We start from the raw sequence: 72,089 nt of genomic DNA on the forward strand, positions 1-72,089 counted from the left end.
ATACTTGGAAAATACGCACCGTTTTTATGGAGAAAACAAACGATGTTCCATTATCTTAACAGCTAAATATGAATGGAATGATTCTGAAATCCTGTGTTGGGACTGATGCTGCGAGTATTCAAGAACGTCAAAATAGAAATATTTTCCGAAGTACTTAATACGATCTTGGCATTGTTGATTGATCTTAAATAATTCTAAGATGCGCATATCAAAGCTTCGACAAACAAGTTTTCACAATTCCAAGATACAATTGGTAGTATTAAACGTCAGGTTTGTGTCTGCACTAATGAAACTAGCAGCGATTTAAAAGACGTGAAAATGGAAGAAAAGTAATAACATGTGATAACATGTCAGATTTAATCATCAGACGCTTGCAATCAGTTCCAATAATAATAATCTCTTACATAAAACACTTACGCAAAACATACTTACGCGCATTTAAACCCTTCCTAGCCAAGAGGCACTGACTATACCAAAAGAAATGACGACCACTATGAATCCACAGCCGGATAGAGCTGTGTTTCTATGAGAACTGTAAAAAGTGGACTAGCAATATCAGTAAGCCAAGAATTTATAAATATACAAATCTCAGGCCAACCCGACTTCCGGTTTGAACAATGTACGGTTTAATTCCCGTGCTTCAGAGAGGTCTGATACTCTAAATAATCGGAGACAGTATTTTAAAACGGACGTGGCTTGCCTGAAAGAGTTGATGTAGAAACTCTTTCAGGTGAAGGAATATGGGTTCATATCGGTGACTTTAAGATTCATCTACTGATGTAATTAGATACAGTTTATAACCGTGTAGTTCTCTATAGTTAAAGCAAAAACTCAAAAAATGGTATTTTTCCTCCTAAAATGGTACGTTAAAGTAATGCTATACTCATTTTCAGAGAAGGGTTACCAAACGTACAGATGGACGTAGATCCACTAAAAAAAGGCTACGTCATAGCAATTAATTACTCTCATCAAGCATCTACGATGATAGTCGATGAAAACGATTTCATTGAATGGTTTTCACTGTCTTGTTTTATATCGGAATACCTTTCTTACGTTTTCGAATATTTAAATTTAATACCAATTTGGTGATTTAAATGTATTTTAAGGTATGCATTGCATTAAAAGTACAAAAAGGAATTATTTTACCTTAACAGAAATAAAGCTAAGTAATTATGATGCACTTATTCAACCAGCAATCACTCTAACATCCTGAATTGATCCTCGGGCAAGTTTTGTACATGGCCTTTCGCGTTTGAATAGCTCTTTTACGACTGTTCAATTAAAAAACGCTTCTCAAATAGGATATTTGTCAGCTTTTGCATTGATCCATCTGTCTCAATAAGCGAACAAATACCCTTTTCAAAAGTCTTAATTTCAAGTTATCGCATTGCCCCCAAGAGAAGGCGGTGCAATAGTATGATCGTGCAAATTGTCATTGTGAAAATATAATTTAAATACGTTTGATCATAGTCATAAGAGCGATGCACCATTATCATTGCGGCGACTGTTGGGTTAAACAACCCGGGTTCACGGCGTTCTTACCGGTTTTATTTCCCAATCAGTTAATCGACAGTCCAACGGTGGCGATATGTTTCGTAATTAAAGGAACAACCTACATTGTAGGATAAAAAGGAAATTCATTATAAATGTTTGGCTTCCGCAAACCACATATCTCGATGGCCACCGGTGAGGTATTTGTCTCAGCTGAGCCTTCATTACTATTTGATGGACGTACCGCTTAAGTCAATATCCCCGACTGGCTGTATATTCGAAGGTTGCACGCTGGACCCTGCCTCAATAAATGAGAAAGGAAAAACTATACAAGTTGTTGAGATTCATTGGCGCGTGTGCTTTGTTTGCAATCGCTCTTCGAGCCAAATTTAGTACAGAATTAAATTGAAATGTAAAACATTTAAACCTATCGATGCGTGAGGACCGCACCTGAAGCTCTGCGTGGTAGAGGAAGGAAGTGACGTTGTCTTTTTCGGCAAATTTCTCCAAATGACTGATTTTTGACGAATGTACCGAAAGAGGCCATGACCAAACATTCAAAATGGTGAGTCAGTCATTAAACCTCCGAGGCGTTTGCACTTTATTCGCTGATGAAAAAACAGATCGAAACCCTTAAAGACAGTTATTGTGCACACGGCGTTTTATTTTGGTCTTTACAACATGCAAAACGATCGACATTATATCGACTATTGTCCAATACCCCTCCATGTCTCGGACATGTTCTTGACCTTGTTGTCGTCATGCACCAACCAGTACCGCAGCTGTGGTCGGTAGATCCTCGGAAGGGTGGTTATTGTTTAACATCTAAACGCAAAGCGATTGATCATCAGACAGAAGGCCAGCAACTCTTGTAAATTCGTTACAAAACTACTTCAGTGAGCTCGCATTTGTTTAACTTGGTAAATTTCGACTTCTCGTCTTCTATATTGTCTATACTTTATAGCGGGGATGCTCACAACACAGTGCGACATATTATTTATATATTGAGGAAATGATAGATTCCTGTAACATGACTGTCCCATATCTCTGTGTGAATTTTATGGCATTCGTAATATGTACATACACTCTAAGGTGAATGCGTATTTAATCAATTTGAGCCATATATCGATGAATACAATATGTTCTGAATATTTTTGATCATGCAAAAAACTTTTGTGGTGTTGCAATGACGTTTGATCACAGGGAATACGTATAATTGACGACGATGAAACAAGTGAGTTCGTTGACGTTGCCACTGTCAAAAAGGCCACTTTTATAATAAACATTCAATATTCGATGAGGCATTATTGTTCAGCGTGTAAGTAGGATGACACCAGCGAATTTTTCACAAACATTGAATATTGTAATTTCTTGACACCCTTGGACTTCCCTTATCGTAAAGAGACTACATATTATGATACACCGATAAAAAAGATACATTAAAATATCATGTAGACTAAAGCTAAGTACAACTAGGTTAATGAATAATGTATAAATTTCATATTGAGAAAACACTGACTATTTTGTTACGGGTTTTGGAAAATATTTGCGGCAAACTGAAAATTAAAATATTTACACTGAGCAATCTATCTTATATCCTTTCATGAATTATTCGCGGTATTAAAAAGTTGTAACAAGTCTCAGCATGCTTATCACTTTCCACCCCAATACACCCTTTAGAAAATAATGCTATTTATCTGTAAGATTGTGCAAGGGTTGCACATAAAATCTACTCAAATTTCATTGCCAAAATTGAGTCATCTTTAGACAGTTCATGTTTCAGGTTGGAACGGGGACTTGCATGTCAACTCACGTAACCATGTACTGAAATAGACGTTGTGCAAGTGGCCAATTCGAATTCGTTTTAATATCCACGTGATATCGTTACTACTCAACTATTTGTGTTCGCAACGCCGAACCAATGGTCTTGATGGAATAATGCGTCATGTCAACGTTTTGTGTATAAAAGACAGCGCGTCTTGTGCTCTGGGCGTCAATTCTTCATTGAATTTCTAGTTTCAGACTGTTGAAGGACAAAACAGGACAGCAAAATGGTAGGATCATTTTACGTTTTAATTGTCTTCATTTCAAATTATTTTATTATTCAGAGAGATTAAATTATATCTGTTTGGTGTTAAAATTTTCTTATAATGCACAACGTACGTTTAATTGGCAAGATTTTGATATTATCAATTTTCGGTTGCCTGAAAATTTGTAAATGTTTTTTATCAATAAATGTTTAATAAGATGGCAAAAAAGTGAAAATATAATTTGTATTTCAAAATGTTTAGGACTCTAACTTATATTACAGATTAGTGCATCTGATCTGAATTTAGATTATGCACAACAACATCATCTACTACATGGGATTTGGCAAGACGAATATACTTAGTACAATTTAGAAACGGAATTTACTTTTCAATATGCTAAAAATGTAAAAATTGTTAAAATTATTGATAGGAATATTATATAGTGTTACGCTTGCCAAAAACGTAAAGTAGACTAAGTCTCAAATAAAGAAAATATTTTCGATCAAATGAAAGTTCACGTTTTCGCTCAAATGAATGTGTTTCATGCCAATTCGTCGGTATATTTATGCAAACGTTTCGGGTTTAAAAAGTTGTTTTTATTTCTTTACATATTTTGGTCAACTTTATTCGCACTCACAAAAACGGTTTTTGTGCATTTTCAATATATTTTTTTTCTTGAATGTATCCATTATTTATTTATTTTATTCATTGGAACTTGTTTTACTTAGATTTCGTTTCGCATAAATTGTTTTAAAGATTTTGATGTCAAGCCATATATCAAACCTAAACGAAATCAAATGCAATCGAACTATGAATAATTTTTGCCATGTTAAACAGTAAATGTTAAAACTTTGTGTGCTTTCATACTTTTGTCGATACGTTTATAATGTTTAGAGTCGCAAAACTAAACGTATTTTGCTAACATCATACAGCATCAGGCCCATTGAAAACGGACAGTCTGAACTCTAGATTCGGACAAAACGTTTTATCAATTGGCAACAAATCAACTTGTTTATTCCTCTTACAAAATATTTGTGGAAAAAAACACTTTTGTTTAGTAAGGTAATTAAGCAAATTTCACTAAATATATACCAAGCTTTAATTAAAAAGAATATGCGACTCTAATTTTAAAGAAAACTGTTCAGAATTTTGTTAGGTTTACAAATAATCAACTGCATCGTTTTTAACTTTAAATACTGTACTATACTTTGTTATGGGCATCTCGTAATTTGAAGTATTACAAATTTTGAGGCAATATATTAGCGCATGTTTAAGAATTTCAATTTCATGCCTTTTGAAGAATTCTCGGTTTACTGAACAAAAAGAAAGTCTGGTTTTGCAATGAGAAACAATCCAAAAAATCTATTACATTTTAAAAGCCTTCGCACTTGACACAATTATGCGAGATTAGTTTAAAAACAGTAGACCAGTTTGCATTAAATTGCAAATAAACCGCAATATATATCTTTTTCAAATAGGTGAAACACACAATTGTGCAATCTTATCAATTGTGCAATCTTATCAAACTTTCGTAAGATTAATAAGATTCAGATCAAGAATTTCAATAAAAAAATAAATGAAAAGACGTTTTTTTATTGCTTAAAACTTATTAGCTTCACAAATGATTTCTAATAAGGGTATAAAAGTGTTTATTATAATGAATTTACTATATTAAAAACGTTAAGATTATTACTACCAAACTTTGAAGAAACAGTTTATTATTATCGTTGTGTCCGCTTTATTCAAACTCTGAGAGATGCTTAATTTCATAAGTAATTCTCTAAAAAATATATGTACCGTCGTTTACTCCTCAATTCTAACGTACTTTTACGATTATTCTTTTTCTTTGCATTTGCTTACAATTTTATGTATTTTACTAGGTTATCTATAAGCGCAGTCTATATTGGTTTTCATTCATTTATGAATGATAAATTTCTTTTTTTCATATTGAAATCTACTCCCCCTACAATTGTACGTCTTGCTGTTGTCATAACTATAATACCAAGGGTAGCAAAAATAAGTCATATTGGATAAGTGCATTTAACCAAGGAGATTAAGTCACATTAAAATTACGCGTCTGTAAAAATAACATTTCCAAAAATAAATATTCCCAACTTTAACGCTACAAATTGTCTATACAACCAGTAGGCTTTTATAATTATAGATTTCAAATCACTGCAGCCTTTTCAACAAACTTCTAAGAATCTACCGAATAATATTTTGCGAAGTATAACTTTAAAATATATATGTTAAGTCCTTGAAAGACATGATATGATGTTACGTTCGCCAACGATATCAAATGTGCAGAGTCCCAATACAACTCGACAAAATATTTTCGTTCAGATAAATTTTTATGTTTTCGCCCACTGTTTCGAGTTTATGAAGTTGCTTTCTTTTCTTTTCTTAACTATTGTTTGAGAAAAAAAAAACTGAAAGCTTTTCTGTAATATTTGTATCAGTTTTTATGTACGTTTCTGTAATAATAACAAGAGTGCTGTAGTACTGAAGCGAGTTTTGCTTTAAATCTGTATTTATTATGAACATTCAATATTTCATTACCATGCGCTGCAAATCTACACATCGTCTGAAATTCACTTTGGGTAAATATGTAATCTTACGTACGTTTATTTTACAGTTAATATAGAAACAAGCTATAACGTAGAAAATTAGACTTATATAAACTCTATAATGAAATGAATTGACCATTAGAACAGTCTACTGACACATTCTGCATGATTAAATCTCTAAAAAAAACTGTTTTATTGTTTATCATTTTTTCTTATTATCAGCAGATTGAGGTTAATAATTCAAACTTATGTAATACCGCATGCATACCTGTTTTTGCCTTATATTAAAGAATAATAATTTTTACTTGTTAGGAAATGTAAAAAAAATTCCAAAAGACCACAAATGTTAAAGTTTGTTGCAGGAGCCATTTCTTGAATAAAATTAAGAATGAGTTGAAGTTTTTGTGAAGAGCCTAATTCATACAAACAACGTGGCAATCATCTGCATTATGCCATTTAACACCAATGCATATTTCGAACAGTAAATTCCCTTAATTATGATGTTGATAAGCGTTTTTGTCTCCTCAAACTCTAGTGACCGTGCTCCTGTCTGTGTTCTAATTACGTTCGGCATGGGGGTTGAGACAATCGCATTTTTAAGTTGCGTTTTTCCTTTCATTCTGTACTTAAAGGATTTAAAGCTAAGAAATGGATTTGTTTTACATTTGTACAAGAATACAAGTATTTGTACAATAAGATAGCGAATAAAATACGTTAAATCTTACTAAGAAAATCTATAAAGCGTGTTAATACTTTCGTTTACGTACATATTATAAGTCAATACCGCACAAAACTCGCGCTCTAGATCGTGGACTATGAGTACAATGGCTGACTATACTGCTCAGATTTAAATCCGTCTACGCCTACGTCGATTAAAATTATGTGGTAAAAAGGATTCATCGTAATAATTTGAATTAAAATAATTGGTGAGAATGACAGCAATGTACGCAATCATACTGTGGTGTTTTTATAAACAGGCATTGAGAACTTCTATGAGAACCCATCAGCCTTAAACAAACATGGAGCAATCATCTAAAGACAACCAAAATGAACCTCATAAAAATCACGGGTAAAAACGCTCAGCGAAACAGAAGAGGTCCGTTGCTTCCAATAGTTATCAAGATAAGAACAAATTTAAGCTCGTACGCATCATCGGAGAAATATGAACTTGACAAACATATATATGCACTATAAATCACCCAAAACAGACAATCGTATACATTAACATTCAAATAGCCAACGACTAGATGCAGATAGCACTAGAAACAGTCAAGCGGTTAGCGAAATACAGAAGACTTTGGACTAAAAGCTTGCTATATAAATGATATTAAGGTTAGCGCTGTGGTTGGCGACCTGGGTTCAATTCCCGGCCTGGTGGCATGTGAGTTTGGTTAGTGGTCACCAAGCCGGACAAGTGGGTTTCTCAGGGAACTCAGGTTTCCCACACAACACAAAACCACACTCTCGTGCAACATAATTCATATTAAAAACAAATAGATGTTTTCTGAATGTATACATTTGCAACCCATTACAAGTCAACGGAGATCGGGGAAGCATTAAGATTGATAGCAGAGAATATACATTGCTCTTGTAAATAAAGCCGTTTTCCTATATACGGTCGTTAAATTATGTATGGGATTCCACAACTGTCGATGATTCTGTTTTTTTATCGATATGTAACAATTCATTGATTCATGCGCATTCAATCTTAGAATTTGCTAAAAAGCGAAATGTTTAAGGGCTTGAATTCCGATTTGATATTTGTGACGTTTTATGTCATGCAGTTGTTTGTTTATTTAATTTCTTTTCCCATTCAAACAATCACTATACAGCATATGCCATATTCTCAATAACCATATGTCCTTCTTATCGGCAAAGTGAAGCATTTTAGCAAATTTTAACAATATAGAAGTATGACCAAATATGTCTTATTTGAACTTCTGATGATGGTTTACCTCTTTTACAAGAATTTTGTTTAAATGTAGAAACATAAAAATGATCCAAACGAAACTCTTTCAAAATCTAGTTCTGAGTCCGCAGGCTAGCGAAAATCTTGTATGGTTTATTACTTTACATACTATCCGTCTTTCCGGTGGTTAGTTAAACGGGGATCCAGTGTACTAGTGCTAATTATAGGCTTGCCCACGTAAAATGAGTAGCTGTAACCGGGCTACACATTGTCTGTAAACTGTGCCCAAAACCTAAGAATGTTAATGCTTTCCTTTTCACAAACCCCAATTCATAGTCCGGTCATGTCGCAAAATAACACCGTTAACAAAGTGTTTTGCCACACAATAAGTCACTTCACTGTGATCAGAAGTAAACAATTAAGGCAATCGTGGTCGACTTTATCAAGATCGATGCGATGAATCAAACGATGATAGCAATTAAGCGCAAATTTCGGTAATTCAAAATAAGAAAATTTCTTATAGTTTATTGAACGCTTTTTGAACGACACTGGGGTTATTCATATGATAAATTATCTTGGTCTTATGACCTTTAAAGTTTATGTAATGAAAGACAATACTTTATATTTATACAGACTTGACGTGTATAAGCATCGATAGTCTGTCATATCTTATTATATAATGGGTTGAGGACATAAAGGTATCATATCTAGGCGTTTTATTATCGAGCTTGGTAAAGTGTATATTGAAGTTATATTAAAATGCTTTTTACAGGCAAGTTTCATCCATTATACGCACTGCTTTTATTTCAGAACGCGATTTTGAAAACGAGCTTTCTGTTTGCTGTTTTGGTGATTGTTGCAAACGTGCAACTAACCATAGCAGGTAATATTTTTTCCTATCAATTCGATAAATCATAAATCATTGTCGTCATTCGGTCTTTTGATAGGAAATATAATTAACAACTATTTGACATTCAAAACAATTCAGACCTACCCCATCCTACTTCCTGCGGCCTGACCTTTCGTTTGAAGCTTTGACTATATGTAATTGCAAACTTTCACTTTCGTCCTCTGATGTCATCCTGCATCGAAATTGCAGCATTAAACATCCAATAATGCGTGGCCATTTTCTTTATAATGCAGTTGCCCTAGACGCCACGTGCACCTTCGACTGCGATTGCACTGTGGCAAATTCAAAATGTTCTACTACGTGTGTTTGTGCCGATGGTTACACCAAAGAAAGCACAGAGTGTAAAGCTAGTAAGTAACGCAGCTTTGTGCAAGATAACGCTGCATGTAATCATCATTTTTGTTCAATAGAAGAGCCTATCATTAGGTAATATGTTATCACTATGTATACATGCACGTGTAAGTGTAGAAACAAGTAGTTGTAAAAGTTGCTGAAGGGCTGGGATTCAAGTCGTTGTAAATAAAATATATACGTGTAACTGATATTGTCTTAAATCACTCTTTTTGGGCTTTCATAAATGTCCCTCTTAAATACGATGTAGACATACCATGATGAAGTAAGGTACAAAAAGATGTCCGCGTGCACGTGTCTGCTCATATGTTATTTAGACCTAGATTGTATATACTGGAGTCCTCAATCACATAAATATAATCGAATTGACCTTACATCAACTACTTGTACTGTAAATAGAACTCTTAATTTTCAACGATCATCATTAACAGAGAAGCTGATTCGACGACTTAATGTGTACGTGTTATAAAATATAATCAAACCCTTTATTTCAGACTACGGTACGGCTTGCACAAGTGACCCGGACTGTATAACCAATGGGAAATGCGACCTCTTTAGTAATCCCCAAGTTTGTGCTATAAGTAAGCGCCCTGGTAGTATTAGCATGAAATATAAAATATCTATATATATCTACAAAACTTATGTTTATGGACCATTGAAGAGAATCAACTTGTATTTATATTAAAATTGCAATGACAAAAAACATCTGATCATTTCCTATGATGTAAATATTTTACGTTTTTGCTCCATATAATAAGAGACTTATTTGCAGAAAAAGAAAATAGGAAATAATTAAAAAAAATATTTGTGTCCATAAATAAATAGGTCATTTACGTCCGATATCAGTATCACTGAAATGAAAAAAGAAGAAATTCTATAACTGTTTGTTTAATGAAGCATTGGTCATTTATTGTTTCATCTTTGTAATCAGCAAGCTTTGAAATGCTACCAATATAACATGGGTTCACCACGTACCACATTAAAACATAATCGTCAAGGAAAAATCAGAAAAAGCGTTTATTTGTAGGCCGAATAATTTAATTTTAGAGGAGGGCGACACATGCAATGATGGCACTACTGACAATTCTGCCTACTGTGTCTCTAACGCCGCGTGTACAGGAACGGCCAACACATTATGTGCATGCAGCTCCGGCTACACTGTAGATGCAACTACGAAACTTTGTGAGGCGGGTAAGCTCATTAAATTCGGCTTATCCTATTCTTATTTCTATTACTGTCTATACTTTTAGTTTTCTTATAGCCCATTATACAAATAAATAAAGTGTTTAGTCAAATAGCTGTTGCAATAATGACTTAAATAATTGTAGAGTTGAAATAAAATTTTGTTGCAATAGAACTTTTAAATTGTGACCTATATCAGTTAATTAAATATTACTTCAAATCTAGATGGATACATCAATTAAAGCATATACATATCACTTTAAAGCTTAGATTACTTCTAGCATCGTATCCTTGGCGACTCATTTTCAGACACTGGAACAACTTGCGTGAGCGCAACACACTGTTCCACTGGCGTATGTGATACTAAAATTTCCCCAGCGAAGTGCAAAATCGGTAACCTGTTTTACATTACATACGTTGTTTTTATACCGTGAATTGCAGATGCCATTCAATACACTATAACACATCACTTATATTTAGTTCTATTCTCAATAAGCATTTAGTAATTAGTTTTATTAGGCTCAATCCTAAATTATATGATTATGAATGATAGAGTTTCTCTTTTTAGATATGAAATGAACGGCACTTGCGATATATAAAACTATTCCAGGACATGGGGAAGATTGTAACGACGGCACTTTAGACAATTCTGCGAGCTGTGTCACCGGCGCTGCATGTCCTTCATACTCAACTACTGCTGTGCAGTGTGCATGTGAAGCTTCCTACACGGCAGCTTCAACTCTTTGTGGTTCAAGTGAGCAATTTAATCAGTATCTCTTACATGTATTTTAACATTACTATTAATTCATTATAAGGCACATATATTGGGTTTTCATTGGTGCACACATGCACGTTTTTAAACTAGTATACTCAGGATCTGATACGATTTTAATTTGTAAATATCCGATTTACCACATAAGTCATGCTAACTATGTAATCAAAGTCACTTGTAATATAGTAAAGTATTGTACTCATACTTTATGAAAGATTAAACTGTTACCTCCCTGAAGTTTATCTCTTTCATCACGCAATACCATTTGATGGATATATGAAGCCAGATAAAGCCAAAGAATATAAATCTATAATATATTTTAAAGAACATATCCCATTTCAACATATCATCGGTTAATATATGAGCATAAAAGGCTAGTCTCAATAACCATGATTCAAGTAAAACAAATGTCACTGTTACAATCAAATTATTTATGTTTACTTTTTTGCCAGATATTGACGTCGCCTGTGCTGCGGACACTGACTGCATCGCAAACCATGTGTGTGATACATCGCTAGTGTGCAAGAAGGGTAATAAATTACTTATAAATTAACAAAGGACAAACTGCATATTTATAATAGTTGAAAATAAAGAAAAACATCATAATTAGCATATTAAACATCACTGCTTTACTTATTCATACATACTAACTATATTCCAGATCTCGGTCAGAATTGTGGTAGTAACGCTGAATGTGTATCACCTGCAACATGTGCTACGACTTGCAAAGTGGGTAAGCATATCACGCGTTATGATATCAACACGTATATGCAGAACATAATTTAGGCAAATGTAAATATTTTAACACTGAAATTATTATATCATGAGTTTGATGTTCATGTTTTATTTTTAAAGAAAATGCATGATATTACTGACGATGTTTAAGGTCTCGGGGAAACCTGTGCTGCTGATGCAGATTGTTCAGCCGGATTTTGCGATACCACTGTGACGCCAAACAAATGCTTGATCAGTATGTATTACAATATTATTGGCAGTTCTACTTTGAAAAATACAAAGACAAAACATGTTTATAGCAGTGTATATTTCCCATCGACAATCGATCCTTATTAAAGTATTGTACTCACCTTATTCAAATAGCATAACAGGAACAAAATAAAAAGTAACATTAACCTTATAGTAGAATAATGGTACAGCACCTATACTTCGACCCAACAAATCCACTTCACATATTTGATATATATATGTTGGAAATTTATTTATGTTAAGGTTTCTACATTTGAAAGGCCAGTTGTTATTCAATTCCAATACACTTCTATGAACACATGCATGTTTCAACCATAGGTAATTTAAGTTCAACATACATTTACTGTATTAAAAAGGCAATGCCTTGTAAATTTAGAGGCCACCGAAGCTGGATGTACCACGGACGACCATTGTGTTGAAAACGCTCAGTGTACGTCTAGTTCCTGTGCATGCAAATCTGGCTACACTAAGGATCATGCATCTACAGCTACATACTGCAAAGGAAGTAAGTCTGATGGAGCTAATAACTGCATTGACTTTGGAGCATTGATATTGACGGCCATATTAATGTTTTAAATGTTTCGTAAGCACGCGGTTATCCTGTCATGATGTACATATACCACATTAAAAGCTTTAAATGAACAAAGATTGATTAAAAAACTTCTTTCGAATCGAAGATTGGAGGACACATATAAGAAATAGTACCTGAAAAGTAACATAGCTTAATATTATTCGAAATGCTTAAACATAATAGTCTGTAAATATATTCTAGGGACACAGAATACTGCTATAATTCGTGTTTAGGGATAATGGTGTTGCCATTGCTTAAGGTGACCGTGTAACCATTGCCTAAGATGACAGCAAAATCATTGTTATAGGCGAAAATGTAGCCATTGATATAACGACAGTGTAGTCATTACTGTAAGTGACATTGTAGCTTTTTCTATGAGAGAAAGTTTAGTCATTGTCTAAGGAGAAAACGTAGTTATTGCTGTAGGTGACAGTTTAGCAATCGCCATAGGTGACAGTGAAGCCATTGCTATAATTGACAGTGTAGCCACTGGTATAAGGGACAGTGTAGCTATTGATATAAATGACACTGTAGCCATTGCTATAGGTGACAGTGTAGCCATTGCTATTGTTGACAGTGTAGCCATTGCTATAGGTGACAGTGTAACCATTACTATAGGTGACAGTGTAGCCATTACTATAGGTGACAGTGTAGCCATTGCTATTGTTGACAGTGTAACCATTGCTATAGTTGACAGTGTAACCATTGCTATAGTTGACAGTGTAACCATTGCTATAGGTGACAGTGTAGCCATTACTATAGGTGACAGTGTAGCCATTGCTATTGTTGACAGTGTAACCATTGCTATAGTTGACAGTGTAGCCATTGCTATTGTTGACAGTGTAACCATTGCTATAGTTGACAGTGTAGCCATTGCTATTGTTGACAGTGTAACCATTGCTATAGGTGACAGTGTAGCCATTGCTATAGGTGACAGTGTAGCCATTGCTATGGGTGACAGTGTAGCCATTGCTATTGTTGACAGTGTAACCATTGCTATAGTTGACAGTGTAGCCATTGCTATTGTTGACAGTGTAGCCATTGCTATTGTTGACAGTGTAACCATTGCTATAGGTGACAGTGTAGCCATTACTATAGGTGACAGTGTAGCCATTGCTATTGTTGACAGTGTAACCATTGCTATAGGTGACAGTGTAGCCATTGCTATTGTTGACAGTGTAGCCATTACTATAGGTGACAGTGTAGCCATTGCTATTGTTGACAGTGTAACCATTGCTATAGTTGACAGTGTAACCATTGCTATAGGTGACAGTGTAGCCATTGCTATAGGTGACAGTGTAGCCATTGCTATTGTTGACAGTGTAACCATTGCTATAGGTGACAGTGTAGCCATTACTATAGGTGACAGTGTAGCCATTGCTATTGTTGACAGTGTAACCATTGCTATGGGTGACAGTGTAGCCATTGCTATAGGTGACAGTGTAGCCATTGCTATAGGTGACAGTGTAACCATTGCTATAGGTGACAGTGTAGCCATTGCTATAGTTGACAGTGTAGCCATTGCTATAGGTGACAGTGTAACCATTGCTATAGGTGACAGTGTAGCCATTGCTATAGGTGACAGTGTAGCCATTGCTATAGGTGACAGTGTAGCCATTGCTATAGGTGACAGTGTAACCATTACTATAGGTGACAGTGTAGCCATTGCTATTGTTGACAGTGTAACCATTGCTATATGTGACAGTGTAACCATTGCTATAGGTGACAGTGTAGCCATTGCTATATGTGACAGTGTAACCATTGCTATATGTGACAGTGTAACCATTACTATAGGTGACAGTGTAGCCATTGCTATTGTTGACAGTGTAACCATTGCTATATGTGACAGTGTAACCATTGCTATAGGTGACAGTGTAGCCATTGCTATATGTGACAGTGTAACCATTGCTATAGGTGACAGTGTAACCATTGCTATAGGTGACAGTGTAGCCATTGCTATAGGTGACAGTGTAGCCATTGCTATAGGTGACAGTGTAGCCATTGATATAGGTGACAGTGTAGCCATTGCTATGTGTGACAGTGTAACCATTGATATAGGTGACAGTGTAGCCATTGATATAGGTGACAGTGTAGCCATTGCTATAGGTGACAGTGTAGCCATTGCTATAGGTGACAGTGTAGCCATTGCTATAGGTGACAGTGTAGCCATTGCTATAGGTGACAGTGTAGCCATTGCTATAGGTGACAGTGTAGCCATTGCTATAGGTGACAGTGTAGCCATTGCTATAGGTGACTGTGTAGCCATTGCTATATGTGACAGTGTAGCCATTGCTATAGGTGACTGTGTAGCCATTGATATAGGTGACAGTGTAACCATTGCTATAGGTGACAGTGTAGCCATTGCTATATGTGACAGTGTAGCCATTGCTATAGGTGACAGTGTAGCCATTGCTATTGTTGACAGTGTAGCCATTGCTATAGGTGACAGTGTAGCCATTGCTATAGGTGACAGTGTAGCCATTGCTATAGGTGACAGTGTAGCCATTGCTATAGGTGACAGTGTAGCCATTGATATAGGTGACAGTGTAGCCATTGCTATAGGTGACAGTGTAACCATTGCTATAGGTGACAGTGTAGCCATTGCTATAGGTGACAGTGTAGCCATTGATATAGGTGACAGTGTAGCCATTGCTATAGTTGACAGTGTAGCCATTGCTATAGGTGACAGTGTAGCCATTGCTATTGTTGACAGTGTAGCCATTGCTATAGGTGACAGTGTAGCCATTGCTATAGGTGACAGTGTAGCCATTGCTATAGGTGACAGTGTAGCCATTGCTATAGGTGACAGTGTAGCCATTGATATAGGTGACAGTGTAGCCATTGCTATAGGTGACAGTGTAACCATTGCTATATGTGACAGTGTAACCATTGCTATAGGTGACAGTGTAGCCATTGCTATATGTGACAGTGTAGCCATTGCTATAGGTGACAGTGTAACCATTGCTATAGGTGACAGTGTAGCCATTGCTATAGTTGACAGTGTAACCATTGCTATATGTGACAGTGTAGCCATTGCTATAGGTGACAGTGTAGCCATTACTATATGTGACAGTGTAACCATTGCTATATGTGACAGTGTAACCATTGCTATATGTGACAGTGTAGCCATTGCTATAGGTGACAGTGTAGCCATTGCTATATGTGACAGTGTAACCATTGCTATATGTGACAGTGTAACCATTGCTATATGTGACAGTGTAGCCATTGCTATAGGTGACAGTGTAGCCATTGCTATATGTGACAGTGTAACCATTGCTATATGTGACAGTGTAACCATTGCTATAGGTGACAGTGTAGCCATTGCTATATGTGACAGTGTAGCCATTGCTATTGTTGACAGTGTAGCCATTGCTATAGGTGACAGTGTAGCCATTACTATAGGTGACAGTGTAGCCATTGCTATAGGTGACAGTGTAGCCATTACTATAGGTGACAGTGTAGCCATTACTATAGGTGACAGTGTAGTCATTGCTATAGGTAACAGTGTAGCCATTGCTATAGGTGACAGTGTAGCCATTGCTATAGGTAACAGTGTAGCCATTGCTATAGGTGACAGTGTAGTCATTGCTATAGGTAACAGTGTAGCCATTGCTATAGGTGACAGTGTAGTCATTGCTATAGGTAACAGTGTAGCCATTGCTATAGGTGACAGTGTAGTCATTGCTATAGGTAACAGTGTAGCCATTGCTATAGGTGACAGTGTAGTCATTGCTATAGGTGACAGTGTAGCCATTGCTATAGGTGACAGTGTAGCCATTGCTATAGGTGACAGTGTAGCCATTGCTATAGGTAACAGTGTAACCATTGCCATAGGTGACAGTGTAACCATTGCTATATGTGACAGTGTAGCCATTGCTATAGGTGACAGTGTAGCCATTGCTATAGGTGACAGTGTAGCCATTGCTATAGGTGACAGTGTAGCCATTGCTATAGGTGACAGTGTAGCCATTGCTATTGTTGACAGTGTAACCATTGCTATAGTTGACAGTGTAGCCATTGCTATTGTTGACAGTGTAACCATTGCTATAGGTGACAGTGTAGCCATTACTATAGGTGACAGTGTAGCCATTGCTATTGTTGACAGTGTAACCATTGCTATAGTTGACAGTGTAACCATTGCTATATGTGACAGTGTAGCCATTACTATAGGTGACAGTGTAGCCATTGCTATTGTTGACAGTGTAACCATTGCTATAGGTGACAGTGTAGCCATTGCTATAGGTGACAGTGTAGCCATTGCTATTGTTGACAGTGTAACCATTGCTATAGTTGACAGTGTAACCATTGCTATATGTGACAGTGTAGCCATTGCTATTGTTGACAGTGTAACCATTGCTATGGGTGACAGTGTAGCCATTGCTATGGGTGACAGTGTAGCCATTGCTATTGTTGACAGTGTAACCATTGCTATAGGTGACAGTGTAGCCATTACTATAGGTGACAGTGTAGCCATTGCTATATGTGACAGTGTAGCCATTGCTATATGTGACAGTGTAGCCATTGCTATAGGTGACAGTGTAGCCATTGCTATAGGTGACAGTGTAGCCATTACTATAGGTGACAGTGTAGCCATTGATATAGGTGACAGTGTAGCCATTGCTATATGTGACAGTGTAGCCATTGCTATAGTTGACAGTGTAGCCATTGCTATAGGTGACAGTGTAACCATTGCTACTGGTGACAGTGTAGCCATTGCTATAGGTGACAGTGTAGCCATTGATATAGGTAACAGTGTAGCCATTGCTATATGTAACAGTGTAGCCATTGATATAGGTGACAGTGTAGCCATCGATATAGGTGACAGTGTAGCCATTGCTAGTGTTGACAGTGTAGCCATTGCTATATGTAACAGTGTAGCCATTGCTATAGTTGACAGTGTAGCCATTGCTATAGGTGACAGTGTAACCATTGCTACTGGTGACAGTGTAGCCATTACTATAGGTGACAGTGTAGCCATTGATATAGGTAACAGTGTAGCCATTGCTATATGTAACAGTGTAGCCATTGATATAGGTGACAGTGTAGCCATCGATATAGGTGACAGTGTAGCCATTGCTAGTGTTGACAGTGTAGCCATTGCTATATGTAACAGTGTAGCCATTGATATAGGTGACAGTTTAGCCATTGATATAGGTGACAGTGTAGCCATTGCTAGTGTTGACAGTGTAGCCATTGATATAGGTGACAGTGTAGCCATTGATATAGGTGACAGTGTAGCCATTGATATAGGTGACAGTGTAGCCATTGCTATATGTAACAGTGTAGCCATTGATATAGGTGACAGTGTAGCCATTGATATAGGTGACAGTGTAGCCATTGATATAGGTGACAGTGTAGCCATTGCTATATGTAACAGTGTAGCCATTGATATAGGTGACAGTGTAGCCATTGATATAGGTGACAGTGTAGCCATTGATATAGGTGACAGTGTAGCCATTGATATAGGTGACAGTGTAGCCATTGCTATAGGTAACAGTGTAGCCATTGCTATATGTAACAGTGTAGCCATTGATATAGGTGACAGTGTAGCCATTGATATAGGTGACAGTGTAGCCATTGCTATATGTAACAGTGTAGCCATTGATATAGGTGACAGTGTAGCCATTGATATAGGTGACAGTTTAGCCATTGATATAGGTGACAGTGTAGCCATTGATATAGGTGACAGTGTAGCCATTGATATAGGTGACAGTGTAGCCATTGATATAGGTGACAGTGTAGCCATTGATATAGGTGACAGTGTAGCCATTGCTATATGTAACAGTGTAGCCATTGATATAGGTGACAGTGTAGCCATTGATATAGGTGACAGTGTAGCCATTACTATAGGTGACAGTGTAGCCATTACTATAGGTGACAGTGTAGCCATTGCTATAGGTGACAGTGTAGCCATTGCTATAGGTGACAGTGTAGCCATTGCTATAGTTGACAGTGTAGCCATTGCTATAGGTGACAGTGTAACCATTGCTACTGGTGACAGTGTAGCCATTGCTATAGGTGACAGTGTAGCCATTGCTATAGGTGACAGTGTAGCCATTACTATAGGTGATATTGTAACCATTGCTATAGGTGACAGTGTAGCCATTACTATAGGTGACAGTGTAGCCATTGCTATATGTGACAGTGTAGCCATTGCTATATGTGACAGTGTAGCCATTGCTATATGTGACAGTGTAGCCATTACTATAGGTGACAGTGTAGCCATTGCTATAGGTGACAGTGTAGCCATTACTATAGGTGACAGTGTAGCCATTGCTATAGGTGACAGTGTAGCCATTGCTATATGTGACAGTGTAGCCATTGCTATATGTGACAGTGTAGCCATTACTATAGGTGACAGTGTAGCCATTGCTATAGTTGACAGTGTAACCATTGCTATAGTTGACAGTGTAGCCATTGCTATTGTTGACAGTGTAGCCATTACTGTAGGTGACAGTGTAGCCATTGCTATAGTTGACAGTGTAGCCATTACTATAGGTGACAGTGTAGCCATTGCTATTGTTGACAGTGTAACCATTGCTATATGTGACAGTGTAGCCATTGCTATAGGTGACAGTGTAGCCATTACTATAGGTGACAGTGTAGCCATTGCTATAGTTGACAGTGTAGCCATTGCTATTGTTGACAGTGTAACCATTGCTATGGGTGACAGTGTAGCCATTGCTATGGGTGACAGTGTAGCCATTGCTATTGTTGACAGTGTAACCATTGCTATAGGTGACAGTGTAGCCATTACTATAGGTGACAGTGTAGCCATTGCTATATGTGACAGTGTAGCCATTGCTATATGTGACAGTGTAGCCATTGCTATGGGTGACAGTGTAGCCATTGCTATAGTTGACAGTGTAACCATTGCTATATGTGACAGTGTAGCCATTGCTATATGTGACAGTGTAGCCATTGCTATAGGTGACAGTGTAGCCATTGCTATAGGTAACAGTGTAGCCATTGCTATGGGTGACAGTGTAGCCATTGCTATAGTTGACAGTGTAACCATTGCTATGGGTGACAGTGTAGCCATTGCTATAGGTAACAGTGTAGCCATTGCTATAGTTGACAGTGTAACCATTGCTATAGGTGACAGTGTAGCCATTGCTATGGGTGACAGTGTAGCCATTGCTATGGGTGACAGTGTAACCATTGCTATATGTGACAGTGTAGCCATTGCTATAGGTGACAGTGTAGCCATTGCTATAGTTGACAGTGTAACCATTGCTATGGGTGACAGTGTAGCCATTGCTATAGTTGACAGTGTAACCATTGCTATAGGTGACAGTGTAGCCATTGCTATATGTGACAGTGTAGCCATTGCTATAGTTGACAGTGTAGCCATTGCTATAGGTGACAGTGTAGCCATTGCTATAGTTGACAGTGTAACCATTGCTATGGGTGACAGTGTAGCCATTGCTATAGTTGACAGTGTAACCATTGCTATAGGTGACAGTGTAGCCATTGCTATAGGTAACAGTGTAGCCATTGCTATGGGTGACAGTGTAGCCATTGCTATGGGTGACAGTGTAACCATTGCTATGGGTGACAGTGTAGCCATTGCTATGGGTGACAGTGTAGCCATTGCTATAGTTGACAGTGTAACCATTGCTATAGGTGACAGTGTAGCCATTGCTATATGTGACAGTGTAGCCATTGCTAAATGTGACAGTGTAGCCATTGCTATATGTGACAGTGTAGCCATTGCTATGGGTGACAGTGTAGCCATTGCTATAGTTGACAGTGTAGCCATTGCTATATGTGACAGTGTAGCCATTGCTATATGTGACAGTGTAGCCATTACTATAGGTGACAGTGTAACCATTGCTATAGGTGACAGTGTAGCCATTGCTATATGTGACAGTGTAACCATTGCTATAGGTGACAGTGTAGCCATTACTATAGGTGACAGTGTAGCCATTGCTATAGGTGACAGTGTAACCATTGCTATATGTGACAGTGTAGCCATTGCTATAGGTGACAGTGTAGCCATTGCTATAGGTGACAGTGTAGCCATTGATATAGGTGACAGTGTAGCCATTGATATAGGTGACAGTGTAGCCATTGCTATAGGTGACAGTGTAGCCATTGATATAGGTGACAGTGTAGCCATTGCTATTGTTGACAGTGTAACCATTGCTATAGGTGACAGTGTAGCCATTGCTATATGTGACAGTGTAGCCATTACTATAGGTGACAGTGTAGCCATTGATATAGGTGACAGTGTAGCCATTGATAGTGGTGACAGTGTCACCATTGCTATAGGTGACAGTGTAACCATTGCTATAGGTGACAGTGTAGCCATTGCTATATGTGACAGTGTAGCCATTACTATAGGTGACAGTGTAGCCATTGATATAGGTGACAGTGTAGCCATTGATAGTGGTGACAGTGTAGCCATTGATATAGGTGACAGTGTAACCATTGCTATAGGTGACAGTGTAGCCATTGCTATATGTGACAGTGTAGCCATTGCTATATGTGACAGTGTAGCCATTGCTATAGGTGACAGTGTAACCATTGCTATAGGTGACAGTGTAGCCATTGCTATAGGTGACAGTGTAGCCATTGATATAGGTGACAGTGTAGCCATTGATATAGGTGACAGTGTAGCCATTGCTATAGGTGACAGTGTAGCCATTGCTATATGTGACAGTGTAGCCATTGATATAGGTGACAGTGTAACCATTGCTATAGGTGACAGTGTAGCCATTACTATAGGTGACAGTGTAGCCATTGCTATATGTGACAGTGTAGCCATTGCTATAGGTGACAGTGTAACCATTGCTATAGGTGACAGTGTAGCCATTGCTATATGTGACAGTGTAGCCATTGCTATATGTGACAGTGTAACCATTGCTATAGGTGACAGTGTAACCATTGCTATTGTTGACAGTGTAGCCATTGCTATATGTGACAGTGTAGCCATTACTATAGGTGACAGTGTAGCCATTGCTATATGTGACAGTGTAGCCATTGCTATATGTGACAGTGTAGCCATTGCTATAGGTGACAGTGTAGCCATTGCTATAGTTGACAGTGTAGCCATTACTATAGGTGACAGTGTAGCCATTGCTATGGGTGACAGTGTAGCCATTGCTATGGGTGACAGTGTAACCATTGCTATATGTGACAGTGTAACCATTGCTATGGGTGACAGTGTAACCATTGCTATATGTGACAGTGTAGCCATTGCTATAGGTGACAGTGTAGCCATTGCTATAGGTGACAGTGTAGCCATTGCTATATGTGACAGTGTAGCCATTGCTATATGTGACAGTGTAGCCATTGCTATATGTGACAGTGTAGCCATTGCTATAGGTGACAGTGTAGCCATTGCTATTGTTGACAGTGTAGCCATTGCTATAGGTGACAGTGTAGCCATTACTATAGGTGACAGTGTAGCCATTACTATAGGTGACAGTGTAACCATTGCTATAGGTGACAGTGTAACCATTGCTATAGGTGACAGTGTAGCCATTGCTATATGTGACAGTGTAGCCATTACTATAGGTGACAGTGTAACCATTGCTATAGGTGACAGTGTAGCCATTACTATAGGTAACAGTGTAGCCATTACTATAGGTGACAGTGTAGCCATTGCTATAGGTGACAGTGTAACCATTGCTATATGTGACAGTGTAACCATTGCTATAGTTGACAGTGTAGCCATTGCTATAGTTGACAGTGTAACCATTGCTATAGGTGACAGTGTAGCCATTGCTATTGTTGACAGTGTAACCATTGCTATAGGTGACAGTGTAGCCATTGCTATATGTGACAGTGTAACCATTGCTATAGGTGACAGTGTAGCCATTGCTATAGGTGACAGTGTAGCCATTACTATAGGTGACAGTGTAACCATTACTATAGGTGACAGTGTAGCCATTGCTATATGTGACAGTGTAGCCATTACTATAGGTGACAGTGTAGCCATTGCTATATGTGACAGTGTAGCCATTGCTATAGGTGACAGTGTAACCATTACTATAGGTGACAGTGTAACCATTACTATAGGTGACAGTGTAGCCATTACTATAGGTGACAGTGTAACCATTACTATAGGTGACAGTGTAGCCATTGCTATATGTGACAGTGTAGCCATTGCTATAGGTGACAGTGTAACCATTGCTATAGGTGACAGTGTAGCCATTGCTATAGTTGACAGTGTAGCCATTACTATAGGTGACAGTGTAGCCATTGCTATAGTTGACAGTGTAGCCATTGCTATAGGTGACAGTGTAACCATTGCTATATGTGACAGTGTAGCCATTGCTATAGGTGACAGTGTAGCCATTGCTATTGTTGACAGTGTAGCCATTGCTATAGGTGACAGTGTAGCCATTGCTATATGTGACAGTGTAGCCATTGCTATATGTGACAGTGTAACCATTGCTATAGGTGACAGTGTAGCCATTGCTATAGGTGACAGTGTAGCCATTGCTATATGTGACAGTGTAGCCATTGCTATAGTTGACAGTGTAGCCATTACTATAGGTAACAGTGTAACCATTGCTATATGTGACAGTGTAGCCATTGCTATAGGTAACAGTGTAACCATTGCTATATGTGACAGTGTAGCCATTGCTATAGTTGACAGTGTAGCCATTGCTATTGGTGACAGTGTAGCCATTGCTATAGGTAACAGTGTAACCATTGCTATATGTGACAGTGTAGCCATTGCTATAGGTGACAGTGTAGCCATTGCTATAGGTGACAGTGTAGCCATTGCTATAGGTGACAGTGTAGCCATTGCTATATGTGACAGTGTAACCATTGCTATAGGTGACAGTGTAGCCATTGCTATAGGTGACAGTGTAGCCATTGCTATTGTTGACAGTGTAGCCATTGCTATAGGTAACAGTGTAACCATTGCTATATGTGACAGTGTAACCATTGCTATAGGTGACAGTGTAGCCATTGCTATATGTGACAGTGTAGCCATTGCTATAGGTGACAGTGTAGCCATTGCTATTGTTGACAGTGTAGCCATTGCTATAGGTAACAGTGTAACCATTGCTATATGTGACAGTGTAGCCATTGCTATATGTGACAGTGTAACCATTGCTATAGGTGACAGTGTAGCCATTACTATAGGTGACAGTGTAGCAATTACTATAGGTGACAGTGTAGCCATTGCTATATTTGACAGTGTAACCATTGCTATAGGTGACAGTGTAGCCATTGCTATTGTTGACAGTGTAGCCATTGCTATATGTGACAGTGTAGCCATTACTATTGTTGACAGTGTAACCATTGCTATAGGTGACAGTGTAACCATTGCTATAGGTGACAGTGTAGCCATTGCTATAGGTGACAGTGTAACCATTGCTATAGGTAACAGTGTAACCATTGCTATATGTGACAGTGTAACCATTGCCATAGGTGACAGTGTAACCATTGCCATAGGTAACAGTGTAACCATTGCTATGGGTGACAGTGTAGCCATTGCTATAGGTGACAGTGTAGCCATTGCTATAGTTGACAGTGTAGCCATTGCTATATGTGACAGTGTAGCCATTGCTATAGGTGACAGTGTAACCATTGCTATAGGTGACAGTGTAGCCATTGCTATAGGTGACAGTGTAGCCATTGCTATGGGTGACAGTGTAACCATTGCTATAGGTGACAGTGTAGCCATTGCTATAGGTGACAGTGTAGCCATTGCTATATGTGACAGTGTAACCATTGCTATAGGTGACAGTGTAGCCATTGCTATATGTGACAGTGTAACCATTGCTATAGGTGACAGTGTAACCATTGCTATAGGTGACAGTGTAGCCATTGCTATAGGTGACAGTGTAACCATTGCTATAGGTGACAGTGTAGCCATTGCTATAGGTGACAGTGTAGCCATTGCTATATGTGACAGTGTAACCATTGCTATAGGTGACAGTGTAGCCATTGCTATATGTGACAGTGTAGCCATTGCTATAGGTGACAGTGTAGCCATTGCTATATGTGACAGTGTAACCATTGCTATGGGTGACAGTGTAACCATTGCTATAGGTGACAGTGTAGCCATTACTATATGTGACAGTGTAGCCATTGCTATAGGTGACAGTGTAGCCATTACTATATGTGACAGTGTAGCCATTGCTATAGGTGACAGTGTAGCCATTGCTATATGTGACAGTGTAGCCATTGCTATAGGTGACAGTGTAGCCATTGCTATGGGTGACAGTGTAACCATTGCTATAGGTGACAGTGTAGCCATTGCTATATGTGACAGTGTAACCATTGCTATGGGTGACAGTGTAACCATTGCTATAGGTGACAGTGTAGCCATTGCTATAGGTGACAGTGTAGCCATTGCTATAGTTGACAGTGTAACCATTGCTATAGGTGACAGTGTAACCATTGATATAGGTGACAGTGTAGCCATTGCTATAGGTGACAGTGTAGCCATTGCTATAGTTGACAGTGTAACCATTGCTATATGTGACAGTGTAGCCATTGCTATATGTGACAGTGTAGCCATTGCTATATGTGACAGTGTAACCATTGCTATAGGTGACAGTGTAGCCATTGCTATAGGTGACAGTGTAGCCATTGCTATAGGTGACAGTGTAGCCATTGCTATAGGTGACAGTGTAGCCATTGCTATTGTTGACAGTGTAACCATTGCTATAGGTGACAGTGTAGCCATTGCTATAGGTGACAGTGTAGCCATTGCTATAGGTGACAGTGTAGCCATTGCTATTGTTGACAGTGTAGCCATTACTATAGGTGACAGTGTAGCCATTACTATAGGTGACAGTGTAGCCATTGCTATAGGTGACAGTGTAGCCATTGCTATAGGTGACAGTGTAGCCATTGCTATAGTTGACAGTGTAACCATTGCTATATGTGACAGTGTAGCCATTGCTATAGGTGACAGTGTAGCCATTGCTATATGTGACAGTGTAGCCATTGCTATATGTGACAGTGTAGCCATTGCTATAGTTGACAGTGTAACCATTGCTATGGGTGACAGTGTAGCCATTGCTATAGTTGACAGTGTAACCATTGCTATGGGTGACAGTGTAGCCATTGCTATGGGTGACAGTGTAGCCATTGCTATTGTTGACAGTGTAACCATTGCTATAGGTGACAGTGTAACCATTGCTATATGTGACAGTGTAGCCATTGCTATAGTTGACAGTGTAGCCATTGCTATTGTTGACAGTGTAACCATTGCTATAGTTGACAGTGTAACCATTGCTATAGGTGACAGTGTAGCCATTGCTATAGGTGACAGTGTAGCCATTGCTATAGGTGACAGTGTAGCCATTGCTATAGGTGACAGTGTAGCCATTGCTATTGTTGACAGTGTAACCATTGCTATAGTTGACAGTGTAACCATTGCTATAGGTGACAGTGTAGCCATTGCTATATGTGACAGTGTAGCCATTACTATAGGTGACAGTGTAGCCATTGCTATTGTTGACAGTGTAACCATTACTATAGGTGACAGTGTAGCCATTGCTATATGTGACAGTGTAGCCATTGCTATAGGTGACAGTGTAGCCATTACTATAGGTGACAGTGTAGCCATTGCTATATGTGACAGTGTAGCCATTACTATAGGTGACAGTGTAGCCATTGCTATTGTGACAGTGTAGCCATTGCTATAGTTGACAGTGTAACCATTGCTATGGGTGACAGTGTAGCCATTGCTATGGGTGACAGTGTAGCCATTGCTATTGTTGACAGTGTAGCCATTGCTATAGGTGACAGTGTAGCCATTGCTATATGTGACAGTGTAGCCATTACTATAGGTGACAGTGTAGCCATTACTATAGGTGACAGTGTAGCCATTGCTATGGGTGACAGTGTAGCCATTGCTATAGTTGACAGTGTAGCCATTGCTATAGGTGACAGTGTAGCCATTGCTATAGGTGACAGTGTAGCCATTGCTATAGGTGACAGTGTAGCCATTGCTATAGGTGACAGTGTAGCCATTGCTATATGTGACAGTGTAGCCATTGCTATGGGTGACTGTGTAGCCATTGCTATATGTGACAGTGTAGCCATTGCTATAGGTGACAGTGTAGCCATTGCTATATGTGACAGTGTAACCATTGCTATAGGTGACAGTGTAGCCATTGCTATATGTGACAGTGTAGCCATTGCTATGGGTGACAGTGTAGCCATTGCTATATGTGACAGTGTAGCCATTGCTATGGGTGACAGTGTAGCCATTGCTATATGTGACAGTGTAGCCATTGCTATAGGTGACAGTGTAGCCATTGCTATATGTGACAGTGTAACCATTGCTATAGGTGACAGTGTAGCCATTGCTATATGTGACAGTGTAGCCATTGCTATAGGTGACAGTGTAGCCATTGCTATATGTGACAGTGTAGCCATTGCTATAGGTGACAGTGTAGCCATTGCTATATGTGACAGTGTAACCATTGCTATAGGTGACAGTGTAACCATTGCTATATGTGACAGTGTAACCATTGCTATAGGTGACAGTGTAGCCATTGCTATAGGTGACAGTGTAGCCATTGCTATATGTGACAGTGTAGCCATTGCTATAGGTGACAGTGTAGCCATTGCTATAGGTGACAGTGTAGCCATTGCTATATGTGACAGTGTAGCCATTGCTATAGGTGACAGTGTAGCCATTGCTATATGTGACAGTGTAGCCATTGCTATATGTGACAGTGTAGCCATTGCTATATGTGACAGTGTAGCCATTGCTATATGTGACAGTGTAGCCATTGCTATAGGTGACAGTGTAGCCATTGCTATATGTGACAGTGTAACCATTGCTATAGGTGACAGTGTAGCCATTGCTATATGTGACAGTGTAGCCATTGCTATGGGTGACAGTGTAGCCATTGCTATATGTGACAGTGTAGCCATTGCTATAGGTGACAGTGTAGCCATTGCTATATGTGACAGTGTAACCATTGCTATAGGTGACAGTGTAACCATTGCTATATGTGACAGTGTAACCATTGCTATAGGTGACAGTGTAGCCATTGCTATAGGTGACAGTGTAGCCATTGCTATATGTGACAGTGTAGCCATTGCTATAGGTGACAGTGTAGCCATTGCTATAGGTGACAGTGTAGCCATTGCTATAGGTGACAGTGTAGCCATTGCTATATGTGACAGTGTAGCCATTGCTATAGGTGACAGTGTAGCCATTGCTATAGGTGACAGTGTAGCCATTGCTATAGTTGACAGTGTAACCATTGCTATAGTTGACAGTGTAGCCATTGCTATAGTTGACAGTGTAGCCATTGATATAGGTGACAGTGTAGCCATTGCTATAGGTGACAGTGTAGCCATTGCTATAGGTGACAGTGTAGCCATTGCTATAGGTGACAGTGTAGCCATTGCTATAGGTGACAGTGTAGCCATTGCTATATGTGACAGTGTAGCCATTGCTATAGGTGACAGTGTAGCCATTGCTATGGGTGACAGTGTAACCATTGCTATATGTGACAGTGTAACCATTGCTATATGTGACAGTGTAGCCATTGCTATAGGTGACAGTGTAGCCATTGCTATTGTTGACAGTGTAGCCATTGCTATAGGTGACAGTGTAGCCATTGCTATAGGTGACAGTGTAGCCATTGCTATAGTTGACAGTGTAACCATTGCTATATGTGACAGTGTAACCATTGCTATAGGTGACAGTGTAACCATTGCTATAGGTGACAGTGTAGCCATTGTTATAGGTGACAGTGTAGCCATTGCTATAGGTGACAGTGTAGCCATTGCTATAGGTGACAGTGTAGCCATTGCTATATGTAACAGTGTAGCCATTGCTATAGTTGACAGTGAAGCCATTGCTATAGGTGACAGTGAAGCCATTGCTATAGGTGACAGTGTAGCCATTGCTATAGTTGACAGTGTAACCATTGCTATATGTGACAGTGTAGCCATTGCTATAGTTGACAGTGAAGCCATTGCTATAGGTGACAGTGAAGCCATTGCTATAGGTGACAGTGTAGCCATTGCTATAGTTGACAGTGTAACCATTGCTATATGTGACAGTGTAGCCATTGCTATAGTTGACAGTGAAGCCATTGCTATAGGTGACAGTGAAGCCATTACTATAGGTGACAGTGTAGCCATTGCTATAGGTGACAGTGTAGCTATTGCTATAGTTGACAGTGAAGCCATTGCTATATGTGACAGTGTAGCCATTGCTATAGGTGACAGTGTAGCCATTGCTATTGTTGACAGTGTAGCCATTGATATAGGTGACAGTGTAGCCATTGCTATATGTGACAGTGTAGCCATTGATATAGGTGACAGTGTAGCCATTGCTATAGGTGACAGTGTAGCCATTGCTATAGTTGACAGTGTAGCCATTGATATAGGTGACAGTGTAGCCATTGCTATAGGTGACAGTGTAACCATTGCTATAGGTGACAGTGTAGCCATTGCTATAGGTGACAGTGTAGCCATTGCTATAGGTGACAGTGTAACCATTGCTATAGGTGACAGTGTAGCCATTGCTATATGTGACAGTGTAACCATTGCTATAGGTGACAGTGTAGCCATTGCTATATGTGACAGTGTAACCATTACTATAGGTGACAGTGTAGCCATTGCTATAGGTGACAGTGTAACCATTGCTATAGGTGACAGTGTAGCCATTGCTATAGGTGACAGTGTAACCATTGCTATAGGTGACAGTGTAACCATTACTATAGGTGACAGTGTAGCCATTGCTATAGGTGACAGTGTAACCATTACTATAGGTGACAGTGTAGCCATTGCTATATGTGACAGTGTAACCATTACTATAGGTGACAGTGTAGCCATTGCTATAGGTGACAGTGTAACCATTACTATAGGTGACAGTGTAACCATTGCTATAGGTGACAGTGTAACCATTACTATAGGTGACAGTGTAGCCATTGCTATAGTTGACAGTGTAGCCATTGCTATAGGTGACAGTGTAGCCATTGCTATAGGTGACAGTGTAGCCATTGCTATAGGTGACAGTGTAACCATTGCTATAGGTGACAGTGTAGCCATTGCTATATGTGACAGTGTAACCATTGCTATAGGTGACAGTGTAGCCATTGCTATAGGTGACAGTGTAACCATTACTATAGGTGACAGTGTAGCCATTGCTATAGGTGACAGTGTAACCATTACTATAGGTGACAGTGTAGCCATTGCTATAGGTGACAGTGTAACCATTACTATAGGTGACAGTGTAGCCATTGCTATATGTGAGAGTGTAACCATTGCTATAGGTGACAGTGTAGCCATTGCTATATGTGACAGTGTAGCCATTGCTATAGGTGACAGTGTAGCCATTGCTATATGTGACAGTGTAGCCATTGCTATTGTTGACAGTGTAGCCATTGCTATTGTTGACAGTGTAGCCATTGATATAGGTGACAGTGTAGCCATTGCTATAGGTGACAGTGTAACCATTACTATAGGTGACAGTGTAACCATTACTATAGGTGACAGTGTAGCCATTGCTATAGGTGACAGTGTAACCATTACTATAGGTGACAGTGTAACCATTACTATAGGTGACAGTGTAGCCATTACTATAGGTGACAGTGTAGCCATTGATATAGGTGACAGTGTAACCATTACTATAGGTGACAGTGTAACCATTACTATAGGTGACAGTGTAGCCATTGATATAGGTGACAGTGTAACCATTACTATAGGTGACAGTGTAACCATTACTATAGGTGACAGTGTAACCATTACTATAGGTGACAGTGTAGCCATTGATATAGGTGACAGTGTAACCATTACTATAGGTGACAGTGTAACCATTACTATAGGTGACAGTGTAACCATTACTATAGGTGACAGTGTAGCCATTGCTATAGGTGACAGTGTAACCATTACTATAGGTGACAGTGTAGCCATTGCTATATGTGACAGTGTAACCATTGCTATAGGTGACAGTGTAGCCATTGCTATATGTGACAGTGTAGCCATTGCTATAGGTGACAGTGTAGCCATTGCTATATGTGACAGTGTAGCCATTGCTATTGTTGACAGTGTAGCCATTGCTATTGTTGACAGTGTAGCCATTGATATAGGTGACAGTGTAGCCATTGCTATAGGTGACAGTGTAGCCATTGCTATAGTTGACAGTGTAACCATTGCTATGGGTGACAGTGTAGCCATTGCTATATGTGACAGTGTAGCCATTACTATAGGTGACAGTGTAGCCATTGCTATAGGTGACAGTGTAACCATTGCTATAGGTGACAGTGTAGCCATTGCTATAGGTGACAGTGTAACCATTGCTATAGTTGACAGTGTAGCCATTGCTATGGGTGACAGTGTAGCCATTGCTATAGGTGACAGTGTAGCCATTGCTATAGGTGACAGTGTAACCATTGCTATAGGTGACAGTGTAGCCATTGCTATGGGTGACAGTGTAACCATTGCTATAGGTGACAGTGTAGCCATTGCTATAGGTGACAGTGTAGCCATTGCTATAGGTGACAGTGTAGCCATTGCTATGGGTGACAGTGTAGCCATTGCTATAGTTGACAGTGTAGCCATTGCTATAGGTGACAGTGTAACCATTGCTATAGGTGACAGTGTAGCCATTGCTATTGTTGACAGTGTAGCCATTGATATAGGTGACAGTGTAGCCATTGCTATAGGTGACAGTGTAACCATTGCTATAGGTGACAGTGTAGCCATTGCTATATGTGACAGTGTAACCATTGCTATAGGTGACAGTGTAGCCATTGCTATGGGTGACAGTGTAGCCATTGCTATATGTGACAGTGTAGCCATTGCTATAGGTGACAGTGTAACCATTGCTATAGGTGACAGTGTAGCCATTGCTATGGGTGACAGTGTAACCATTGCTATAGGTGACAGTGTAGCCATTGCTATAGGTGACAGTGTAGCCATTGCTATAGGTGACAGTGTAGCCATTGCTATGGGTGACAGTGTAGCCATTGCTATAGTTGACAGTGTAGCCATTGCTATAGGTGACAGTGTAGCCATTGCTATAGTTGACAGTGTAACCATTGCTATAGTTGACAGTGTAGCCATTGCTATGGGTGACAGTGTAGCCATTGCTATAGGTGACAGTGTAGCCATTGCTATATGTGACAGTGTAGCCATTGCTATATGTGACAGTGTAGCCATTGCTATATGTGACAGTGTAGCCATTGCTATGGGTGACAGTGTAGCCATTGCTATGGGTGACAGTGTAGCCATTGCTATATGTGACAGTGTAGCCATTGCTATGGGTGACAGTGTAGCCATTGCTATAGTTGACAGTGTAGCCATTGCTATAGTTGACAGTGTAGCCATTGCTATAGTTGACAGTGTAACCATTGCTATAGTTGACAGTGTAGCCATTGCTATGGGTGACAGTGTAGCCATTACTATAGGTGACAGTGTAGCCATTGCTATATGTGACAGTGTAGCCATTGCTATATGTGACAGTGTAGCCATTGCTATAGGTGACAGTGTAGCCATTACTATAGGTGACAGTGTAGCCATTACTATAGGTGACAGTGTAGCCATTGCTATATGTGACAGTGTAGCCATTACTATAGGTGACAGTGTAGCCATTGCTATTGTGACAGTGTAGCCATTGCTATATGTGACAGTGTAGCCATTGCTATATGTGACAGTGTAGCCATTGCTATAGGTGACAGTGTAGCCATTGCTATAGGTGACAGTGTAGCCATTACTATAGGTGACAGTGTAGCCATTGCTATAGGTGACAGTGTAGCCATTGCTATAGGTAACAGTGTAGCCATTGCTATATGTGACAGTGTAGCCATTGCTATATGTGACAGTGTAACCATTGCTATGGGTGACAGTGTAGCCATTGCTATAGGTGACAGTGTAGCCATTGCTATGGGTGACAGTGTAGCCATTGCTATAGGTGACAGTGTAGCCATTGCTATAGGTGACAGTGTAGCCATTGCTATAGGTGACAGTGTAGCCATTGCTATTGTTGACAGTGTAACCATTGCTATAGTTGACAGTGTAGCCATTGCTATAGGTGACAGTGTAGCCATTGCTATAGGTGACAGTGTAGCCATTGCTATAGGTGACAGTGTAGCCATTGCTATAGTTGACAGTGTAACCATTGCTATAGTTGACAGTGTAGCCATTACTATAGGTGACAGTGTAGCCATTACTATAGGTGACAGTGTAGCCATTGCTATAGTTGACAGTGTAACCATTGCTATATGTGACAGTGTAGCCATTACTATAGGTGACAGTGTAGCCATTGCTATTGTTGACAGTGTAACCATTGCTATAGTTGACAGTGTAACCATTGCTATATGTGACAGTGTAGCCATTACTATAGGTGACAGTGTAGCCATTGCTATTGTTGACAGTGTAACCATTGCTATGGGTGACAGTGTAGCCATTGCTATGGGTGACAGTGTAGCCATTGCTATTGTTGACAGTGTAACCATTGCTATAGGTGACAGTGTAGCCATTGCTATTGTTGACAGTGTAACCATTGCTATGGGTGACAGTGTAGCCATTGCTATGGGTGACAGTGTAGCCATTGCTATTGTTGACAGTGTAACCATTACTATAGGTGACAGTGTAGCCATTGCTATATGTGACAGTGTAGCCATTGCTATATGTGACAGTGTAGCCATTGCTATAGGTGACAGTGTAGCCATTGCTATAGTTGACAGTGTAGCCATTGCTATGGGTGACAGTGTAGCCATTGCTATGGGTGACAGTGTAGCCATTGCTATTGTTGACAGTGTAACCATTGCTATAGGTGACAGTGTAGCCATTACTATAGGTGACAGTGTAGCCATTGCTATTGTTGACAGTGTAACCATTGCTATAGTTGACAGTGTAACCATTGCTATATGTGACAGTGTAGCCATTGCTATTGTTGACAGTGTAACCATTGCTATGGGTGACAGTGTAGCCATTGCTATGGGTGACAGTGTAGCCATTGCTATTGTTGACAGTGTAACCATTGCTATAGGTGACAGTGTAGCCATTGCTATAGGTGACAGTGTAGCCATTGCTATATGTGACAGTGTAGCTATTGCTATAGTTGACAGTGAAGCCATTGCTATAGTTGACAGTGTAACCATTGCTATAGGTGACAGTGTAGCCATTGCTATTGGTGACAGTGTAGCCATTGCTATAGGTGACAGTGTAGCCATTGCTATAGGTGACAGTGTAGCCATTGCTATAGGTGACAGTGTAGCCATTGCTATAGGTGACAGTGTAGCCATTGCTATAGGTGACAGTGTAGCCATTGCTATAGGTGACAGTGTAACCATTGCTATGGGTGACAGTGTAGCCATTGCTATAGTTGACAGTGAAGCCATTGCTATGGGTGACAGTGTAACCATTGCTATAGGTGACAGTGTAGCCATTGCTATAGGTGACAGTGTAGCCATTGCTATAGGTGACAGTGTAGCCATTGCTATAGGTGACAGTGTAGCCATTGCTATATGTGACAGTGTAGCCATTGCTATAGGTGACAGTGTAACCATTGCTATAGGTGACAGTGTAGCCATTGCTATATGTGACAGTGTAACCATTGCTATAGGTGACAGTGTAACCATTGCTATATGTGACAGTGTAACCATTGCTATAGGTGACAGTGTAGCTATTGCTATAGGTGACAGTGTAGCCATTACTATAGGTGACAGTGTAGCCATTGCTATTGTTGACAGTGTAACCATTGCTATAGTTGACAGTGTAACCATTGCTATATGTGACAGTGTAGCCATTGCTATAGTTGACAGTGTAACCATTGCTATATGTGACAGTGTAACCATTGCTATAGGTGACAGTGTAACCATTGCTATATGTGACAGTGTAACCATTGCTATAGGTAACAGTGTAGCTATTGCTATAGGTGACAGTGTAGCCATTACTATAGGTGACAGTGTAGCCATTGCTATTGTTGACAGTGTAACCATTGCTATATGTGACAGTGTAACCATTGCTATAGGTGACAGTGTAGCCATTGCTATAGGTGACAGTGTAGCCATTGCTATAGGTGACAGTGTAGCCATTGCTATAGGTGACAGTGTAACCATTGCTATATGTGACAGTGTAGCCATTGCTATATGTGACAGTGTAGCCATTGCTATAGGTGACAGTGTAGCCATTGCTATAGGTGACAGTGTAGCCATTACTATAGGTGACAGTGTAACCATTGCTATATGTGACAGTGTAACCATTGCTATATGTGACAGTGTAACCATTGCTATAGGTGACAGTGTAGCCATTGCTATAGGTGACAGTGTAGCCATTGCTATAGGTGACAGTGTAGCCATTGCTATAGTTGACAGTGTAGCCATTGCTATAGGTGACAGTGTAGCCATTGCTATGGGTGACAGTGTAACCATTGCTATATGTGACAGTGTAACCATTGCTATAGGTGACAGTGTAACCATTGCTATAGGTGACAGTGTAACCATTGCTATATGTGACAGTGTAACCATTGCTATAGGTGACAGTGTAACCATTGCTATAGGTGACAGTGTAACCATTGCTATATGTGACAGTGTAACCATTGCTATATGTGACAGTGTAACCATTGCTATAGGTGACAGTGTAACCATTGCTATATGTGACAGTGTAACCATTGCTATAGGTGACAGTGTAACCATTGCTATAGGTGACAGTGTAGCCATTGCTATATGTGACAGTGTAGCCATTGCTATATGTGACAGTGTAACCATTGCTATATGTGACAGTGTAGCCATTGCTATTGTTGACAGTGTAACCATTGCTATAGGTGACAGTGTAGCCATTACTATAGGTGACAGTGTAACCATTGCTATATGTGACAGTGTAGCCATTGCTATAGGTGACAGTGTAGCCATTGCTATATGTGACAGTGAAGCCATTATTATATATGAAAGTGAAGACATTGCCAAACATGACAATTTAGCCATTGTTGGTTTGGCAGTGTTTTCATTTGCTATTAAGCGATCGCTATAGGAGAATGTGTAACAAATATTGTAGTTCACAGATTTTTTCGTTAAAATTAACTGGGTAGCCACTGTTATTAGTGCAAAGTAGCTTTCGTCTGCTTATATGCAACCTTGCTCACTTTTTAGGTACATTATTTATAATTTGCTATAACTTTCTTTGCTTAGACTGTTGTCCTCTTAATATGAGATTTTAGCACGAGTATTTCAATTCTACCTACATGTCTAACATGTTCTTTTAAGGCGTTGGTACGACATGTGCAGCTCTGACAGACTGTGACCAACTGACAACTTTGATCTGCGATACAGCACTGGCAACCCCGGTTTGCAGGAAAAGTATATCGTACTTTCTTACTGCCCTGCATTGTGTTTGTTTATCAATACGAAACTATCACCTGTCACTGGTAGAAACTGGTCAAAAAGAACAGATCCTCTGTAAGACTGCTACAATGCATTCACTGTTTGCGTGAGAAACACAAGATTTGCGATCACAATCGTAATAGACTTGGGAAAATGTTGTTTTATTCTTCTTAAGGTTATGCTTGGAATGTTTTTTTACACGTTCAGCATTATGTTTGACAGACTAAACGTCATTCTTATTATTTCAATTGTATCGCTTACTCCACTTAACCAGTCTTTTGCCTAGAATGCCCTTATCCTTTTCATCACATATTTGGTTTTATTTGATTATACATAAAATACTTTACACCATTATCAGCAGCTTTACTGAATAACAGAAGCAAACATATTATAAGCCTTTAAGCTTTGAAGTCGATAACAGCACAAATGACAAAGATGCCACATTACCACAGGTTGTTCCAAATAATTGATTATAAAAAGATTGTTTTCAATAAAGGTAAAATGTATTATATTTCATTAAATAGCATTGCATTCACATCGATGTATTGTGTTTTTGTTCCCTTAATATACATTATAACGATCATACTTTTGTTCGTCTACATATAAAGGCTTTATGATTAGCTGATCTTCATCTTGAACGATTTGCTTATGAAAACACATTTATTTGTTTTTCTTTTCAACGAGCACACGTAAATTCAATTATGCATAAGATCACGAAAAATTAAAATTAAATCTTAAAAACATGACGTAATCTAAAATTGGATTCCTTCTCTACAGAGAAATGAAAATACATCATTATTGTTATAATAACAGTTCCTATAGATATTGACATTTTATGGGTATGCGAACCTTATATTAATGTATATTGAACTACATCTGAAATTTGAATCATATTCAAGGTGTATATGTTTATTACAGAGATGGCAGACTGCTTTGCTGATCAAACCAACTGTGTAGCAAACAGCGAGTGTGACGCAAGCGCCTGTTCATGCATGACTGGTTTTACCCTAGACGGAACATCATTCGTCTGTGGAGGAGGTATTTTGAAGGACCAGTTTTGTTGAAAATAATCTGGAATAATAACTTCCTTACAAAATAATGTTTATACTTAGATTGGAATGTCATTGCAAAATACCAATAATAGTCTCTAAACCGATAGTGATGTTTAACTTCTTAGATTAGCATATTCGAAATATGATACAAACACATGAAAATGATGGATGCCTAGCGACCTGGCTATTTGGTTTCATGTTAGATGAGTTCATGTATAGGGCAAGAATATTGAAAACATCGACTAAAACACTTTCTTGATATAATAATTAAGTCAGAAATATCCTTTTGAAATGTTATCAAATTTATATTCCTTTCCTTACAATAAAAATAGTAATATGCGTTAATGGAACCTGTTAAAGAGCTTTATTATTTTTCGGTTAAATACCTTAATGGTATCTATATGTCCATTATCGAAAAATCAAATTGCAATGATAAAACAGCTTTACCTTTTTTATCAACTGTAACAGGTTCTTTCGAGATGTGTACATGGTTTAAGCAATCGATCCAAAAACCAATAGGGATAAGTCGATTACATTACTTATTGTAGCTTAGGTTTATTTTGATAAAATCAATATTTCTGGTATAATCAAAGTATTGTCTGTGTTGTTATGATCGACAGGGTGCTTATCAAGAAGGAAAAAACACACCATATTCACGACGTATTCGTGACGTACTCCAAAACATTAAATTCTATAACTTCACAGCTAGCAGATTGCTTAATAACAGGCCATGATGATCAATTATATAATACGATATTGTGTGTTGCAGAAATCAGCAAGTCCTGTGCAAATCATGGAGGCTGTGACGCTGCTTCTAATCTTGTATGTGACATAGGTGGAACATCGACCTGCAAAAAAAGTAAGAATAGTCTACGTTGTTTTAAGGAGAACATGTATATTTTGTTCATACCTTTATACTTTAGAAAGAAGGCTACTGTACAAGCACAAATACATTGGCCTTTGTCGCTGGACACTTGTTGTATATAATAGGATCGGTCTGTTTTCAAATTGTTTAAAGATTAATAAAAAAGGCCATATTTAATGAATAAATCATCTATGAAATAAATACAGATAGGTGTTCTGATGATTCACCATTGGCTTTACAGAAGCAGCAGCAGCATGTACCTCTGGGCAATGTATTACGAACGCTGCATGCGAGTGCAGCGTTTGCGCTTGTAGTTCGGCGGCTACAGCATCAGCAATTGGCTTGTGTGAAGGTAAGTCTTACAAGAATACAAAGGTCCGGGCCGGGATGAATAAATGACATTATTGTGTAATTGTCTAGATAAAACATATTCAATGATATTAAAAAAGGAAAAATATTATAAGATTCTGATACAAATTTAGCATTAAGCCGATTGAGATAAATTGTTGATACATATTTAAGTATGTTTATGGTGCGGCTTTCAGGAAATAATGGAAAAGCAGCTTTGAAAGAAATTCATTAGAGAAAAGTTGCAATTAGAATAACTTAGTACATTTTTCTCGATTATATTTTCAGTGCAAAGTAGTGCAACAATGGGAGCTTACATCTCCGCATTCGTACTTACGTTCTGCCTTCTCGTCACCAGGATATAGGCTACCGCAATACCATCCCCACGAGTATTTCGGATAAACTAATTATCTTAAGGACATAATTGCTGCAGTGAAAATATAAACTTTATATTATAAAATGAAAAACAACAACAAAGCAACAAATTAACAAAGACATTTTGTTTTCGATGTACACATACCTTTCCAAATTATTATAAAATCCATCATATTCGTTGATTTTTTTCTCTAAAATAATTCTTGAAAACATACTATGTGCATGTAATTGTTAACACTCAAACGTTATCTATGTAAAACTTTGATTGCTTGTGCTTATTTCAACTTGAAGACCGGCTTTATTTCGATGCAATGTTTTTCCCCTAACAAAAAAAAAATGTTCATTTTTTCAATTCGTGACATGTTGCAATGTATTAAAATTCATTGTCTGTTAGAATAATATTTTACGTGTTACTGACTTAAACCTATGGTCTTACAAAACAACGTAACTAAATGAGCACTTAGCGTCGTAGTTACCTTTAATTGTAAATATAGATTGCTGTGATAAAATGATAACTATCTATTGGCAAACATGAAGTTAGCGAGTTTTGATAACCATCGGGTACATAATATTGACAGAAATATTATTTAGTAGAATTTATACACTTATTTTTGTGTTTTAAGCTATCCATAATGTAAACTAAAATGTCATATTAAGTGCCCGTTATGTCGATGTCGACTTGCAGACGACGTCGTTTGCAAATATTATTGTTCCCTTTTTTCGCCAATAGCAACTGACCTTCAAGTAAACTGTTACAATAGTATGAAGATAAAATCACGTAAAGTAGTTTAAGATTAATCTTCTTAATAAAATGAGCAGTAATTGATTGATTAAATGACGTCAATTTACTGGGCAGTAGAATATGAACAGGCCGTGTGCCAGTAATTTAAGTGATGGGTGATTTTGATGATAACTGTTGATACATTGTACTTGAAAGTTAGTATTGAGTCAACTGACAACACATGTTTTAAAGTCTATATTGCATTGATCTTTAATCATGTGAACTAGGTTAGGACGATCGCCTGTTAAGCGGTCTAGTGAATTACCAGTAACAGTTACTCTTGCAAAAGGCATTCTTGTAGCTATTGAAAACTGGAACAAAAATATGATGTTTTTTGTGTACTTAGAAAAATAAAACTGTTTTAAACTGCGTTTTTTTATCTTTCCACACTATTTTTGCCTACTCACTATTCGTCTTTAGGTTTTTCGAGGTTCTGAAATGCACACAATATGTCCTTCTTATTATTGTATACTATGAAAGCGTTTGACGTACATTCATTTAATGTGGTAATGTAATCTAGTCTACTTGTTTAATGTCGACTGGCGACAACTTGTCAGATTTATATCGTCTTGTTAAATGGATATGACGGCTTCATTTTGTTGACAAAGTAACAATGATTGAACACAAATATTTAAGTTTAAGGTAAATGTATATCTGCATATCGCGCTTAAAATTATTTGTCTACATTTTGACAACAGGTAGTGTCATATCTTGCCAAAGCGACATTAAAAATGAGACAATTCATCTTGATATCATCAGTACTTACAAAATAGGCTTCCATATCATACTGATTTGCTGGTCAGTCACAAGATGAAGTTTATAAACTGTTTTCATAGACGATTTTAGAAAAGAGTTTGTTATGAAAATATATTTTCGTGATGCCTCGTCGTACATGATGAAAATTTAAAAAGGTACAAATGTTTTAAACTACAAATTTTATTCGCTATGTATCCTACAGCAATAACATTGGGTGTAGAGAATCTGGGCAGTTGATCTAGGCTCATATGTTAACATCTATCCATCTAAAATCTCTTAAAGGTAAATGTGTCAGTTGTGCACAAGGTATCTAGGTCCCAATGTGGCCATATTAAACTGGCATGCGACCATATATGTGTATACTGCATATTTGCAGTCGTGGTATTCAAACGACCCCTGGAGCGATATAACCTTGTACTGGAATAATCAGGGTGCGTATTCATATCAGTACCCTCTTTGCGAAGTCTACTGAAACGGTACCCTTTTTGCACATGCGACGGTCATTCTTTGCTGAAAACAAATCGGCGATGGACAACAATCAAGTTAATGTTCATTCTACTGATGAAAGGAGGTATGCCATGTGCAAAAGAAGTATACCAGGGAACACTAGAATGCTATAGCTATGTCTTTTTTGTAATGTGCCCAATTACTGCAACTCTACAATAAGGTACACAATATCGATATGTCTTGCCTCGCCCACCGCCTCTGCATGTTCTGCGGGCTTAAATGAACCACTGATTTGATTGTGTACACACGAGGAGGAGGAGGAGGAGGCGGTGGATAAGCAGGACTATAGTGATCATCATCATATTTTTATATGCAAAGATCATAACACAATGACGTTATTGATGACCATATTGAGTAAGTGTCAATATGACTTGACTTACATATAAATGGGCAGTGCTGGTTTGTTTGTCAACACATATATTATCCACCACGTTAACACATATACATATCTCAGTCACAATAGGTCTAACATCCTCATTTCTGTCGTTTCAAAAATGAATCATGTCAAAATTATGCACATTTTAGAATTGAGGTTCACTCAAAACAATTAGTGTAATACCATGTATCGAAAACTGTACTTTGTGTTTGACGATTGATTCACTGCCATTTCAAAAACGAACTGACAATACCTGACACACAACATTAAGAGAGCTATTATGCAGACATTGCAAGTTAAAACACATCATTATATTGAGTGGTAAATCACAATCAATGCCTCTAAAACTATAATGTCATATAAAAGAAAAGCAAAATGATGTAACATTGACTGTAAGCACTGTATGAAATGCGGCCCACATCAAATCGTCGCTGTGACGTTGACGTCGTAATTTCTCGTCAACTCATCCCATTTTGAAAAATGGACGTTTTGTTTCGAGGCAAGATAAATATATTTTTACGGATATGAATACTAATAGGTGTGCTTCTAAATCCATTATTCTGTTGATGCGTTGAAATGTTCACATTCAATATCTAAAAAATGTTGAAGTATTTACAACCGCTCTGATTATTGTGTTAACGTACACTCTTATACCACACACAGGTCAAATAGCGTTTTTAAGGCATTATTTCCGAAAACATTGCATAGGCAAGTTCGATTTAATTGCAGATCGTTTCACCTTTCGCCTGCATCTAAACGAGCGGATCTGTCTTTTGTGTAGCACTTAACTTTATTCTGTTCAGGCACAACTAAAAATAAATGACATAACATAGGATTATCTCTTTTATTTCACAACCGGTTCGATTTAACCTAAATCATTAAGTGAAAGCGGTTGGCAAATACATTAGGAAAACCCCATGTGATGGTGTTAATATTTTATTTATAATCTTCTTGAATTTGCACACCTTTACGTCTTTATATTTCTACGAGCACTGAGACAAGGGAAATAACTAAATTTCAGCTTGGACATTCCATATGAACGGAGCAAGTAACTAAAGGGAGACTATACGAACTTCAAAAGTTTATATCTTATTTTAAAGTTCTGTCATTTATTTATTTTTTTAAAAAAATGGTGTAATGCTGCTTTAGCAGTCGTTGTTGTAATTGTTATTGTTGTTGTTGTAGTTGTTATTGTTTTTCCAAGATAATGTTCAGGGGCGTAGCACAGACCAAATCGGACGTTCAAGCCTATCAATCAATGGAAAATGGCATTTCCCGTCGTTGGGTAGGAATTTGCGGATGTTGCGATTGTCACGTAACAGAATAGAATGTGACGTAATACGTTATATTTAAGATATAATTAAGATTTAATTAAATTGATATGTGTCTACATACTGTATGTGTAGTAATGTAGGGCATATTTGATTGACATTTGAATATAAAAATGGTTGACAGCCGACCTGGTACAAATGTACAAAATGGTCATGTTAATTACAAAAACGTGTATTCCTTGGGTTGTAAAGCTGTCATATTCAGACCACAAATTAGTATAAGAGAAATGATTTTGGATGTAAAAGGACAGTTGGCTTAGGCAAGGCAAGCAACGCGGCCTTGGGTCCTTAATGGACGGCAGTTAGGATGTGGGATTACCTTAAATGTCATGCTGTATTATATACTGATTATTATAATTAGAAAGAACGTTGAACAATAAAGACTTAGAACACTTGAACAGTTGTTGGTTGGTTACTGGAGGAACTATCACGAAAGTCAAGAGAGCGTTGGCGTTACGTGACACGATACACTTCTCGCACGTTTACCTCTACTTGCAGAGCACATATAATGCGATGTGTAGTAATTACTTGCCAAATGAAATTACCGAGACAATACCTTGTTGATGAGAAAGACTTTATAGATACATAAAAAATACGCTTGGGTATTGAAGTATTCAATTTTAAAACATGTGAAACAGTTGAAATACATGTATACATATAATAAAACAATGTATAATATAGCTATTGAAAGCATATCAAACAATATTTGAAATAATTATTCAAGTAAAGATCATCAAAAGGGTTCAATCACGGGACTTCTCGATTGCTAAAGCTGCACTTCTGAGGCATCGATATAAAACGATAGTCATGTAACAAAATATAGTATATTCATGACTCTATCGGAGTTTGTCGGCAATAATCAGGTTACTCAGCTAACCTCCCTTTAGTGATGCGATGAGAGTCCATTGAGTGATCGGTATTGGGATGTCAGTGGGGTTTAAGAAAAAGAGCCTTCAAATACGGATATATCAATTGTATGACTTTCACCAACCCCTAGTTGGTCATTAGAGAGTCCCTTGAGTGAATACTATTTGAATGTAAGTGCAAGCAGTGAATAAAAGTACGGGCATTTGAATGCTCACAAATTACTTGCGGGAAAGTCCCTTGATTGACTCGTATTTGAGTGTGAGTGATGCCTGAGATTATTTGCACTTGAATACAGATATATTACTTGGGGGCTATTCAGCTTACCCTACTCAAGTGGTCACTTGCGAGTCCCTTCAGAAAATAGTATTGGAGTGTAAGTGTAAGTGGTGAATAACAATACGGGCCCTTGAATGCTAGTGGTTCACTTGATGGTCCCAAAGCTTACCCCACGCAGTAGTCAATTCAGAGTTAAGCGGAGTATCTTCGGCAACAATGACGTCAAGGGTCTGGGTTGAACTAAGACATGGAAACGGACGCACCTTTACGTAATAAGATCTCTGAGAACCGGTATAAAACGTGAGAATCTAGCGATATATAAAATTATTTTTCGTCGTTGTGAAATTTATACAAAGTGCAAAACCTAAGAGTTGTGTTGTCAACAATTGCTATTAACGACTTCGCCTCTGGAACCGCCTGTTCGAATTATTCATAGTGTTGCATAATTCACCCCCCAAAGTATGTTCGCATAGTTCCAGTTAGGTTATCAACATTGCCACAAGAGAGAATTTAAAAAACAACTTTCATGGCAGTTTTATCTTAAACTGTACAACTATTCCGTTCTTAGCTTTATACCGATTTTGTTTAAAACATTGCTTATGCACGTTCATGTATCTATATTATATTGAAGATAATTGTTTCAGAAAGCGTTAGATCGCAATATACTTCACCGAGTGAGCACAGAACATTTAATTTCACGAGATATTGTCACGAGGGAATAATCCACTTTTAATCCTCACTCAGTAACTAGGTGCAAAACATTTTCTTTCTGAATTGTGAATGGAGCCAAATTTCGGCCCCATTTTAGGTGTAGAAAAAACAGTGAATTTAAAACCATGACTATTATGCCCTCCAAAGTAACTCAATCCATTCTTGTTTAAAAAACAATATTATGAGACGTTGCGGTAGAAGATCGAATTCTTGCTATTTCAACAGTATCAACATCCATTGCCTGGCTGACATTTCCATTGAAGTTGCTGTTACCTTACTTTGGCATTTCATAAATCATTCTTTTATAAATACTTTGCTTGGTTATTATGTTTGCAATCCTTTAAAAGGCGTTATTCTTATAGAGCCGGTATCATGTTTTTAGTTAGGTTCTCAAATCTCGAAGCCTTGTCATTTGGTGTGAGATCCATTTGTTAGTTGTTATTTCCCTTTACTGGCGTTCATAATAAAAAAGATTTCAACAATTGATCGTCGAAGAGAGTTAGGAAAAAAAATGAATTGAAATTACAAAAAAATGGAACACAAATCAGTATCAAGTTCCTTAAAGAATAATTTTGATATTATTCAGTTAAGTTGTGTGTGTAGTTAATGTACCATGTTTTCAAAACCACTGTATTTTAACCAATTAAATGTAAAAGGATTTTCTTCTTTGATAATTTTAAAGAAGCCACCGACCTCCTCCATAGACCCATAAACACGATGATGCCACATGTATTAACTACGTCCATGTAGCCCTGACCTATGTTTGGCAATAAAGACTATCTAGTTGCAGGTCGGTTGTGTGACGTCTCGAGACATACAATAAGTCGTGACAATGCCTTTGTTCCAAAATCGAACTCTTCGCCCTGTGATATGATATGATCGCTGTGTTAGTTTCATGACGTGTTGTGGAACTGATACCAAGGCCAACTTATATACGAGAAGATTCGAGTAGCCACAATCACGACTTGTCCCGAGAGTGTTCGGACTGATCTCATATCATGTACGATTTTACTTATGAAGTACATTTTATCATAGGACCGCCGTGACTTACCGACAGGTTCAAACCATGTAAGAAACAGGAAATGTAGTAACATGATACAGACTTAGAAAGAAGATACTTGATACCAAAATCATATCAATCAAAAATATAATCTTAATTTACAACAATATATATACGAATTACCATATTCCATTCACACATAAATGAAATGGGCGGAGGAGTGAGTAATCTTTCTTTATTATGTATTGAATACATTGGGTAGGTATTGTTAGTTTGTGAAACGTAAAACCTGGGTACACTGTAAGTGATCACGGGTCTTCACATAACGATCAGTGATTACATGCTGTCACTTTAATACGAAATTGTTGCATTTTAAACAATAAATGTTGAATATAATAAAAACAAATTATAATTTTAATAAATGAATAAAAACGTCAATACACTTATAGTTCTGTTATGAAAGTTTTATCAACATTTAAAAAAATGCATTTGATTAAAGGAAAGAAAAAAATCACCTAATGAATGAAATAATGAAAACATTATTCATATTACTATTATATTTCTATATTAGTTATACATCCATATGCATTGTATCATTACACATCCAATTTCGCACGCGCAATGTATAGATATTTATATACATATACATTGCTTTGAAAAGCCGGGAATCGAACTAGGTTTGCTGGATTGCCGGTCTTTAGCAAAAACTTCATTAAGTCAGACTTTTTATATGCGATTTGTCTTTTTATAGGAAACTGATTCTCATTTGTCGAATTTATTTATATGTATGTATATTGTACTGGACCAATTGTCAATGCACAAGACATTGACTCAATTATTGTATGAGTTAAGCCCGTTTGTATATTATACAAGATAAAAGTCATAACCCGCATTACTTTCATTTATTACAGAACGATTGTTGAAAATGTTTTCAACTTCAAATATGGATACATATCAACCAGTTTACTACTGACAACCGACCATTACTTAATTTAAGGTTGTTCCGCTTGTTGAGATTTGAGAGGGAAACATTTTTGTTAACAAGGACTGATACAGGCTTTGCTGTAGAGTTTGGATTTCAGCCTGCTACCTTCCCGTTGCCCGGCTCTCAGGCTGCTAACTTCATGTTGCTCGTCTTTAAGTCTGCTTATTTAACGCTGTCAGGTTGCCAAGCTTCCAACTTTGTGGACACCTAGTTGATAAGTGATGCCTTAAATTTATCCTCTGTAGAAATGTTCGTGTGTTGAAATCCAGTGAAGTCGCATATTTGTGTTTTCTGGTTTGATATTTGTTCTATGATATACAAGCAATCAGAAAAACAAACTACACCTCAATGTCAAGGAAAGATAACGGAGGGTGACAACTTCAGGTTGGTGTCGAGACTGAGTGTGATAAGCGCAAATGCAGCCCTTTGCTTCAGCCAAGCTGAGCGATCCCGTCACTTCAGGTAAGACGACTGATACCGAGTAGAAGATTGATACAGATGCAGCAAGTAAGAAGTCATCTGTAAAGTCTGTAACACAATCAGAAACAAAATGACAGGTAGTAAAAAATTGAAAAAAAACTCAATTTCATTATAAACGATTTCTTAAAAAAGCAATCAGACTTTCCAAAAAAGGATCATGCACTACATTTAAAGTAAAAATAAGTACAAACGCGATGTGCCGTCAGCAATATCCTAAAAAACCCTCAAATTCTAGTAAAGCTATGTTATTGTGTCAAAAATACTGATGTTACAATGATAACATATGTATATTTACGCAAAACCGATGAAACAAAATAGGAAGGAATATACCTTTAAAACGGGCTCTAAACCGAGGGAAGCTCGGCAGAGCCCTATTACAGCTACATGTATGCGCGTATACACAAAACACCACTTTCAAAAGTGCAACCACTATGAGCCTGAAAAAAGACGTTAAGGTGATGGAACCAGTATTTTTATGTTCATAAACCATAATGAGCGCGTGAATGCCGGACACCAAAATTTCACCAGAGCGTGACGACACTGCGTTCGGTTGTTTTCGTCATCGCAAAATCGGCCGTTTCCGTGAGTATGAAAACTAAAACTATGAGATGCGAAATAACGCCCCAGTAATTATGAAATTATTCAAAGTATGCTTATAAACGATTACTGTGAATACTTTTGGTAAACAAACAAAGACAAATAAATCATATTTCTTTAGGTTGTCGGATATATATATTTTGTATTCACTTTTTCATTAAAGATATTCAAACGCATTGTTTACCATTCTAAACGAAGGCCACTATCCAGTAGTTGTCATTATGGATTTTACAATACTATTTAAATGTTTGACAATTGGTGATCGGATAGAAATTGCCAAGAATTTATCCCTGTTTGATAACCGATTTAATTACGACCATGGACAACACCGGTACGCATGGTAGAGCTTGCGACAGGTATGATTATTTTGTAAAAACACTATCAGTAATGAAAATATTAATTTCATAAACTTACGATATGCAATTGACCAGTTCAGAAATCGCTATGTCTGGGTGAGATAGTGTCAGTGAAAAGATCGATGGGGTGTATGTGAGCCACAACCATGAGATTATGACTTAGATCAAAGGATGGGGGCACCTTTCAATCATCAACACGGCTGATTGAGAAACTGAAACTAAAAAGATATGCAGGAATATTGTGTGGCAGGTGAACTCTTTGTGTGACAGATTGTTATTAAATTAAGAAGTTGGACGGGGAGGATGCGGGAGGGGTATCCCCTCTTGCCAAGCGAAACCGTGGCAAAGTGCGAGATTATGACTGAAAAGATAAATGGACAGTTGCGGTCCGACACCATGGCTTTGTGAGTGATTGATACTATAAAAATGAATGGTTTTGCTTTGATCCACAGATTATGTGAAAGATTGTAATTATAAAGTGCGGGAAGGGTGACCCCTCGTGCCAAGCAACACTATGGCGGATGAGAGATTGTGGCTGAATATGTTGACAGGGAGCTAGTGTGAGGGATTGTACAAAGAAGATGGATTGGAAGGGAATTCCATCTTGCCATGCAACACTATGGCTGAGTGAGAAATTGTGACTGAAAAAAAGTGATAGAGTTGGTGCGGACCAATATCATTGCAATTTCAGATATTCTGATTATAACGACTGACAAAAAGGTGTCAACATCTGTCAACAAACAGCCGGGCTGAGAGATTAAAAAAAAATACTGCTGGGAATGGTGTGGCAGGGTTTTCGTGCCAAGCAACACAATGTCAGTGTAACAAAGAGTAACTCAAAGGTTGGGCGGGAGGGTGCGGGAGGGTTGTCTCCTCCTGCCAAGCAAAACCATAGTGGAGTGCGAGATTGTGATTGAAAGATGAATGGGCAGTTGCAAGCCGATGGTGTTTCTGTGTTGAACAGATTGTGTGAAATATTGTAACTCAATAGTCTGTCCAGGGTGTGAGAGAGGCGATCCCGCAAAACACCGCCATGGCTGAGTAAGAGTTGCGACTAAAACCATGGATGGGATGGCCACAAGGACTGTACCCTTTCCATGAAACAGCATGGCTTGGTGAGAGAATGCTACTAAAATCGGCTTAATTTACAGGTGCACCTGTATCGTATTAAGATGTGCACCTCTATATATGCATACGTGCTGTCCTAAACATAGAGTTGCACCTTTCTTTAAAACTTTAAAATGGAGGTGCTCCTCTTTCATAAATACAACTGCACCTCTATATCATAAATGAAGGTCACCTCTATATTTAGACCGGCATGCCTTTTCTTAGACCTGAACCCTTAATAATTAGGTGCAACTCTATTTTTCAACTTAAATCGCCGTTTAGCGACTTTTTCCATAAATGGTAAGTCAAACTGTACTGGCTTGCTCAGACTTAATCTCATGGTCAAATTTGTTAAAAATAGCCATTGTGTCAAAATTCCTGCTTGTCAATTAAGTAAACAAGGCTAAATGAGATGACTCACACACCATTGCCGACTGAAAGAATGTAAATGTTATTCAAATTATGTAATCAGATGTATCCTTTGCATTTTTTCTTAAAAAAGTTCACTTTGGCAATTGCAGGAAGGGAGTGGGGATGGGGTTGTTTGTGTCGTTAAATATAAAGACCCTCTGCCATTTACTGAAATCTGCGTGCGATAAAGCCACAGTTTCTCGAAAAAACTTAAGCATAACCGGCTAAAATGTCTGAGTTCTGAAACTTGATTTTACAAGACAAGAAATAGTTTATATTGTTAGTGTTAAACATAATTTCATTGTATTGTCATGAAATTAATTAAATCTTTATGAAGGAAGTTACATAATTTACAAATTTTACTGTATTTCAGAACGCATCCATACCACCTGGTGTTTGACATTACAACTGTTGACTGATGTTCAGCAATGCAGGTATTGCCATGTTATGTTTAACTGGCGGCAATAAGTTTGAAAATAAACTGGACATTGTCAATTTTTCCCTGAAATAAAATTAGAGAAGCTTCTTAACATAAACAAATGTCAATATGTTACTTGCTCTTTGATATTTACAATCGCCTGTTAATACATCATTATCCGATTGGATAAGCGTGACATGATTTAACCAATGATGTAGGAGGTTACAAATATCAGCTATTAGTTTATACCAACGTATGTTATCTGTTACATTTCTTTAAGAACAAATACTGAATTGTGAAGATACTGCTATTTCAAAATCGAAATAAATAATTATTTAAAATTTAAATATAAGTATTGATCGCAATTATTCTTGCATTTATGCTATATTAACGCAGTTCTTCAAGCGAGCAAACTAGCTTTAAGCTCGCGTGCCCTACTGAGTTCATACAGCATAAACGCAAGCAAAAAGCGATCAATCCTTAAATAAAACTAAGCGTAACAACTCATGAGTAGCCTAATGTTTCAATTGTGCATACACATTCAATGATTATCCTCAGCCTTACACCGATATTCAACAATTATCCTCTATATACGGCTCAAGACCAGAGTTATCTGCCCCCAATTGACCAAGACCCGGATGTAGAAACAGAAAAAGAGTACTTGTGTTCAAGTATGAATATTATATTAAAGTTGAATGAAAGAGAATAAACAGGTAGTCTTTTTGCATAGAGATCAACATAATTTGACACTGTTTTGCAAAATATGATAGTTTTCAGTGTGAAAATTGAAAAAAATGTCTGTGGAACTGTGTCAAGTCAAGTCAAGTCAATATTTATTTATTGTCGGGTACTATCATCAACAGTTTAACATAAGCTATGAATAGCTTTTGACCGACATTATAAACTAGCATATTTTATATAACTAATATATCACACACATGAGTTCATGCAAATAATAATATTCAGTATGTACACTTGAAAAAAAATAAATAATTCTTATAGTAAAATCACATAAACAAATTTGGCAGTTAAAAGACATTAGACTATATATAGAATGTAGGTAGATTAGCATAATTTATAGCATAAGTTAATCGAAAATACGAATCACAAGGTAATACGACAATGTATTTAGCATGGGAAATAAAACAGAAGAAGTCACAATTAATTAAAATGATTTAAATCAAAGACACATTGAAAGAGACCAGCTGCCTAGGCAGTCTAAGCTCGCGAGGTCCCATCCAACATATCTTTGATTAAGACGTTTTACAGCATGTTATATGACAGCATTCTTATATGCAAAATGAGCATTTGCAGTTATCTCCGCTCCATGCCCGGACTAAACTCTTGAAATGATTAAAATTAGTTTCTTCCCTGAAATGTTGTGGAAGGGAGTTCCAGAGTTTAGGGGCACCAGGCGGAAAGAATTGCACCCATATGTTGTAGTTCTTACAGTTGGGATAGCAGCCATAATCTTATATCTAAAGTTAAAGGAATTTTCTTTTATTACCACTAAGTCATGTAGATACATTGGACCCTGCTTGTGGATAATTAATCCACATAATTAATTGTCAATTGGTTGTTTGTAGCCTTATTCCGTCTTGACCTCAGGGTCACGTATTACTACTCAATTTTGTGAGACACCGCATAGGTCAACCCTATGCTTTCTTGTGATTAAATTTTGTGTCTTGGATTGTTCTACAGCAGCCAGTTACATGCTTTTCAATTAGGACTGTTTTCAAGTGAAAATCCAGGTCAGTGTCTATATAAAACAGTGTCTGATATATGGAAGAAGCTTTGAGAGGGGTGGCCTACTTTAAATTGTTATAAATTCTTAATTGACACAGATATCTGGTTGAAATTTGCCAAGTTGACAGTGCCTAACCATAGAATATTGGTGTTTGAGTATAAAATTTGAAAATATAATATTACATAATAAAAAATATATATATAATTGTTCTTATAAATTTCTGACAATTTAAAAAAAACAATAACTTTCGTTTTCAAATTAATGTTTGGAAGTTGTTCCAAAGGCTTTAACCTAATAAAAAAGCCTCACTTTTAATTCCAAAGTATAAATGGAAGGATTTTTAAAATATCAACAACATAAATTTGCTCAATGAAAAAGTACGGCCAAATGCCAAGAGGCAAATCGCCGCGGCATATAGTTAGGTACTCTCACGCACAGTCCAATGAGGTATGGGGTTGTCAATTCAAGGTTTCTTGATAGCACCATGGGCCATAGGCAACATGTTCACAGGTTGCGATACGGGGTTTAAGTTTTAGCTTAATCGCACCTGTTTTTGAGCCACTTTTGGTCGCGTCGAAATGCTTAGATGTTGAACCCATCAATTTAAACTTGTATGCCAGAGATGTGTTAATCAAGTCTGTTGAATAGGCTATAAATGCAACAATGATTGTATGTTAAGGTAGGTGTTGTGCTTTTTTTCCCTTTCTTGTTATTTTAAAAATGCCCGGGAGGAAAAATAATAAAGAACCAGCCAACCAGCTAGCCCGCCAAGCTGCCCGACTCGCTAAGCTGTACTTGGTGTATGCAAACATGCCAACATACGGTAATTTGTTAGTACTTCAAGATCATATAATGGAAAATTGTATCCAAACTGAAGCATAATGTGAGTAAGTTTGGTCATATAAGCTCATTGAAACTGTTTGTTTCATCTCTAAATGAATTTCTTACATGTTGTTTGTCAATCGTTTCTGGTGCGGCTTTGAGAAAATATCATTTTCTAATGAAACTGCTGACTTGTATTGGGTTTTTTAGTCTGTATTGTGCATCAATTCGCACATTTTGTATGATCTTTTAAGGAAACATTGCATTAATTACAAATTCTATAAGCAATAAAACAAAACTTTCCACACATAAGATGCAGAATGTTTTATTTAGTGCGCATATGATTTTCGGCTTACGGACAAGATAAACATCTTCTTCAACAAGCACAGCAGCACAATGAGATCGCTATTTAAAGGTTTAATGCTACTTTTTATTAATTCATTAATTCTTACGATCACTCATATATATATATATATATATATACTTAAAACTGCCGTCATATTGGGACTCCGTGTCAAACACAACTATTGGTACCACACAGAAGGAGAACACGTAGAGCTTTAAAACCTGTCAAAAGTGCTGCTGCATGGTATTCTGTTTGCGATGCCAGCGAGTGATTTGATGTTAATAACTTAATATATAAACTTCATAAACACACAATAACACCTGGGTCCGACCCAATAATATAATTGGGGCATAGGCCTAATTCTAATTATAAATAAACACGTGTAATAGTTATATACGTAAACACTATATATTGGGTCAGTTCACCTTATTCCAAATACTAGTATTGGGACTACGGCATGAAGATATGGAAGTCAAGTTCATCGCAACTAAATGGTGAACACATAATCAAAGGCCAAAATACAGTGTACCAAATAGTTTAAGATGTGTTGGGTTGCAATCAGTCAAGCGCTGACCAGCCAAATGAAAAACGTATAGCAACTGGGTAGAGTCACATGTGCAAAACATAGCTACCTGTACAGATTGTCCTGCTGTTTTAGTTGGCACCCAAACATTTGACATAATAAAACGTTTATGTTTTGCTTTAGTTGTTAGGTTCACTACCAGTAATAGTAATGCCAACGTAACCGAAACATGCCCCAAGGGACGTTAGTTTCAGGAGTGCGTAATTTGGTTAGTTTAATATAATTTTTATGCAAAATGTATTGTCGATATTCATGATGTTTTTTTGTGAATAAAATTAGCTTTAATTTGATATAATGCTTATTCTGCATTTTATTCTAGTAACTTGGCGATACTTGGCGATACTTATCCCTACCGATGTGACAATACCTTTCCGCTTAACGCATGTTCAATTTGAAATATTTTGAGAACCTATGTACATCAAAAATTCCCTCTCAATAAAAGTCCAAGAAATTAATACTTTGAGTGGAAAATCAGAAACGGAAGTAACATTTATGTTTTGTTTGTATTGTTCATCATAAAAATATAGTGCACAGTATTTTCTTTATCGTTTTTATCATCTAGATGTGTGCGTGTAGAGCAAGTCAAATACTATATAAGGGTGTCAACCTTCTAAACACTGCCTAAGTTTAGGGTAAGCATACTGAATACGGCTTAGAATTTGGATAATCGTACTGAAAACTTAAGTGTTTGTTGTTCGCGTACTGTGTACCGATCCCCTTTGCATATTGAATGCTGCTATATACGCCCCTTAATATCACGTACCAAAAGAGGGGCGACACCGTCATATATATTTGCCTCTGCATTTTTGCGGACTGTTATTGGTACAATTCACTCACTAAGTTTTGTACATTTTTGTTGACGCTCTACGATCTGATAATGTACTTTCTTTATACGGGCTACTCACTTTAATAATGCTTTGTACTGCGTGGTTCTAGTCCCCCCCCCAAAAAAAAAGAGTAAAATAAAGCAAAATATAATACCCCCATCACAATAGACGAAAACAACGAAGACCGAACTACGTCCTTGTAATTTCGACAAAACGCAGAGAGGACGCGGTCAAATTCTTCAAAAATGCTTTACTCAAGTTCCTAACTCGTCCTAACTGCGTCCATGCCGGCATTCACTGCGTCTCAAACGTTCCAAGTACGTTTGAACTGTGCGCATCTTCACCGACGCACCACGTTCAATGCGTTCTTAATACGAACGCACCAAGTCCAATGAGTTCTCTATACGTTCTTACTGCGACCAGGACGATTGCACCACGCGCTTACCAAGTGCTTGTCATGTCCTCATTACATTCGTATGATTTGAATTCATTTGTAATTGTGATCGAGATGGAATTGCAGTGTTATGTATAACGAAATTAATAGGGATAAAGTTTGTTTGTTGATTTAATCATTTATAACCGAAGGTAATGATTTCCATAATTTCCAATTGACAAACTCCAGCAAAAGCGATTAATCAAATTTAGAAGTGAAATATCTGTAATGATATAGAAACTCGGGTCTCATTGTCAAATGACGGCAATATGTAAATGTGTTTTTAACGAGGAACACGACAAAATATTCCATGATGTTTTGTATTGTTTAATTTCTATTACGCTTTTAAAACTGAATATTTTAAACTTGATTATCAAAAAGTATTTTTATTTCAGGAGGGCGATATTTAAAACTTATACAGATTGCTTTCTAAATAAATACCAAACAGATGCGTTTTCGTTTCAGTGACCTCCTTGGTGTTTGGATGCATTGTCATGCGCTTAACAACGAGCTGTTAGCCTCTGGCACTTTTAACGAACATAATGTCGCAAATATTACAACAGTACTTGGAAGAGTACACTAGCGGCTTCAACTGATGAATAACTGATGGTACACTTATTGAAACAGTGTATAACTACGCACATACTTGACTTGACTATAAATTTAGCTTTGTTTGAAAAAGTCTGTTTAAAAGATTTATAAGTGATGGTTTGTAAGCTATTAGTTCGTTGGTGTTAAACTTAATAAGGCGGCATTGCTTTCACACTCTTTTCGTCATAAATAAAGTTATTTGTAATTTAGCAGACATATACATAGACCATTAAGCATTATAATATTGTCGGGCAGATCAAGAACCTTATTACTTGTTTTGGATCAGTTTCGGAAAGTACCGAAAATAGTAATGAATTAATAGTATATCCATACCTCCGAATGCAATTTCTTTATTAAAGGCAACATAAGTTCAAGGAAAGTGAAGTACCTCAAAACGAAAAAACGGCTTTGTCGACTATTGGCCAGTGCTAAGTTTGAAGCACTTTAAAAGAATCGAGCTCGAACGTCTGTTCCTAGTTTCTGGTATATGCAAAACCACCAGTATTAACCAAGAACCATCAGTGGCGAGCAACTAAGTAGGTCTTCAATATCAGATAAAGCAATAAATATTGGCAACGATGAACATACCAGAAGTCAGAAGGCTAATTTTAATACTACTTTTATTCTTGCAAGTACTTCCTGTTACTCATGTCGATTAACCAAGTTTATTAACAAGTGGAATGTTAGTTATTACTAACCGAAGGTCGACATAGGGTCAACTTGCATGAGTTGTTTATTGCTCACCTCAAATTTTATTGATCAATTAAAGTCTCGCTTTACAAATACTGATCCTTTGTGGATTCAAAGTCAGGTCATCGTCGATACAAGGTGTGTTAGATGTTTTGGAATTAATTTCTCTGTCATTTAACAAAGAATTTTACAGCTATTTGATATTAATTGTTTTGCTTCATCATATTTAAGTTTATATATGATGTGTGAGTATACGTGTAATATTTATCGGCTTCACATAAAATTATTATTTGTTTTCATATGTCCAATCATCCGATATTTGTCTAGCTGCACATGTTACCCGTTTTATACTATAACTATACATTGTTTGGTTATTGTAGTCCTAAATATCTAGAACAGAAAGGTAATGATAGCTACCGCATAATAAACTGAGCTGAGAGAACGCATCTTGTCATTCGCTTTTATGCTACAATTCTTGACATCAACATACGCCTTTCCGCTCAGAGGACCTTCAATTTAATATGTGAGTTGGAGTAGTATAACAGCTATGCAAAGTAGTTTAGTGGGCCAGTTTTAAAGTAACTACCAAATATAAAACTGCAAGCAAATAGGCTGTTGTAAAAATAAAAGTGCTAGCTAATGGTTAATAATGCTTTCGTGTTCTCGTTAAATATTTTCTTTTCGATTATCGACATGTCATTGACGGATCTTCGCGACATCATCCATGAGGTGCGGCGGAGGGCCAAGCGCGTTTGGTTCGAGACGGCCAGGCCGGTAACAGGGATACTGTCCACGTACACCCAGACGAACACAATGAACGCTCAAGCTGCCAGCCACGTGGCTCAGCCGTCGGGAGCACCGGCAATTCTCTCAATTCTAGGAGAATTGTCGTCATATAGAGACCATAAACCCCGCAATAGTTAGCCCTTTTCACGGGTGTGTTTTCTCTGAAATCCTACCCTTTTTCTGAAATCCTTGACCCCTTGAGGCAAGTAAACAGCAAAGTCGGCCATAAAGCTAGTAAGAAAATTGGTTTTGAAATGCATGCAGTTTAATGTTTTCTTTAAGGCATTGGAAACTGATACACATGCAAATGAAATTGCTGATTCCATTTCACGCAAACAGTGGCAGAGCTTCAACGGGCTAGTACAAACGGCTAGGTTTTCTGTCGCTGACCTAAGAAATAAAAGCAGGAGACTAATATCGTCGTCATTATCTGTTACACACTAGAGTCCTATATTGTTGGGCTTATAGGTTTCGGGATTTTCGATGTATGTATCAATTCCCGGATACATGCCTGCGGATGTTGATCATATAGTCGTTTTTTGTCATATCTTTCTTTAGAAATGCAATACAATTAGTACTAATAAACGAATGTGCGGCCGGTCATCCAGGTGCCACAAAAATTACATAGTTAATCGTATGCTAAATGATACCCAAAAAAACCCAAATCGCCTTCTAGAACAAGGCTACTTATAACGATGAACTTGCTAGAAAAGCTTATTGGTATATTTCCTTCTGTTACCACCAATCATTATGAATGTCAGTTGTTATCCGCTACCTTCAGCTTCGTTTTTATGTTGGTTTAATTCCGGAGGAATGAAAACACTGTTACAAAACAAGCGGTCATAAATGAAGTAATTGCAACTTATGACGTGTGATAGCCTGTAACCGGTAATAACCGCCGTTCTGGTAGGCTGCTTCCCTATCTGGCACGTTTGGCCATACAAAAAAGCTTAATGGTTTTCAAAAGTAAACTGTTTCATTTGAATACGCAGTACCTACGATTTACTTATTTCCCTCATACCGCTGTTTGCTTTCATATTATCTGAAACTTTTATAAGTTTCTTTTGTATAGTATTTCACATAGAGCCATGTAAGTTGTGGTGGCAAGCCAACGGGGCATAGGCATTAAGAAAATGGAAAGATAGATAAACCTTCTGTAACGCGTTAACATGTGATAGTCACCAGCCATGAGAATAATGCATTGCCAAAATTGATTCCAATATGTCTTTCCCATTTAGGTGTTAGATACGTGTGGATTGTGGGCTCTTCAATCATAACGTCAACGTTTTGCCACGCTAGAAATCAAAAAGCTTTTATATCCCTAAATGCAAAATCAAGTGAGTTAATACGGGAGGATGCGATAAATGGAAGTTGGGTCGCACTAACAGCAATCCTCAGTCCGTCTTGGTTATCCACTCCGACGGTTTCGACATTAGAAAACGTTAAATGAAAGAAAAGATGGGAAGGTATTTATCTTTGCTTGACAAGGTCCGTAGCCTGCTTTCTATAGTATTAGTAGAACTTATCAAATTTTACCATGAACCAATTTGTCACTCTATCAAAAGGATGTTCTACATTTCCCATACAGTGAGTTGATCGCACTTTCTTCCCGAAATCATCCACATGACTCTAGCATGAAACGACTTGTTCGTACGTGCCATAGCATAAACGATAATGATGATGATTATAATGATGGTGATGTGGTGGAAGTAGTTGTACTTGTAAATGCCCCATAGAAACGCTAAGTGGCGCGAGCTTTATGTGGTGTTGCAATGCATGTATGAAGCTAGGCAAAATCCTTCACCACGATGTCTTACATGACTATATATTCCGTTAAGCACAAATAATTTTTCAAACAACTAGCAGGCCTAACTGACAAAAACTACAGGTGATATTTGTGCAACTAAATTTTACATCTGAAATCTGACATCAGATGCCTTACATATTTATCAACATTAAAGTGCACGGCCAGTATATTTCTTGTTAAACTCCTTTGTGAACAACCATATGTCACACTGTCAGTTGAAAATGTGAAGGATGGGATCTTATATTCCACATATGTGTGAACCATTTATCTGTGCAATATATGCTCACGCAGTTTACCCTTTAGTCTTTGTCTCTAAGGATAAGTAAAATTCGTTCCAAAATTTACCAACCAATTTTTGCACATAGACTCTACGATATATACAAACATTATAAAAACAAATTGTTTTATTATACTCCAAAGTACTTCGAGATATCCCTAATATCAAACAAGATTTATTAGTGTTTTTCTTTTATATTTAATAATATTTAACAGTATCTGTATTTCAATACTACCATGACAATATCTAGTAATAATGTCTTATTTAAAAATTCATATGTCATATCTTTCGTATAGAGAAATGGATTTTGAGCAGTTGCTTATTTTACGTTCTGGTGTAAATCAAAATGGGTCAAAATGACTATTACCTGTGATATAGTTGGAGATAAAGCGCGATACATATGCATCATATTCGAAAATTAATGAGTTTTAACCTTATTTTATTTTCTATCTGTCATGTAAGACGTTTTAAATTACTGCTTCCTTTCAATATCCAGAGAGATATTAACATTTTTGTTACTGGCTGACAAGTCGAAACAGTATTTTGCAAAACAAGATCAATCTAATTTTCGAAAAACCATTTTTCAAGATTGAGCCTATATATAAGGGTACATTTGTAATGTTTCATACCAGCCCACGTAACAATAAACAAAAATACAAATAAACGCTGTTCAAGCGACCAATAAAAATTCGACAAATAGATCACGTGGTGTCGTTTCTTTTCAATGATAAGTGATAGCAACTACGAACCAATGTGTTTTTGGAAAGAGTGCGTGTTACCAACCTGATGTGTATAAAAGACGAGGCTTCGTGTTCTCTGGTCGTCGATTCATTAGGAGGCTATACTTTTCAAACGGACCGTTGAACGAACAACAGATTAGCAAAATGGTAAGGATATTTTATTTTATTCTTAAATCGGATTTAATGTGGAAATATTTTATTTTTGTTTGTTAAAAGTTTTTTTTTCAGATCATTACATGATCAGAAAAATGGTAGATAAATGTACGTTATATTTTCTTTATTATCTATTGCTTTAAAAACGATTTTAAAATGAAGAACCATTTAAATGTGTAAGCTGTTTGTTTTTCACAACGAACCGTTTACTGTAAACAGCATGGTATTGTCATCCATATGCAATATTGCATGTACATATTTTAGTCTTATTTTCTTTAAATCATTTCTAAGATAGAACAAATATATGAAAACTATAAAGATTAATTTACATATGATATTATTTAATGTCGAAAATAGCATATCTCTATCTTAGTTTTAATTTTTCACCATATAACCATCAACTACATTGCATCGTTGTACAAGAATACACGCCGTATAATTCATAGGTTTTCAAATCAGATTTGATACAATATTTAACTCATTTTTTAAAAAATCTGTAAAATATGCAATTTATCCAGAAACTAACACAACGCATGAGTGTGTTCACAAATACGATTTAATTGTTATAAACTCATGTATTCATAATTATCAAATTCATATCATCTCATATAAAACCAGTATTCTTGATTGTTTAATTTAATTGATTCCTCTTATTATTGTAAATGAATTTTAAGACATGAAATGTGATGATGAAATGTTTGACTTGTTTTCATTTTGTTTTGTGTGCTATCAACATATTATTATATTCATTTGTTCGAGCCAGTGAAGTGTATTTCGGGCATTTTATATAGCAGATAGTTTTCTGACATTTACGCTCTTGATATCGGTTACGTAGCTGACAGAAATTTTGTTATCATGTAGCTGTTTCAGCATATGTTGTTGTGTTGTATAACCTAGAAAAAAAGGTTCGGTAGGTTCTTCAAAGTAGAGTACAGAGATGCTAGCATAATTATGTTGTTGGGGTTTGAACTTGCTTGCAAAGAAAGTGTTAGTTATTTTAAACAGGTCTAGCGTCGAATGAAACAAAGTGTCAAAATAACCACTTAGACCAATATTTACATTTATTAAAAATTTAATAATAATAATAAAAATCTTCCAAATCGTTAGATCTTAAATAGGTGAAGGACACAAATGTGCAATCGTATCAATTTCAATATGACCAACTTTCGTAAGATTAAGATCAAGAATTTCAATTCAAAATTAAATTAGAAGATCGCCCATATATGTGTCGCAAAAATACTTGTTTGAAGCAAAAACATTTTTTATATCGTTTTAAACCTTATTAGCTTCAGAAATGATTCCTATCAATGGTATAAAAGAGTTCCTTTAATTGATTTTACTAGATTAAAATATTTAGGATTATTGATACCAAAATTAAAACAAACAGTTTTTCTATTAACGTTTTTGTCCGCTTTATTTAAACTGATTGCGGTGTTTTATTTAACAGGCATCGTCGTTTAAATCATTGGTATTTAACTTAATTTTTACGATAAACCTTTTTTGTTACATTTACATACTTTTTTATATTTTTCTAGGTTCTATTCTATTATCTCAGTCTATATGGCTTTTCCATTTATTTATGAATTATAAATTACTTTTGCTAATATTGAAAACTATCCCTCTAAAACTGTACGTCTTACTGTTGTCCTAACTATAATAACAAGGATAGCAATAAGAAGTCATATTTGATTAGCATATTTAATCAAAGAGATTAAGTCACATAAAATGATGCGTCGGTAAATTTGTATTTTCAGAAATGAAATGAATCCCCAAATCTGATACAAATTGTGTATATTAACACTAGGCGTTTGTATTTTATTGATTTCAAAACACTACAGCCCATTCGACCAACTACGGTATGTACCGAGAATCTACCGAAGAATATAGCTGAGAACAACCGTAAAAAGAAATCGAACAATAATATTTTTACAATATTCCTTAAAGCAATTGTAGAATTGTGCAGCGTGGTCTATTAGCTATTAGAAAAAAATCAATGACATTTTGCTAATTTGCCAAAACTAAGACATATTAGGGAACGAGATCAAGTATTTGAATTGTAACCTGCCTAACGTCGTAGCAAATAAAGTATTATGTCTTGTGTTTTTTTAAATGAATCATATGTTGTTGTTTTTCAGTGGGACATCGATAGAGGTTTAGTGATGAATAAAACAGTATTTATTTCAGTCAATAGTACTTCTTTTACTTATTTTTACATTAAGGCCACTCCAATACTACGTATGGCGAATTGTTGTAGAAGTAAATAGAGTTATCAGGCGATCTTACTCTTGATGTTTTTTTCATTAAAGTGTAAAGACAGGCGCCAACCCAAAAAACATTTTTTACGCACTTTACTTCTTAGCAGATTTTACGGAAATACCCAATCAAAGTATATGAAAATGTCAGACCGATGATCACAATCAAGTTCACAATCAGCATTGCCTTACAAGAAAGCCTTTGGGCATTTTATGTATGTCAAAGATTTCGGACTTTTGATTGATAACTTTATTTTAAATTAAAATGTACAATTTACACATGGCATTTTGAAATGCGAACAAACAGTTGTAAAAATACGTATGAATTAATAAAGCAATATCATTCAATTTTAATTGTTAAGGAAATAAAAAAAGTATTACTCTTTTTTCCAATCTGGTCCTAAACATATAGTTTTGTTGGACTGATTTGATTTGCAATTATTTGGTGAAATATATGAGCGCTAGCTTTATAAAACACCTATCGATGATTATAGATAGTACCGATCTATCTAACCAACGAAATATGATGCCTAAATATATAATAAATAGGACAATTTTATTGAATAGTCAGCACTGATACTTTTTTATATACAGAAAACTAATGAAAACATGAATAATCCATATCTTTCAGGAAGCTAACATTGGCATGCTCACGAAGTTCTGTCTTCTCCTGCTAAGTGTCTACTGTTGTCAAGGAGCAGACGGTGAGTGAAGATTTTCAATTATTTGGAATAATATTTATATATAAACATAACAACATTAATCGTGCAAGTTGAACAAAAAAAAGTTATATTTGTGTTGTCCGTTTGTTTGGATACATATCAGATTTTTTGACGTCAATCTGACGTCATTACCTTTGGTGTGGAAAAGGTTATGCAATGCTTACAAATTATTTGCAACATTTCGTATTTGTTCAATGTTTAAAAGCCGTATTTTCTAAGCAGGATATGTATTTTAGGATGTCAAAGATATAAACGTGTTTGTAATACAACCATAAATATATTATTTAATGCAATAAAGATTTGGCCTCTCAGTCGGATTTGTAACGATGTATGTTAACATACATACGAGTTTAAAATAACGCTTCTTAATACAGAAAAAAATCTTATTTCATTCATGTAGTCAAATTAAATATTTCGTAAAAGGGATTTTTCAGGGTAAGTGTTAAGGTGTGCTTTAAAGTGGGAAGGGAGCCAGGCAATAAGTCTTAATCATTTAAAACTGAATCTATGTATGAACGTTAACATATGTGTGACATAAAACGAATGTTTTAGAAAACTATCCTATTAAGGTAAAAAGGGCAATTAAAATCTGCGGTGTCTGGGGAACTAAACTTTGTTTATCTTGAACAACAAATCTATAAACTTTTCTGACACAACCACGTCAGTGGATACAGAACAAACGTTCTTTGCTGTTACATTTTTGTTTCATTTTGTGTATTGATTCACAATTTAACATTGATTTCTATGAATATAAAATAGTAACTTCTAAACGTTTATAGTAAACCCCGTTTTTTTAACTGTATATGACTTAATCGTATGATCAACATTGACTTCATGAGAGAGCATGGTATTTCTTTAATAACAGCTCGTGTATATTGCTAATGACAACATTCACGATTGCGTACATAGGTAAGTGCATTTATTTCATCATACCCATATGTTTCAGTTGCATACAATCTGGCGTGCACGGCAGCTTCCGACACTTGTACAGCGGCAGGAACCGAATGTGTTGATGACGGTACAGGGTCCAGCACTAATAAGTGCCTTTGCAAATCTGGTTACGCAGTAAATTCAGCTGCTGATGCATGCCTCCTAGGTAACATCATCAGTGTACATTATCTATAGTAAAATCAAAAGTGTATTATTTTTTTAAGACTAAAACCAACCTTTGTGTAATTGATGTTACATAATGATATCATATAATGATAAGATAAACATCGTATATTGAAAAAAGCGAATGTTGTTATTGCAGTGATAGATTCAAAGACGATATGCAAAATGTATACAAAGTCTATGTTGATAATTATGTGAAAATTGTACACCATTTAAAGTTGCAAATTTCTTTAGTGTTATGTTTTAACAAATTTAAGGAAATCTTTCGTTTTGTTTAAAGTACTTTCTTTATCAAAAACATATTATTCTCTCATATGCGCCAGCAAATTTTCTAGCTTAGGTGAATGAAATAGCAAATCAAATCATTGCTGGACGTTGTTTAGTAATTGAAGCATTTCATTGCTTTTTTAAACAGTTTTTAAAATTGACCAAATCATGCTGGCTTCAAACAACCCTTTCATAATTCTAGAGTTAAGATGTATTCTGAATGTTCCCGATATAAGTTACTAAAACGGTTAAAACTCAGATTTTGTATCGTGAAATCGAACTGTAGTTATGTTATGGTATACTTATTTTTGCAATTACATTAAGAAATTAACATTCACTTTGATGCGGTAAAAGGTTTGCTCGACGGGATGGTCCCACCTTGTGCATGGGTTGGTTTCAGCTTGTGTACGACTTGGTTCCACCTTGTCTACGGATTAGTTCCACCCTGTGAACGGCTTGGTTCCACCTTTTGGACTGGTTGGTTCCACCTTGTCTACTGGTAAGTTCCACCCTGTGCACGGGTTGATTCCACCTTGTGGACTGGTTGGTTCCTCCCTATAAACGTCGTGTTTCCACATTGCGCACATTCTTTAAAAAAAGATGATTTTGTTATCACATGGTGCGCCTTGTTTTCGGTTAAGCATAACCAATTTTGACATAATTTATTTCATTAATGGGTTTTACAGTCCATCGTTTGTTTCAGTTCTACCATTTCCTAGCAAAATGTGCTTTCTGTAAAGACATGCAGAGTGACATGCGTCTGACATGTTTGGCGTTTGATTGTCCTCGTTACTTAAGGTGTTCTTTTAACTAATTTTCTGCTAGCTTAAGTTTCAACGATAAAAAATATGACATCTGTTAAAGTTCATTTTCTCAACTTTAATCAAACATCATCTTTCCGTCGCTCTTGATCCCGTCTTTGATAAGCTCGTTGAATTCCTGATACATGAATAATAACATATTTAATAGGAATTAAAATAGCACTTAATATGTTAGTAAACAATAAAATTGGAAAAAATCTGGTACTAGCACTCTAGTAATTAATACGTTTTCCTTCTTTATTTTTATGACAAACATTTATTTCCAAAAAATGTTATTTCTAACGAAAACATTTGCAAATATTTAAATTTCGTTTTGATGCTCTTAAATATCGTAGCGGCATTTATTTTTATAGCTATTTACAGTAAAATCAATTAAAAGTCATAGTCAATTTATACCGAAACTTACATTATGTCGTATCTTATCAACATTTCAGCTCTAATTCTCAATCACACTCCAAGGCCCACCTTCAACCGCTCTTATCTCACAAAAACATCATGTTAAATACCAAAATAAATGCTGCATTTTTTAATCATTAAACAAAATACAACCTTAATGAATACGTTAACAAATTAAATCAATTTAAATTCAATTACATGTAAATTCAATTGTTTTAGATCCACCAGTAGTTTATAAGTTCTAGTGAACAGGAAAAAAATGTTAAGAAAAAATACAATTTATTGAAGAAAATATATACAAACATTACCTTGTAGTTAATCATCATACAGTAATGTGGCGTCACGTGTTCCCTTATACAAAGTAGGTACAAACATTCTCATTATTCGTTTGTAATTAAAGTTCGAATATCCGATTTAGAACCTATCATAAAAATATGCAGATTTATATAAACGTGTTTCATTAAAAAAATACTTAGTCTAATCCTTATAAATATGTTATGATGAGTTTTAATCTTTTTATTATCGAAATACTTTAAAGGTCAAATAATTAAATGTTTGTTATATATAATTATCATATTAGCAAACTTCATGTAAAATTATACCGAATGATACATTTCTGCATGCATCTAGTGAGGGAGATAGCATAAATAAGCTGGTGTCTGAAACTATATGGCGTTGGCCTTTGTTGATTGGTATCTTGTATTAATTACATATTATCTAGCACGTGTCTTTAATATTGTTCCTATGCATGGAATTCTATTATATAGCATGGTATGGGAAAAACAATAAAAAAACAACTCTTGCTTGTAATCAAAGGATCCATATTTTAAACAAAATATAACGAATACATGTGGAATAGAACCAAACTATTGTACCACAAACACGTACATCATTTTACATATGCGCGATCAGTTTGTGACATCTTGTTAATAGTAATTACATATATTTTACCCTCTTATTGCCAACCCACGTCTATTAAATGTATATTGTTTTGATACATTACAACTGCAACATACCTATACTAATATATTCCGTTCTTTCCTGCGGTATAAATACCAACTTATTACATTAAATGTATTGCTTTCTTACTCAGGAGTGGGAGGCACATGCACAGCTAGCGGTAGCGAATGCTGGCACGTAGCAGGCGGGTATTGTAACACAGCAGCAACCTCTGCAGTTTGTGCCTGCGGTGCGGCGTATACTGCGTCTGGTACGGATTGTGTCGGTGCAAGTAAGTACATCCCTGTTAAAGCTCATATTTTGTATATGGTGAATGAAAGCGAGGCTAGAATCTACAGTACGTGAAATAAAAAGTGCTTTATATACTAGGAATGTTTGGTATGTTTATTCCCTGCAATGCATCCCTTTTTATTGCACTGGTGTTACAACAGGGCTCCATTTTTTTGTGTTTTTGGCTTAGGGCCATTTACTGTTGACACGTTTAGAGTAGATCATCTTATTGTCTTACTATAACATGTACACATATTAATAGGTAATTCATTTATTAATTTGGGCATTGGGAAAAAATAATAAACCAATACAGTAAGAAGAGTTTTGATAGATATTGAACTGATATATTTCAGTCAACTTTAAATACTTAGTCACACTTATTATATCCAAATGTTCATGCATTATGGCTATGTCATATTGATGGGCTATTATATATAACATAAAACTTTACCATTATTCTTATTTTAAAGAAATGTAATTATAATATTATTATTTTCTGAAACAGAAAAAGATTTTGATCAATGCAAAGAATTTAGGTACTGTACTATACACGGATTGGGGTTGGTGGCGCACTAACAGAAGGCTTAAACTAGGCATTTAATTATTAAGAAAGTATTTTTGTCACTCATTGTTAGAATCAGCAAGCAACGTGAAAATACTGAATGAAAAAACATTCACAGAAAGCATACGCACAAAGAATGCTTCAAGATTATCGCAATCCCATTTAAACAGTTTATAGACATTGGCAATGACATATTAATTAAACGATACAACAAATGACTATAAACAAAGTCGTGCTGGAAAATTAATCACTACAAAAAAATAAAAACATATTTACCTTGCATCAAATGTGGATAACCAGTATTTTTTTTACTCATACTTCAGAGTAAAGGTAAATTATATGAATGTTAAATGTCTCAATAACATCACGTAATTAGCTCAATGGCGACTGCTAAAGCGTTTTGATACTATTCAGATGTTTACATGGTATCAATATCAATTCAATTTTAAACTTGATGAACTGCAACTAACAAAAATGTTCGAATGTTTCTGCAGCATGTGCAGCTGATGCTACGTGTACAGCTCTTGACGCTAACTCTGTGTGCTACGACGCCAAATGCAAATGCAAGGTCGGGTATATGATCGATGCGAGTGGAACAAGTAACAAGTGTGTTACTGCTTTTGGTGAGTATATATTTGGCAGGACCAGCGTTATCAGACACAGTGGTTTACCTAATAGTGTTGTCGCTTCTAACCCGGGGGTCACTTTCTCGCATGTTATGTTTTATTCTTAATTCTCGATTGGCTTCAAGTGAAGTGTTTTAACAAACATGGATAAAACTTGTTCAAAGAGACAGATATTAATATGGATACCTTTATTTTACCAAGACACTATAAAGTTTATAAACACAACTAAACAGAAGAGCGAAAACAAATAAACTCATTTATGAACAATATAGACGTCGTTCAACATAAATATGCAGCAAATCCATATTATGATTATCATACAAATATAATACACTTGCTGTTGTCATTTAAATCAGTATTAGCCAATTTTTCAACAGCTTTGTTTGGAGAAGCCTGTTTAACTACAAAAGCGAATATATTGTCTTTTAGGAAGCGGTGCCAAGGGTGTTGTTTCGTCAGTGATGGTCGTGATCGGAAGTCTTCTCCTAGCAAGCCTATACCTGTAAGACATGGCTCATTGAACAAAGAGATAGATAAAGTGACCGCGAACATGGACTCAAGAATATGGATCACCGTTATTCGAGCAATACAATTATCTCACTCTCCAGATTATGAATTAATTAGCACGAACATTATCTAAAGCCATGAATATTTCATCAATTGTTAATCAGTAGGATAACAAGAGTTTACTTTTTATATGTTCCGATGTCAAGAATTCTTATTAACGAGTTCTTAAAATAAAACAACTGAAACATTGCAATGTGAACAACACTTAAAATGTAAGCATATAAACTTTGGTTTCGTTTTAAATTTGACAATATTTTTTTGAGTTTTTTTTGTAATGCTCTTGTGTGTTTATATAGCTTTGATGTGCACGTTTATTTCTTTTGTATTTAGTAAACTTGAGTTTTGGCTAAACAGTCGTCTCCCTTGATAGTCATTGGTTTAATAATGATTTTCTTGCAATGGCATTTTGTTGTTCAAGTTTGTTCATGTCAATCTATCAGCTTTTTAGGTAGCAGACGACTGATGTGGCCTGAACTCGTTTACGTATTGATGTAACTCTTTTAAAACAATAATAATTAAGAATCAACTACACGCGCTGTTGTTTGAAATCAAAAATAACATTCAAAGCTGGTAGTAAGTTGTGTATGTATCAGTTTAATGTGCGTTTCTGTAATGATAACAATAGTGCTGAAGTGTTATAAGGAAGATTCATAAGTTCATGTTAAAATCTGCAAGAATTATAATAATGAAAACTTTACTTTCGTCTGAAATTAAACATTTGAATAATTATTCTCCTTATTCATAAATATGGACTTAATTCAATGACATGATATATATAGTTATTTACAGCCCTTTGCCTTATTCTGTTTTATTAAATCTCTGAAAAACAACAGTTGTTATTGTTTCTCATTTACCAATAATCATCAGCTGACTGGGATTGGTTTTCAAAATGTATGAATGACTTCATGCATATTTGATTTTCCCTGATATGAAAAAGAGTAAAACAGAGGTTTACATGAAGAGCTTAACGATTAGGTTTGATAATTGTTTCTGTCGTATTGCATCCAGCATCCTTTTTAGGGGATTCAGACAATTGAACTTAAGTTTTATTCTCATTTTTTCTTTATTGTAAGTAAGATTATATGACAATGTTTTAAAATAAGGGTAGAAAGAAATGTTAAAAGATGGTTTCTACGTACCAACAATAACGAATATTTGTATTTTAAAGTACAAAACAAGGAAACGTTTGGTCTAACTAAGCCTTTTAATTGTTTGGTTCTGGTTGAGCCATATATTAATTATCAAACAGCTACAAACAAAATTTAACTACAATATAGCCGATTGCATATCCGGCAACTAAAACCACTGAAATGGCTAATAACATCTATCCTTGATGCATCTGTATACGGATATCATGACTGACTTTAGTGCTCATGTCCACTTCTGAACAGTGTACGTCTACGTCGATAATATCCAAACAATAGGTGGTTGGAAATGACTCATTGCAATTGATTGAGTTAAAAAAATGGTTTGAAGGTCTGTTATGAAGGCAAATACACTAGAGTATGTTTTATGAGGAAGTACAATCTGTTAAAAGTGCTACGAAACTGCAATGTTTGAACCTGCAGCCAAAAACGTAAATGGCAGAATTCAAAAGAAAATCAACTAGAAACTCACAAAAAAAACAAGGTAACAATGATGAAACGCTCAGCGAAACAGAAGACATCCGGTTAGAGAGAGAGAGAGAGAGAGAGAGAGAGAGAGAGAGAGAGAGAGAGAGAGGGGGGAGAGAGAGAGAGAGAGAGAACAGCTGGTTATCGATATATCAACCTCATACTATTTCCGCTATATATCAATGTATAAATTTAAACACTTACGCATTATTGGAGACAATACGAACTTGTTGAACAAGTCTATGAACGTTTAATCACAGAAAACTGACAATATTTTACATTGACTTTCAAATTCGAAGAAGCCATATGCAAACAACACTTGAAACAGTCAAGCCATAAGCAAACTACATAAGACTAAGGACTGAAAGATTGCTTAATAACTGATGTTAAGAAATCCATAAACCCCTATTGTGTGAACTTGTCCCTGGCCTCTTTCATTTTTTAACTTGAATGTGTCAATGCTAACGAAAGGTATTAAGTAAAACTCTATACTCCGAAAAGAAAATGTAATACATGATTTTACAAATCTATGTTCATAAAGGTGTTATTTGTTATCGATATTATATGAAGAACAATTACAATGCCATTCAACTTTGTACCTTTGAGATGTCTCACACTTGAGAACTTGTATATGAACGATATGGAAAGAGAAATGGTCTTGGTACGTTTTTAACTATCACATATCAGATGAATTTCTCCACATCAGATATACAGCAATCTTTCAGTCCTTAGTCGATGGTTTTCTTCTAGCTTGCTGTGAGCACAGATGAAGTGTTTGTCTTAGCTAGCATCCATCTTTATATTCTATAAATACTACAAGTTTTTTCAGTGACTGGTTCATATAATTTGAGCATTCTGTCATGAATCGAATTTTAACGTTTTATTTATCTCACCAGTCTTGCGGAAAGTTTAAAGACAAAAATATACAAACAAACTGGCCAAGATATGGATTTAGTTTATCATATACACTTTAAACAAGGGAATGTTAATGGTTTAACTTACACTTATTTTTGATGTGAACATGTTTTTTGATTCCTAATTGCAAATGAATACGAAAACAAACTGGTTTTGGCAGATGCAGGCATAAAATGGAGTCAAACGTAAATCTCACCTGGCATGTGTTTACATATGTTCGAACTAAACAGGCAGTCTACAGGAAACATATGTATCATAGATATAATTAACATTTTATATATGATCTAAATCAAGGTCAAGCAATAAGAAGCCATCAGCGGAGGAGGAGGCGGATGGACTTATAGAATTAGGGATAATTACGATCTTAATTACGATGATGATTACGTTAACCCCAAAGTTGACGGCGATACATACATTTAATGTAATGATAATTATAGTACAATGACGTTCTTTGAAAAAAACGACGTAAAAGGCGACAGTGGGGGTATGTGGCAGTAAAGGAAGTGATGGATATCTTTGTTAAAACATTCGTTTTAAATGTGTACATTAAACATCAGATTGAAAATATGTGTTACTCTAAATAAATAATATATTAAAACAGATTTAAACGGAGGAAATACCGAATTGTATATAATTTATGATCAGAAAATGTTTCTTTTGCTCGTCAAATACCCATGTCACTTTTGTTTCGTCCACCATGTGATGATCTTAGTCTGAAGTCTAACAACGCGCACCTTCACACAATTAAGCACTAAGGGTTTATTAGTGAAAACAACAAAATGGCTACAAAGCACTACGTGTTCGTGAACATGCAAATTCATTTCTGGAATGCCACGTCATCCAAGTATGTGTACTTTGTATCAATTTAAATCGTGAAATCAGTTCTCTGAACATAATATGTAAACAGTTGTGATCTTCGTCATACAGGTTGGAGTTCCGGCTAAGTGAACAGTTATGACATTTATATAATAGCGAGAAATGCTTCTTATGAAGAATCGGTCAGCACACCCGTACGTATGGAATAAGATATGCCCGAAACGAGTTTAACGCCAACTTAAACGTTTTCTGGTACGGTGGTAGTGTTAAGCAACTTTCTGTGATATTGACCGTTTTACCAATCATTCAGCATTAAAGTGATTTGACTTTTTGTGTTATCATGTTTAAAAGTCAGTGAAAAAACATTCACCGTACATATTTGACTTGAGTAACTTAATATTAAGGAATATCTAAACGTGTATACCTTTGTAAAATCACATATAATAGGCAAACTCACTTAACTTCGACATTGGAGAAAGGCATCATGGTTGGAATATGCCTATGCGACACTTATATCTTCGAGCTATAGGACAAGGGAAATAACTGAACGTTAGTTTTGATAATTTACTAAGTAAAGGGAGAGTATACAAACTTTTAAAATGTACATTTTTCATAAATCGCCTGTCAAATCTTTACGCCACAATTTATAAATGTTATTATTAAAAGAAAATAGTTTGCAAATATCAATTTGTGGAATCTTTTGCAAATTATATACTGAACATCTGTATCTGTTTCAAAATGAACT

At 36.6% G+C, this 72,089-nt stretch overlaps 1 protein-coding gene across 1 annotated transcript; it reads left to right on the forward strand.

The window, feature by feature from the left end:
• The first annotated feature begins 3,525 nt into the window (after positions 1–3,525).
• LOC128231221 (protein draper-like) lies at positions 3,526–39,833 on the forward strand. Its single transcript, XM_052943757.1, has 16 exons — positions 3,526–3,545; positions 8,808–8,880; positions 9,141–9,257; positions 9,753–9,839; positions 10,306–10,449; positions 10,750–10,833; positions 11,051–11,194; positions 11,665–11,742; positions 11,874–11,945; positions 12,099–12,182; positions 12,573–12,701; positions 35,927–36,019; positions 36,962–37,081; positions 37,865–37,954; positions 38,202–38,312; positions 38,597–39,833. The coding sequence occupies exons 1-16, from the start codon at positions 3,543–3,545 to the stop codon at positions 38,671–38,673; spliced, it is 1,506 nt and encodes a 501-aa protein (XP_052799717.1). The 5' UTR covers positions 3,526–3,542; the 3' UTR covers positions 38,674–39,833.
• The last annotated feature ends 32,256 nt before the right edge of the window (positions 39,834–72,089 follow it).

The sequence above is a fragment of the Mya arenaria genome, chromosome 4, assembly GCF_026914265.1.
Source record: "Mya arenaria isolate MELC-2E11 chromosome 4, ASM2691426v1".
Taxonomy (NCBI): domain Eukaryota; kingdom Metazoa; phylum Mollusca; class Bivalvia; order Myida; family Myidae; genus Mya; species Mya arenaria.

Bases quoted from the DNA above. Each gene is read 5' to 3' on its own strand.
- LOC128231221 (XM_052943757.1), top strand. The intron at 9,258-9,752 runs GTAAGTAACGCA...CCTTTATTTCAG, and splicing joins AAGCACAGAGTGTAAAGCTA to ACTACGGTACGGCTTGCACA. The intron at 37,082-37,864 runs GTATTTTGAAGG...TGTGTGTTGCAG, and splicing joins ATCATTCGTCTGTGGAGGAG to AAATCAGCAAGTCCTGTGCA.